Here is a 58,420-nt window from a genome sequence, read left to right as displayed (position 1 = left end):
GACAAGACTTCTATTTCTTCTTCTATTTCTTCTATTTCTTCTTTTTCTTTCTTCTTCCATTTCTTCTTCTTCTGTTTCTTCTTCCATTTCTTCTTCTATTTCTTCTTCTGTTTCTTCTTCTATTTCTTATTCTACCTCTTCTGTTTCTTCTTCTATTTCTTCTTCTTCTATTTCTTCTATTTCTTCTTCTCCTATTTCTTCTTCTATTTCTTCTATTTCTTCTTCTTCTTCTATTTCTTCTTCCTCTTCTATTTCTTCTTCTTGTCGTCATCTTCTTTGTCGTCTTCTTCTTCTTCTTCTTGATGTCGTTGTTGTCATCTTCTTCTTCTGGTCGTCGTCTTCTTCTTCTTCTTGTCGTCATCGCCGTCGTCATCATCTTCCTCTCGCCGACGACAACAACGATGACAACAACAATACCATTTGGTATTGATATGTAGCCCCAACACCAATATGTTGTGCATCAAGACCTAAATACACTAGCTCTCTTTAGCCTCAAATAGCCTACAAGTGGAAGGTTCTGAAGAATGATGGCAGTGTACACACAATATATAAAAAATATCCCTCTGAAGAAGAGTGTCAGACAATGTCAGATATATTGGATAGTTGCTTGTAATTATCGTCAAATACTGTTTATATACAGTAAATCTCATACATTGATGGGAAAAGTCTGTAGATATATTGGATAGTTGCATGTAATTACTTTCAAATAATGTTTATATAAAGTAATGATTATTAAAATTAAGTTTTTGTAAGCCATTTTCTCATGATCCTGTTTTTCTGTACAGTATAAAACCAATATTTACCAGGAATTTACTGTAAATAGATGAGATAATCACATACAATTAAAGCCTAAAGCTCTCAAGATACCTTTAATGGGTGTTAAAGGAGGTCCAGAAATCTGTGCTTTGATTGGGCGGCCTTAAGGATAAATTGGATAATTCTATGAATTTACAAAAGAATACTGTATAAAACAAGCCTTTATTTAAATTAGGTAATTTAAAGGTATTTCTTCAATGTTTTTCATTTTTTGTGCAGATTTATACATTTGTTTAACATTCTAGCAATATTTTATAATGAAGGCTCGAGGGGGGACTGGCCTATTTTACAATGGTTGGACTGTAAAAATGTAGACGATGTCCAAAGTAAATATCCGTATTTTTAAAATAAATATCTGTAGAATAACTAAAGGATTTTTACTGTTATTTGACAGTAAGTGTTTGGCAACTTTTGCTGCCAGACTTTTTACCATTTTTTTTTACAGTGTTGAGGTGACAGAAAAGGGAGGACAAGAAAGAAGAAGACCATTAACTGAAGTAAACAATGCATGTTTTAAAGTACTAAAAAATTCAGTTTTGAAAATGCTTTAATGAGGAAGGAAATGTATTCAGCGCATTTATGAGGCCTCAAGGACACACACAATGGCTTTTAATGAGAATCACTGAATGTGAATACAAAATATTGGTTGTGCCCTTTACATTATGGTGGAAAAAAGGAACACAGGAAACATTTTCAATTTGTTTGAGGTGGCTGAGAGCATATGAGCTTTTGTGTATCAGGGTGGCTCTACTGAGGTTATTACCTAGATATCATATTTATTTTGTTTTTTTCCAGTAGGACCAAAAGTGTCTTTGAGTCCACAGTGGTCCATGTTGGTTCACATGAGTCCAGGCAGAGTTGTGCTCAGCAGAGACTATTGTCACATTTATCCAGCTAAATGCTAGTATTTATTCACAAGCTTTTCAGAAAAACTGACCTGAGTTGATAAATCCAGATACGTTGGCCTCATGTTTTAAAATCTCTTTTATTGCTAATTTCAGTCAGTGTGTCAGCAAAAAGCCCTGAACCTTGGATGCCCTCTCCTTGGCATCTATCTCAGCCTCAAGCAACAATTAGCACACACAAAAATAACTGTGCCTGTGCACACATATGCACACATCAATGCACACACTCACATGCAGAGCCTTACACATATTGAGATCCTCTTAAGCTGAATTAATAATGGCAATTTTCAAAGAATGTGGGGCACACTACGAGGGTAGTATCTGGCTGTCCTCAGAGAATTTCAGAGAAGACAGATAAGAAAGGAAGCAGCGGGACAAACGATGACAACAACACATTTCTAATGTTGCTTGAGGCCGTGTAACAACACAGAATATGAACGCAATTGGGAATTAGCACACATACAATCTGCTTCTGATACAATTACAAAGACTTGTAAAGCCAACAAAATCCATTATCTGTGCACATACGAGACTTGTTCAACCCTTTGTTAATTAAGGAACAGTTAAACAGTTAAATGACTCTTCATTTTGTTTGTTGAAATGGAAAGCTGAGAAAAGGATTCATTTGAATACTTTCATTTGGTAACAAAGTAATGCCGAGCATTTAGAAAGACGGCCTGGATGTTAGGAAGAGAGGATCCCTTTTTAGTGTTTTTTGGTTTAATTAGTCTTAAAATGACTTCACAGGGCTCAGTGATAACTCAGTTGTTGCATCACTTCAACTATTTTTAATGCTTTGCTAATGACGTCTAAGTCAAAAAAAAGCATTAAAAAAGAACCAAGGGTACAACTGACTCATGTGACTTGGACTATAGCACAGTTTAAATGATTAGGTCTATGATCAATCAGAAAATGAACTGGATCACTGAGAGCTACTACACCAACAATATGGATCAACCTGCTGAACAGTTCAAAAGTTACAAGGTGGAACAGTTCACATTGCAAGTCAGACATTACCAACTTATGGAGCAGTTTACAGTCATTTCAAGAAACCAAACAGCCCTCATAAGCTAAAGGAAAATCATAAAGAAGTTGTCTGAATACATGATAAAGTGAAATTTGTATTTTAGTATTGCTTCTTTCCAAATATTCTTAGGTTAAGTATAGGGTTCTGTTGAAAAATGTGACAATCTCTGAGAATACCAGTGCAGTCTATGAAATAAAATTTAAATAATCCAGAGATTCCCAACCACTTTGGCATGGGACACCTTAAAATAAAATTTTCTACATGTGACCTCCCATCATAGGTTATGTGCAGTCCAATCGAAGAGTGATTTATGATTGTTTCTTTTGAAGATTTGAAGAAAACTTTAAAAATATGCATTATTCTGTGTGACAACAGTGTCAGGACCCCTTGTTAGGTCCTGACGTCCTGGTCTCCCAGTTGAGAACCACTGACATTGACTACTAATGATATTAAAAACATATCAGAAACTGAACACAATGTATACAGCCCAATTTACATTTCACACTCAGACACTAATTGCTTTTAAACTTACTGTACTTCAGAAGAAAGTACAAGTTTCTTTAAAAAAATAATGTTGCTTCATGCATTCACAAAAGTACCTTCTCAGGTCCTGACAGCAGCGGGACTCATACAATGGCAAAAAACAAAAACACGCTGTCGCACATTGAGAGGCTTGTGTCTTTTTCATACATTTCTATGTATTTATTCACATGTGCAACTGTGCGAAAAACACATTTCAGCACAGGGTTCATCAGGCTCCCCTTAGAATAAATGTGAATCTCATTATTTTCTGTTGCACATTAATACAGCTGAGTTGTGAATCAGCCTCCGTACATAAAGGGTTTAAGTTTTTCCATTTTCTCACATAAGAAGTCACGTGTTATATGTGTTTCTGGCACCGCTTCATCAGCAGCAAAGCCAAGAAACATTGGTAGAACATATAAATCGTCACAAATGAACAGGCAATACATTTCATGACAAGAGGAAAACAAACATCATTATTTCAATATGCTGTTCAGAGGGAGCTTTAGTTGTGGAGGATGTAAAGTGAAAACAAAAGTAAGGGTGACACCATGTGGACACTTTATGAAGTGCAGAATGAATTATGTGAATTCGCCACAACAGTGTAAAATATGTTTCTCTATCAGTTTCATATTTCGTATGAATTACTTTTTAAAAAGAGATAAATGAGTGAAGACACAGTTTTCTTGACTGTGATATAATAATTGCATAATGTTGATTACATTTGAATGTTATTTGAATCGGTTAAAACACACAGAGCTCAAATTTAATAATATTAGGAAATTCACAATTGCATATGTTTTATTCTTTTTCTTGACCTCTAGGTTATTTATTTTTACAGAGTGAATGTTACAGCTTTTAAATATACATATAATTGCGTCAAAGACAATAAAACATTTACTTGCACATTAGAGACATCTGTCTTAAATTAATTACATACAGTATAGAGTTAGCTACTATATTTTCTTTTCCTTGAAATCCTTCTGTGTTGTGTAACAGTACAAATGAGTTGCTTTGTTGCTTGTCAGCCAGAAGACTCTTTTATAAATGACTAAATTAATTCGTATTCAGCCGGTTTACCATACTGAAGTCCAATAGGTTTGTTCTTCTCCTGAACTGTTTCACATTCTCTCACAGTCTACCGAGCACACTTGGATGCTTCGTTCATAACTTGCCTGTGAAATTGTCACCACAAATCACAGCAATGCTCCTCTGTTGTGGGCCTCTCGACTCCCCTAACAGCCTAACATGCTGCAGTAAACCTGTCAAGGGCAAGAGGTGTGATGAATTTTCAGTCTGATATAATGCAGGTACGATGAGATGAGATATGTCTTCACGCACACACACAATAACTCCAGCTCACTATTTTGTTGGGTCAGAAAATCTGAAATGCATCGCTGTTATTTTCTTTTGTTGTGTATTCACCAGGGGGTGTGACGAAGCAAGTGGAAAACTGGAGATCACTTGTATAAAACTCTTATATTATAATTACAATGATCTATTTATTTTTCCTTTGAGAGCTGTAGACGTCATGACTAACAGACATGTTTTCAACTGGTATTATATGTGGAGGAATTTTCATATATGTGTCATATATGAAAATGCTCCAGTTTTCAAATACGTGCCATGTATGAAATGCTCCAGCAGATAGTGAGGAACAGACAACTGTCTGCCTTCCTCCCTGCCGAGAGAACCTGGCTTTTTTGATTGTTGCCATAGAGACAGTGCTATAAAATAAACATTTTTATAGCGATGTTGTGACTAGGGACAAGGTCGTCTGAGAGTGGTTCAACTCTTTTCCTTCAGATTTGATGTGGCATTTCACTGTGCCAACACCGGCACTTTGATATGTAACTGTTGTCTCCTTGATCGATCAGGTTTGTGTTTGTCAATAAATCTTTTTTTTTGCATAAGATGCATCCATATCTCCTGGAGTTTCTGCATTGATGAGTTCAAAATTTCTGTAACATTGTACACATGACCTTGTCTGCAGATTCCTTTGTGATTGTGATGTACTTCACATGTGGTCTTTCTTGCTTTTAGTCACCACATTCATTCTTTAGTGATGGAAGTATTAGAAGTGGAGAATTGAAATCCTTCACTCAAAAGTAATACAGTGATGTCAGTTCTACATTTCTGAGAACAAAGAAGTAGTCCCTTTCATGTGCATTAATGTGAATGTGCTGCCAAATTTAAAAACGTCTACAGGCCTATAAGGTTTATTGTTAAGTAGTCTGCCTCAGATTTTATGTGCTTATTGTTTAACGTATCTAGATGCATTAAATGTGGTGCAATATAATGTATACACTATTTCCCTATTGGAGCAAAAGTATAAAGTTGCCCAAAATAATCCACTTGGATGCTGCTGCTGCTGCAGGCTATTAAGTCAATTTGTGGCAAGCAGCTCTAATGCTGTGTTGTGATTATCTGTTAGCACCAGTATCTTCAAAGCCTCAAGTGAATCATCTTCTTCAAAGCCTAACCCCGTGTCTAGACAGCAAGCGTGTCACACGCAACAGATAGGCTACAGCTGTCTGCACGCAGGCTCGCGTCTCAGCCGCGTCTCCGCGACCTGAAGCGTTCACTTACGCTTCAAGTCTATTCTCCTCTGTTTTACGCGCGTCACTACAGTCATGTTTATTAGCTACCTACGCTCAACACTGCACCTGAACGCCTCCAGCGTAGACACATAAGGGGGCTTTTCCAAAGTAGCCCCTGCACTCTCTCCCTACCCACCTCCACTCCATCTTCACGTGGAGCCATATTAAGTGTCATCCCAAACCAATTAGTGGGGAGTGGAAGTCGGTTATAAAACCCTCTAACAGCGACCCTGCATCGATGCTGACTCACTGAGCACCGTGCAACAACCTGTACAAATATTTACTCATAAACTGCTCAAACTAACATAGACATTTAATATTTCCACGCAGATATTAAAAACTTAAAAGTTATATTGTATTTGTAGAAAACGGTAGACGTGTTCATTTGATTGTAAAGTCTTGTATATTAACAGAGACTGTTGTTAAAACCAAGCAGCTTATAAACATAAGAATGCAAAATGATAAGATGGTTATAAAGAAAAGAAATGCAAACAAAGACGCTTGGGAGTAATTTCAGTTTTATAATATTAGTATTTATTTTTCTCTATGGGCTTCGGCCTACTGTAGAGTGAATGTAATGAGTCTGTCACCTCACTGCCCACACTGATAGGCTATTATTAGTGCTGTGTATTAGAGATGATGTTTCTTACCTAAACATTTTCTTCACTATCCTCTCTGACATATTGATTAACAGGTTCATTGTCAAGGAATTGGACGTTGAGGATGTTCTGTCACCTAAATAAGCCGCAAAAAAATGGGAGAACCTAAAAAGAAATACAAGGTAAATTTGTTGTCACAGAGTAAACGTCTTGTCTTAAATGCTGCAGTGACATTTCTAACATGCCATTGTTTGCATAAGGAACTAAGAAGACCTTCTACTGGGTCTGGAACAGACCAGGGGGAGGAAACCCCCTCCATATGGCCATTTTATCTTGACATGCATGAGGCAATGGGGTGTAAGCCGTCTGTAACTCCTACTGTACTCATTGCCTCATGTATGTCAAGCCCCACCATACTCCCAGGTCCCTCAGGAACTTCTCATTCCAGCTCCAATGACCCCCCAAACCCCACACAGCCTCAACATCTTCACCTGACCTAATTACCACAGATATATTCTATTAATGCACAACAGGCTCGTAATACTTGAAGTATTACTGTGCCTTTGTATTGTTATTTACATGTGAGATTTAGCAAATGACAATATAACCCGGGATATTTGATGTGAATAGTGACGCCAGAGGGAAAAGCTTTTTGAATTGCAGCAGAACAAGTGGTCTTTAAAAATAGATCTTTTCAATGGCACGACTGAAAAATGTCTCACTTGTACAAAAGGATCACTATGCAAGGAGTGTCCTGATGGGGTCTATACCCACTGGAAGATCTTCTTCTCTCATCTTGCAATAGCTGGCGGATGATGGCAACCCTTGTCGCTCCCGACCACTGACTGTAACTAATTATATACTATATAAGTTTTTAAATATTTATATACAGCTGCTGACAGATGCTGACTGGAAATCATGGTGACGAAAAGTTTTCCTGTTTCCGCCGGAGATTGAGGTTCGTCCCAAAGCCTGCCGCTGTATTTATACCCTCTATCTTAATGAAGGGAACTTCATTCAGCTGTGAGAAGTGCCCTCCGTGACTAAGTGTGAGTGGGGAGGATCTGCTTTGGAAAAGGCCCACAGAAGGAACACTCGCTACGTTTGCTGTCTAAACACGTGGTTTTAAGGTCTTTGCACGCTGTGACAACGTCAAATACTTTACTATAACTGCATTGTGCAGGAGCCGCAGTGATCCTCAAAAGTCTGCCGTGACCCGGATTCGAACCGGGGTTGCTGCGGCCACAACGCAGAGTACTAACCACTATACGATCACGGCGAGCTGTCCTCAGGACTAATCAGTATACTTGGGGACTTGATCCAGTACCTACATCAGTCAGTGAATGAGACGGAATTTGTCAGTGTCATATAATGGCCTTTTATGAAATATGGTCATTCTATTCCAATAGCATGTTAACTATACAAAATAGCCCGTATTAATGATATCAGACCTGATTAATCGCTCGCCGTATTCAACTATATATCAAAAGAAGACTTAAACAGGCCTAATTACATCTTGCTTTCTGTTCGTTTTCAGGAAGGATGTTTTCCGACATATTCAGCAAGGCTGAAGGTGTGATTTCAGAGGGAGAAAGGTTTTTTAATGCTTTGACTAAAGATTAAATTATGGTGTTTATAATGTTCGACTCAACATCTAATTTATCGTTAACCAGCTTTTATTGTTGTTATTTTCTTCCAGCAGTAACGAAGGTGCACCGGGTGCTAAAAGGGAGACAAGAGTGAATTTAATGTTGCAGTTATAAAAGATATAATTGATATTATGACATAACATGATGTTATTAAAGCTAGTTTCATACCGAAGCCAGTATCAGAATATCACTGTGTGTGTGTCACCTGATCTGCATTAACAACCGCAGCTGCTTCACACACTCACGTGCGCTGGCACCAAAATAGAAACCAGTCTTTTAAAGGTTACAGGATAAATATTATCAACACTTGGGGAAAATACCACATGAATGATTTATGTAAAAAAAAATAATGCATTACTCTTTTTGATATGTTTAATCAGTAACATGTGAATCAAATTATAAAAATATGTTTTTGTCTGAGTTTTCTCATCTGTCTGTCCTTTGTTGGATGGGGCCATAACATTGTAAGTGAGAGTGTAAAAATTTGAAAAAGGTCCTGCTCAAGTTTCACTAACTTAATTTCAGATGACTAAGATTGAAACTAAATTATATGACATTTTGTCAGTTATCTGGTGAAGGACCCATTACACCAAAACCTTCAGCTGGCCATTAGAGGGTGCAAGTGCTGCAGCAGACCAAACATTAAGTTTCAAAATGTCAAATTATTGCAAAAAAATTGTTAAATTTGTTTTCAGATTTAAGGTGATTTTTGGCTGTGAAATGAAATGAAATGTAGAAAAAAAACAACAACTATATTGTTATTGCCAAAAGGTATAATAAAGGTAAACATTTTCTGTAAACTCTACACATATTACCTCTGTTATGATATAATATAATAATACTTTACAGCAATTGGTATTATGGCTCACAAATGATTTTGCTGAAACTGTTCCAAATCTTTCATAATAAATCGATAAAACATGAGAAACTTTGACCTAAAATAAAGCAGTTATGAAACACTGAAGCGTTATTTCCTGACAAATGTTAGCTGGTGAACAACAGAATATAGCCTGAACTATACATGTTCATTCATTTTCCTTTAAGAATCACTAAAACATAAACCAGTGGTGTTACTATTGATGTACTGCTCAAAAATGCATAGTGTAAGTTAGCTTTTATTGTTCTATTAATGTGTAGTTAATAATAATAATGAAAGATTCAATCTGCAAAATAATTCCCTCTTAATTCATTCTCTTGAAGGAAATGAAACAACATCCATGTACTGTAAAAGATTTCAAACAATAACTTTAATCTGATTATTTACAAGGATTATTATGGTCATCACACATTTTACTTCTAAATTACAATTTCATGTCTTTCATAACTTATTTGAACATGCAGGAAAGATGTTTTTGAGCACCTAAACAAAGATCAGCTGATTTGGTCTGGCCAATCAGAGCTTGAGTCTGTCTAAACCCAGATTGTGTCTGCGAGGGCCGGGGCAGGAGCTGGCTGCTGGGGCAGATCTGGGAGATGCAGGCTGATCCACCACAGTCCCTAAGGAGACCCTGGGCTTGGATACAGTGTGGTCTGAGCTGGGTGTGGTTGAGTGCACATGTTCATGTGGGTGCAGGTGTGTGTGGTTGTGGTGCTGATGCCCAGTGTGCCCACTGTCTGCCTTTGCATGGGCCTGTTCCTCTGCAGCAGCAGCCTACAGAGGAAGAGAAAACAGAAAAAGACAGTTTGACAAACTATTCCAGCTTCTATTTAAAAGGAAGACATCGATGAGAGCAGTGAGACTGAACCATAAAACCAAAACAATCAGCGTAAAGAGACAAAGAAGCTCTGTAAAGCTGCAGAATTAGGTGATATTTCTCTCTGCGTTCATCACTAAAAGCCTCAGTTTCTCCGTGACACAATGAATAGAATAACAGATGGATTAGAAGGACTAATTTGATGTTTCCACCCATTTAAATTTCAGATTATATTAACTCCTGCGGTGTGGTGCAGCACTGCAGTTGAAGCGGTTACCTGAGGCTCGTAGATCTCACACTTCACCTCCACGGGCTTCCGAAATGAGCTGTCCTTCTTTCCGACAGGGAGTCTGATTTCAAACTGCTCCTCATGAGCCTCGTGTGAGCCCAAACAGAAGCCTCGATGCTGAGAGATGAGAAATCGAGAATAGTTGGATCTGCATTTAACGCTTGGTGGCTTCTTGTTTAGAGCTGTAGAGTTTCTTCAATCGACAATGTGTCAAATTTGATATGATTTTGTTTCAAGTTCCTGAAAAATTTAGACAATCCCACTGGAAATTAGTTTATGTGTTGCCTACAACTCAATCATTCTGTTACCCACTTGCTCAGTCTTAGACTGTAGGATGCCCCACTTGAAGAACTTGTCGCTATTGTAGGTCTTATTCTAAGTATCATACTGTAAATCATGTATGTGCGTTATACTTACAGCAAACTGACAGTCCATAGGTGAGCAGTTGTGCAGTTCACTGGCATCTGTTTTCTTTGAGCAAACAGTCTCCACGATGGTGAACTCCACAAAGTAGGACGGACCCGCGACCCACTGACAGAGCACAAAGAGACACACACATGCACATAGTGAAACACATACACAGGCACGCAAATGCTATAAGAGTTCGACACAGCCGCAAACAATCTACTGAAGTTAAGAATTATAAAATAATTTGGTTAAATAGCCAATTCATAGATGCAATTAAGAGACAAATCATAATCTCTTACCTGACTCACTCACTGCAGGGTCATAGTGCACTGGGGTACAGGGGGATATTAACCAATCAAAGACAAGCTCATTTAGCAAAGTACATATGATTTAAAATTTGAGAATATCATAATTTTGATTATGTTGCAACAAATTCCAGAGCCCTGTTTAAAGGAATATCTCATATCTATGTTTTGAGGATCAAGTAAAGTTTGGGTGAGATAGTCTTAGTCATTTGATGAAGACAACCTCTGTTTACATTTTACTTAAGTGGTCTTTCGCAGTCATTTAAATAATTATTGTCTTCTCTCAGTGGCAAATTCCACAAAACCTTGTGTGTTGGGGTAGATGGTCCCAGTTCATGTTGCCCACAATCATTCAGTGTTGGTTTCTTTTAATCATGAAGGTTACCTAAACATTACCAAATAGTTTTGTGTGTTCAACAAAAATGATAAAATGACATTTGGATTGTAATGACTCTGGATTCCTTGCCCAACAAACATCTATTTACATAGGCAGACACTACTAGCTTGTTGTGCTTCATATCACAGCCTCTCGATTTTGTACTGAAGTTCTTTGAGAAATTTGCAATGTAGCACAAAGTCAAGAGGTTGTGATATGTAGAACAACAAGCTAGAGAAGCAGTGTAAATGGAACGACTGAGGGACAAATCATAACCTCTCACCTGACTCACTCAGCTAAAACTCATCACTCTAGCTTTTAAAAGTTAAAAGACACAGTTCCTCTTGCTTATCAAAATTGAAAGACACAAGATGTGTCCCTTAAGGGGCCAGTCCTTTGAGAACATGGCTATTAAAGGTGTAACCAGTAGGACTCAAGGCTAGTAGGCTGAACCTGATAACAACCAACCAAAGATTCAGACTGGTTGTGCCCTCCAAATTCAGGAAGCTGTATACAGCTTTTTATTTAAAGGGGACATATCATGCTTTTTGTGATTTTCTGTCATTTGTATACTGTTATATGTTGTATGTCTATGTTGAATATGCTCAAACTTGAGGTGAATGTGTGTATAAAATGTCGCCTTCAAGTCAAAAGCCTGGGCTTCAGCGTGCACTGAACGCTCACTTTGCTGAGTTAGCTCCACTACCCCATTAAACTGATGTCAGATTGTTCATGCAATCCAAAATCCGACTACTTTTGTTTGTTTATGCAGCCTCCAGAGCTTCTGGAAGCTGGACAATCAGAAAAAGAGTGGGCTCCTTGGGGAGGAGTTTCAGAAAGAGGCTAAACTGAGGGGCTGCATAAAGAGTCAGTAAAAGATAAATAAGGAGTTTTGAACTGTAAATCATACAAAAATATTCCAGTGGAGCCCCAGAATAAAAATGTAGACCTGGAAATGTGCATGATATGTCCTCTTTAACATTTAATTTGGTCTTGAGATGTGGACTTCAAAAGAAAAGGCTCCTGAAATGGGACACTGCTACAGGCTGCAACTGGAGACTTTTCATATATGTGGAAAAATGAATTTCCTTGGTTTCGAGAAGCAAAATCTTTGCTCAGTCTCCACTGCTCAGGTGGTTATCCATGTCATTGTTTAATTGCTTTATTCATCCATTTATTTACCTGTGAACTTGCTTTTGTAATGTTCTCCAGGGTGAAGTAGTTGGCCAGGCGGCTCTCTTCATTGAACCTCTGCAGGGAGAGGTTTGCTGTCTCCTTGACGACGGGCTCATTCAGGTTATCAGCTGTGGGACAGTCCGGACACACATCCACCACTGCGGTGGCGGGAACTAAACACAAGGATCAGTGGGGTCAAAGGTTAATGGAACATTATCCAGCTAATTAAGACACCTTCTTTGTTTAAGAATGAACTCAGATAGCAGCATGAACCCTCAGATCTCCCCCAGTATCCCCGTCTTCTCTCTGACAACTGACTCCATCCAGATGTCTTTTCCTTCCTTAGATCAAATTCAATAAAATAAAACATAATAATCTATTTTTTCAGTCACATTTTCTGTAAAATCACTCAGGGATGACATTTTGATTTGCTTCAGGGAGGCATTTTAGGACAGAGCACCTGCTGTGTAGAGAAAAAAATTCAATGTTTGGATTTTTAATTTCACACCTCACTAACATTTACAGAATCAAAGCAGTAAAGTGCGATCCAAATGGACTTGCAACACTTCCTATCAGACAGACAGACTGTCTAAATGTGTTTTTGTGATATCAAATAAATGGGAAATACACAAATGATGTTTAAATGACCCATCTTTCTACCTTCACGGAGTGCACAGGAATAGCTTTGAAGTCTGATTTCAGTGTCAGCGTAGACAGATACCTCACACTCTCCATACACCTGAAGGACACAAACACACAGGTATAGGTATAGACACATGCACATATAACCACACTGTTAACCAGGTCAACAAACAAACAAATCACAGGGGTACCCTTGGCTGAAATTTTGACTTGAGAAGATGATTTAATATCTAAAAAAATCTAAATAAATCATATTTTTGGTATCTACCTAAAGCCATATTCAAAATGCATTTAAGTTATATACATTGGCTTTGAGTTGAGTTCACTGAAGCAAAAAAAAAAGTGAAGATACACCAGCATGTGGTACTTACTGGAACATCACCGATATCCCTGACTTCACATTGTTTCCATGGTTTCCTGCTGGTGATGTGGCATTTGGTCTCCATGACATCAATGGTCAGTTTATAGAGCAACCCACCTTTCTCCTACACACACACACACACACACACACACACACACACACACACATTCAGTGTTTCTTCACATTAAAATAACAAATTCTCATTCTAGTTTTCTTCTCATTATTATTTTTTTAAACAAGGCTTGTTTCCTTATCTTTAAAAATGGCAAGAATCCATGTTTTTTTTTTATGTGCATGTGCGTGTGTGTGTGTGTGTGTGTGTGTGTGTGTGTGTGTGTGTGGGTTCGCCCTCACCTTTTCAGAAGCGTGTGAGAGGTCATACAATCTGTTGAGGCTCAGGATGTATCCATGTGTCCGGTCCCGGTTGATCTGCTCCAGGGCCTCTTCTGCCACCCTCACCGCCTCGGGGCTATTGCAGCCTGGAGGGTCTGGCCTGGCTCTGCCCCCCTGCTGCAGCACAGCCAGACACAGGACCAGCAGGTACACACTCATCATCAAACACAAACACACACACAGAGGTCACAATAAAAACCCAAACAAATGACAAAAAAATGACACCCTGGTCACCCTAACCCTGGTCTGTAAATTTCTTGCTGCAAGACCGGCAAGCCCGGTTTTTCTAGACAGATACATGTGAGGCTGATGCTGGACTTTCCCCTCTCTCCCAAAGGATGAACAAACAGCTGCTATCTGCTGCTCTGCAGGCCAATGGCTGGCTCAGACTGACTGCAGGGTCATAGTGCACTGTGGTACAGGAGATATTAACCAATCAAAGACAAGCTCATTCAGCAAAGTACATATGATTTAATTTGTTGAATGTGAGAAGATCATAATTTTGAGAATGTTGCAACAAATTGCAGAGCCCTGTTTAAAGGAATATCTCAGTGTAAACCTCTGTTTTGAGGATCAAGTAAACTGAAAAGTTTGTAGCTTGCTTCTTAGCAGAGGATGAGAGTCAGATTGGATTCGCAGCAGATACAAATGAATTTCAATGAGTCAAAAAAGGAAAAAAAAGATCAAAACACAGAGAAAAACACCAGCTGCTCCAATTCTCTGCTGCCTGTCCATATGTTCAGTATCTTCCAGACACATGTTTTAAAGCAACACACATAACTTTCTTTTTTTTTTTTTTTTGCACTAATGCAGTTAGCTGCCTACCTTTATTGGACAGTCTGATTTTGAATGACAAATGCAGAAAACTAACCTTAGACACGAGTGGGCGAGTGTACTTATAACAGTGCTGATGAAACAGTGCTACTGTTGTTGTGTCTGATATGTGAAATTTAGATTATTTTTGTTCACTCCTGAACGATGCTGCCTTCGTTAGAAAAGTCTTTTAATTAAGACAGCATCTGTTTACATTTTACCTAAGTGGCCTCTCTCAGTCATGCAAATAATTATTGTCTTCTCTCAGACTAAACCTCATGAGTTATGGGTAGATGCTCCCGAGTTCCTGCCGCCAACAATCATTCAATGTTGGTTTCATTTACTCATGAAGGTTACCTAAACATTACCAAACAGTTTGGTGTCTTTATCCAACTACTGGAGGGCACAAAATGTCAATATGACATTTATAATTTAGATTGCAATGCCTCATCCAACACACATCAATGTTATATAAGCCATGCTCTTGCAATCCCATTTCATAATACAGTGACCCCGTTATTCCATAATGTTTTCCTGTGATGGTTGCTAAACTCTTGTAGGCTTTGTCCTATTGATATTATTCTCAAACACATTGTGCAATAGGAACAAGCTGACACATGCACATGCAGAGTTCATCCTCATACAAAAGGCTTATATTTTCCAGGATCGGGATATTCTTAAAAAGCTTCATGTCTCATTTAGTGTACTTTGATGCAGATTTGGTTTCCAGTTTGGATCCAGAAACTTTTCTATTATTCAAATAACAAAGAACAAATCTAAGTGCTTTTTCTAGTTCATCATATTTGCCGGTTTTGTATCAGCTCTATATCCCTCTTGTCTCTTAGCTGTACTTGACAGAAATTCTGTATTTTCAAACAATATATAGTATTTATGACTTGTCTGGAGTATTTGTCACAACACAAAGACGTCAGCTCAGAGTGTAACTTCAGAGCAGACCTAGACCTGCAACAGTGCAAAAACCAACCACTTGATGATCAGAATGATCATTTTAGATCTTCATAAAATATCATTAACAGAGAAAATATTGTCCAATGTGTACTGTAGGTTCACACATAGATGCAGCTTGTCAGGAAAAGCCTGTTAAACCACAGAAATTATACTCTCTCTCCCTCTTTATATATATAGATATGTATATACACACTGCATGTGTGTATTCATGTATATGTAATAATAATAAAACTGTTATCACCTAGTCTACATGCTGGAAATGATATTTTGATTTGTGTTATTTTGGTGCACCGCAGACACTGTCGCCAAATTAATAGCACAGCCGCTCGTCTGAAGATGATGCGTTGTTTGGAAAATCTATCTGCTGCATGTCACGTAACCAAGTGTCCTTTTTAAAAGATTAATTTCATGACGTTTTGAGTTTATTTCACAACAGACAGTAGTGACGGGAAACAACGAGAGACAGAGAGAGAGGATTTGGATTCAACCTCCGGGATGCTGCAGTTACAGTGACATGTGCCCGAGACTGGTGGTCCACTAGGGTGCCTCTAAACAAGTGTCTTGAGTCAACTGAGAATGTTTGATAGGGTTGTAACACAAAAATGATCGCCTTCGTCTTGGTCAATAGAAAAAGACACATGATGGGTATTTGTGGTATCATTTATTAATTTTTTTTTTACAACCAAGCACAGATGACACATAAACATAGAAACCTTTCATGTTTGCCTGGCTTGATTGTACAGAATTAAACAATGTTAAAATCTTTACTGTTGAAATTGATATGACCATATTGTCATGTTTTTTATTGTTGTCTCTGATGATTGTAAGAAGGAGGTTAGTGGTTTTATTATTTTCTGATATATTACCAATTCCTACTGATGTTCGTGTAAGAGTGTTTTTATGTACTTTGTTGGACGGGAAGCAGGTTGAGGTACGTCACTACTAATGTGTTTGGATCAGATGTTATGTGAGTGTGAAAATGTGAAATGTTAAATGGAGTTTTCCTGTCTTCGTTACACTTCAATTTGGAGTTCAGTTCCATGTTCGTGGGCCATCTTACGCAGCTGATTTGAACTCGGGGTCCTCAGCGAAGAGTTTGTCCACCAGGGTGCTGCCCTCCGCTGCGGCCTTGGGGGGGCACTCGGCCGAGACTGAGCTGGGGAAGGGCAGAACGGTGGGTTCGTGCTCTCCGGGGATCTGGGGGTCGGGCTTGAGGGGCAGGGTGACTGCTACCCCCTGGCCACCTGCGGGTGTGTCAGGGAAGGAAGGCAGGGTGGTGGGCTGGCCCAAGGCGGGCAGCACCCTCACAGTGCCCTCTGGGTGGTCGTGGGCTGAGGTCTCATGCTCGTGCTCATGGTGATGGTGGTGGTGCTCATGCTCGTGCAAGTGAGCGTGCTTGTGGTCGTGGTCCAGAGCGAGCTCGTGGTCGTGCTCGTGGGTGTGCACGCCATCTGCGTGCTTGTAGTCGTGGTGATGGTTGGGTGAGTCGCCGCTGTGGTCGTGTGCCTTGGCGTGGTGAGCGTGCACGTGGTCGTGGCCGTGCCCGTGGTCGTGGGAGTGGTCATGAGCGTGCTTGTGGGGGCTGCCTGCGTCGTGGTCGTGAGAGTGGTGGTGGTCGCTGCCCTCAGCGTGCTTGTGGGTTTGATCGTGATGAGAGTGGCTCTTGGTGTGGTCGTGGACATGGTCGTGTGTGTGTGTTGCGTCGGCGGCGTGTGCGCCATCGTGGTCGTGGGTGTGTGACTCTGTGTCGCTGTGGCTGTGGTCAGTCTCTCCACCCAGAAGGTGAAGTTTCTTCTCTCTCTCAGCAGCCTGAAGAACACAAAGATAAAATCAGTGACTGCTAAGAAGTGTGTAACTTCTACTATGGTCCATGGTTATTATTATAACATACATTTATGACATATTATCAACTGCATAAGAAGAATGTGGAGCTTTTTTAAAAATCTTTTGGGTCCAAGTCAAGTCTTACAGGACAAATCTGGTTTATTTACAACTGGAACCTTATTTCTGTAATTTTAGTTTGGTATGGTTATGGACTAAAAAGAAGTCCAACGTGCAAGAAACACAGTCAGATGACCATACAAGTCTCAAACAAACCCCCATCTTAAAGTTTCTTACCCTGTTGGAAGTCACTTTAGCAATGCTGCCATGTTCCGAGATATATTGGCAATAATTTGTCGTCATAATTGATATAAATGACGTTCAAAACTACAAAAAGATCCAAGTTATAATAAAGAATTATTCTTTAGTGTAAAATCCTTAAAGAAAAGTATGAGTCAAATCAAATCAGCATTTTACAAGATCAAAACGTGAGACTTTCATTTTAGAATATATCTTTATCCAAATCAAAAGTCAAATCTTCAGTGATGGAGTCAAGTCTTGTTTTTGTTACCAATTCTTAGGTCTACATCTCTGGAAAAATAACATTTAATTATTGCTATAATTTAATTATAGTATCTTTAAAGAAAGAAATCTTTGTGTTTTTTCATTGTCTCTTTAATACTGAAGGACATTCAGAAATATGAAATGAAAGGTTATTTAGTGTTTTTTTCATGGCTTGGTGAGTCTTACCTCAGGCTCATAGAGCTCACAGTCTACACTGATCTGACTATCACCGGCTGGAGACTCGTAGCTGGAGGCCTTACAGAAGCCCTTGTGCTGAGGAGGGAAGCACAAGAAAAAAACAAGTAAGAGACGAGAGAGGGGAGGAATGGTTATGGCCTGTGGCGGAGTTTAAAAGTTAAATTAACTTTATTTTAGAGTAATAGCTTGCTATAATAAACTTGCTCACTGACATCAATCCAAAACATACTGGATCAGAGCTGCGGGCTAAATAGTAATTGTATTATTTTTCTTGAAAGGTTCTGTAAGAGTAAAAGCCAAACATAGTTAGACATGAGTACATAATGAAAAGGATACAGCCTTGAGAAGTAATAAATGTGATGGAGCGAATTACTGAGATATATTAAGGATTACTTTATCTTAAGATCTAAAAACATCCTGGAAATTAAAAATAAACAATCTATTTGATCAATATAAGATGTTGAATGAACTTTTCCATCAAGACTTACAGCGAACTCGCACTCCATGACGGGACACTTATCAGCTGCAGCTGCATCTGTGCTCTTGGTGCAGGTCGTCTCCTGGATGGTGTACTCTACGTGGTAATACGCCGCTACTCCCCACTGGATACACACAAAGAGAAAGAAAACTGTTAACAAAAGGACTAGGCATAACAATATGGCATATGTTCTTTTCAAAGATTGGCTAATAATTGAGCTAGAGATGGAGATGCTTTGTGGAAGAATGATTGAAAGCATAGGTCAGATGTGCAAAGGAGTTTTTCTGGATGGTTTGATGTGTTTATGATGAAATTTGTCATATGTGGAATCCTTAACTGACATGAATCCATACTGAGTACAGAAACTAATTATTTTTTTTGATACTCAAAAGGTTTTAGGGCAAATTATCTCTTTAATTCAGTCATGTTGGACTTTATGTGTAATGGTTATTCCTGGGAAAGTGGGGGCCTGTTTCTTCTTTTGTGTCCGTGGGAGAGAAATAATGCTTATTATATTATTGTATTTATCCAGAATGTATTAACTCCCAAAGGGTTTAGAATATTTTTATTGGATTTTAGGAAAAAAAAGAATTCTGTATCAGCTGCCATATTCTCTGCACTGGCAGTGTGTACAGAATATATAAAATATATAAGATTTAAGAGAGGATACAGTATGTCACATGATATCTCGGTGTGGGTGTAGAGCTTACCCCTGAAGTAGCACGGGTGACATTTAGCACAGCAAAGTAATTGGCCAGCCCGCTTTCCTTGTTGAACTTCTCCAGGGAGCTAGACACGGTCTTCTGAACCTCTTCGTTGTCCAAGGCGATATGAGACGAACAGTCAGGACAAATCTCAGACACTCTGGCTGCAGGAACTGAGCAGAGAGAAAAGAGTTTTTGAACGTATTATTGTAAACATTGTTCCACACTGCACAAAATACCAACTGGATTTTTAGCAAGTTTTGAAATGTGTCATTTCAAGATAAGACTCAAATAAGTCACAATGTTTTTTTTTTTTTACCTGGTCTGACAGCACAGCTGTACTTGTAGAGACGCACCACTCTGTGCACCCTATTCATGTAGATGGCAGCTTTGCACTGTCCATATACCTGCAAAGACAAATACAATGAATAGGCGAATGCAATATTTTAGTGCTCTGCATACAAACAAACAAAAAAAATTGTACAAGCATGTTTAAGGGTATAGTGTATGTGTATGCACGAGTGTGCGCGTATGTGCTGTTCTAACCGGTGTGTCGGAGTCAGGACGAGCCTCACACTCCTTCCAGGCCTTCTTGCTGAGAACGCTACAGTTTGTCTCCACAACATCCATGGTCAGGTAGAAAACCACGCCAGTCTCTCCCTGTAACACACATCACACACATACAGATATGTTCACACGTTATGTATTTATTGAGCAACTAATCATTTAATAGGGAGAAAAAGACTGTAGCAATCACTGATCATGATGTTTTCAGATAGAAAGCACTGCGAGGTGCCAATGTAACCATGACAACGGTTGCCCTTCCAATAATCCTTCGTATCTCCTGATCTTTCACGTTATTAGATTAGTGATTACACTCATAATTAAGTTGGAATTAAATTTTATCCTGAAACCAAATTCACATATTAATTAATCCTTATTATCTTTTTATCGTGGACAAGAGAACAAGAGGTGAGCAGACTATGGGATGTTAAATCCGTATTTATAATCCCCCCCCCCAAAAGACCACCTTTAGTGGCTTTCTATTAATCATCTCCAATGAGTTATTCTTGTGTTGTTTTACGTTACACGGTTACACAGTCCTTCCTAAAGCTGGAAAAAACCTTTTTACTGTGTAAACTTTTTGCTGTAATATCAAACAAACCCTAGAAACTCACAGTTAAACTGCTGCATTGCATCACTAAATAGGAACTAGTGTGGGTTTCAACAGAGAGTCTATATAGTCCATCAAGATCCTAAAATTCCAGGTTATTTAATCATGACCATTGTATTTTCATCGTTTGGGCCTTAATTTTTACTGGTTTTGATAACATTTTATTTATCATCAGAATTTTAGAAATACATGAACACAGTGGTTCTATAGACACAGAGCATCACATCAGACATTTTTTCATTTTTTCCCATTTGTAAGTGAAAAAAAGGCTGAAAATGACCCTTTAATGTCTATTAGCAGAGCTACTTTATGTTTGAACTTTGTTTGAACCTACTTTTCTTATCGCGTTGCATTAATAAGCTGTGAATAATTAGATTTGACATTTTGGGTATACTGACCTTTAATTTCACTTTCAAATAACTGAGTTGAGGTATACCTATGTATACTTGTGGCCAAAAGAGGCCACAAGTGGTGATGACGGATTACAAATAAATGCTTAAGTGTAGTTTAACTGTAGCACAAAACTATAAAAGAGTCATTAGTCTGTAACTGACACTGTCATGCCATATACACAGCTACCTTAGCCACCTTAATGCTCTACCCAAGAAGAAAAGACACATAAAACATCAAGAAGACCGAGTGAGGTGGTGTGACTCACGTGTTTTGTCGTGTGGACGTTGGACAGGCGGTGCAGGGCGAAGATGTAGCCCTCATGCCTGTCCTGGTTGATCTTGGTCATAGCCTGGCCTGCTGCACCCAATGCTTGGGCATCCGTACACGACCCCTGCTCCATGCCATCCTGCTCCACCGGTGCACCGTAGACATGCACACACCCCAACGCCAACAGCATCGACAACAGCACGCAGCACTTCATGGTAAAGGCCTGCGATGACTCTCCGTCTGTCTCTCTCAAACACACACACACTCCTTCTCACTCACACACACAGACTGGTATGAGAGATGCACAGAGAGGAATAGGATGACCTTTTATATCCTGCTACTGTTTACTGTAAGCCCACCCACCCCCACATACACAGACTCACAAAATCACCCCCCCCCCCTTCCTGTCACCTCAGGTAAATATAACCATTGACCCCCACCCACTCCCAAAACACACCGTCTTATCTAGGAATTTTGCATCTGTTGATCTGTCTGCCAACCAATCAGCTACTGTGCAGACTTGCACAATGGAGCTTATCAGTCAAGAGATAATCAGCCCTGCAGTCATACTTTTCTCCCAGATCAATAGGGACAGTCAGTGAGCTGGAACTCACTTGATCCACTCCTGGTGCTGAATTTAGTTTAATCCAAGACAAAGGTTTAATCCTTGTACAGGGAACCAGTATATTATAATACAGTAGTCATTATCTAAAAGTTGAAGAATGATACAAAATGATCAAACTCAGTGATTGAGTCAATTCAAACAGACTGCTCATTCTGCAATCAGTTACCATGTGACTATCAGCCATTGTTACCATTAAATGCTTTGTCACCTTCAGGCCAAATATGCCTTGATTATATCACAGTAAATCATGAAATGTTATAGTGCTGTAGTGACCTCAGACTATCCGCTGATTGGTGCATTTCTGTAGTCGTTGTAGACATGACATGGAATTCTAATTTTGAGCTTTCAGCTAGATACATAGACTTAAAAGCTACATTTTCTATATTTTCTTATTGTACACAAATCTCATGTGCAGAGCCAAACCAACAATGAATAGATCCAAGTATTGTGTGTGTATCCAAAGCCTGATATATCATATTCCTCTGTGCCGTAGACCTCCGTTGTTGTCCAAAAACTTTTTAAAACATGTCCATGAGCCACACTGTTGCCACTGGGTGATATGCTCCTTTGCCTCGAAGGCAATGGCTGCTGTAGTTTGTTTAGAAACGGCTCCAAAGACTAATACCCACATTTTCAGTCTCAGGAGAGAAGTTTCTTGTAAGATAGACGCCACTGACTGTGAAATATGGTTCTGTTTACAGAGCTTTGCTAGCTTGTTGAGCTACATATCACAACCTCTTGACTCTATACTGAAGTTCTTTGAGAAATTTACAACGTAGCACAAAGTCAAGAGGTTGTGATTTGTAGAATAACAAGCTAGTGAAGTAGTGTAAATGGAAATACACGCGCAGTGGCGTCTGCCTTACACAGAACTACTCTCTGGAGACTAAAAACATGATCACTGTTAGTCTTTGGAGCTGTTTCTAAACAAACTGACAAAATAACTACTCTTTTCGGGGTGAAGGAACATGTCACCCAGTGCAGCGTTGTGGCTCATGATGTGTTTTTAATAGTTTTTGGACAACACAGAGGTCCACGGCACAGAGGAATAAAGTATATCAGGCTTTTGATACACACACAATACTTGTAAGTAGGATCTACTCAATGTTAGTTTGGCACTGCAAGAAAAATATAGAAAATCAGCAGCCTTATACGCTAACCCACAGCTATAAATCAGCCTTTATTTTAGTCCTAAAGGGATTTTGCTGTTTGTTTCTGATTGTCGCAATCAAAAATGCTTGATTTTGCATTGATTTTTCTCAAAAATTTATTTATTTTTGCGGTAATTGCAAGTTGAGGGAAAAAAATGTGATTTCTTTTCAACTACTACCTAATGAAGAAAGAGTAATCACTTCACTATGATAATAAGCATACTGCACAGCTGGATATATTTTAATTCCCATCTTTTTAAAATTATTTTCTGAACTTGAGGAACCATGATAAGACCACATTTCCCATAAACCCTGTCACTTCCTGTTTTTCCGTTTTTTCCAGTCAGTTGGCGTGGGGTATGTTTTGATGATGAGAGGAGAGGCTGAACAGCCTTGCTAACTGTTAATGAGGAGTTCTTTTTGTTGATAGAGCAAGTCCTTTTTGGAAAGGCTTACTTTGTGCTGTAATGCCTTCAGCAGAACCTCAGTGAATCTGACTCGATTGCACAAAATATCTCAACTCGTGGAGAAATAGCGGGAATTTTGCAAAATGGCAAGCCCCTGCAAATACTGTGATTTTGAGATTGGTTGAATTTGCATTAATTATTATGATTGCAAGATTGCGACTTCTTATCACTGTTTTCAAAGACTTAATGAAGATTACAGTAGCATTTTACACAGTAGATATTTCTACATAATATTCTAGACTCAGCATCACATCAGATGGTTTTCAGAAAGACTGTTTCAATCCAACTATCAAAATACCCCATTTTTAAGTGAAGAAAAAGTGAAAATTATCCATTTGCAAAACTACTTCCTGTGTGCACTTTAACCTACTTTTCATATCTTGTTGCCTGCATGTGCAGTTTTACATAGCAATGAATAATTAGAACGGACATTTTGGGGATGCTGAACTTTAATTTCACTTTCAAATAACTGAGTTTGGTTACACCTATGTAACTTTTGCTGAAAGTGACCACAAGCTAACTTTAACCACACCTTAATCATGCTTCAGTAGCCATGTACAGATATTGCAAGAGTAACTCTTAGAAAAATGATATCACTGAATATAAACCAGTGTTTGTAGTATATCAACTATCTGTTCTGCAAGTGAGTTGTTTAAAGCATCATTATCATATCATAAAATTCTTCAGACTGTCTTTAGGAGGCTGCGATGATAAAATGAGTCAGATTTAAGCAGAGGGTATGACCTGAGACAGATAACACTTCAGCACATTCTTAAACTTTGTCCCCAAAACCATTTAGCCTCCTTAAATCTCTGGTCTTCACAGATCAATAGTCGGTTAGGGGATGTTGTTTTTTTTTGCTGTAGGTGCAATAGCAGCGATAGTGAAACATTTGACCTTTGTCATAACAAAATAAACAATCCATGGACTCACCAGGGTAAAATCAATACTTCTTGTGCAGTTGCTGTGTTGCAACGTCTATCAGGCACACTTACATAAGACACAGAATTGGTAGAACATGACTGCTCATACTGCACATACCAATTTGATTTAAGCACTGTAAATTGATGGCAAAGCACAGATCCTCCAGCAGGAAAACGTAGGGGTCGTAACGGTATGTGTGAATGCGTCTAATGCAAATTATATGTTGTGAACATCATATTTCTGCAGCATGAGCTTGATTATAGAGGAATATCACAAACTAAATAAAAACCTGTGTTGTCTTAGCCAATGGTAAAACAAATCTGGTAAAACTTGAAAGTTAAATAAGGTTTCCAGTGATTTTGTGTTGCATAAAGCCACATAAAGTTGGAAGATTTACAACAATCAGATTAAAAAAAAAAAAAAAGAATGGTCAAAATTAAAGCACCAATGGCCAAAATGTCCTAAATGTTTGTCCCTTAGTATGGATCAAGCTCTGAAAACTCTGGATCCTACACTTCTCAAAATACAACTCAATCTCCACATCCATAGTGTGTAAAACAGGCTCTTTGTGGTCTCCAAGCTCAAGCCTGATGACATCACCATGACATCGTCTCGAGTTATTTTCTCAGTTGATAAAAGCTCTTCCAGCCACAGAGGACGTTATCAAACTGTTTTCACAGACTGAGGAGTGCAAACTGTGACTAGTAAAGTGACTTCTATGTGTAAAACAAGAGGTGAAGCAGCTAAAGCAATTTAAAATGACCTTACATGTAAGTGCAGACATTTGTCACTGAAATGCATCACAAAACTCAAAGTGTTGTGTTTGTTATTATTATGATTATTGTTATTATTATTATTGTTATTATTATTATTATTATTATTATTATTATTATTATTATTATATGTTGATTTTATTGATTTGCCAGAGTGTGAAAGGGATGAAAAGGGGTACATTAATAACTTTCAGGGTATTGCCACTGACCATTGCTTGAGCTCAGTGAAAGATGCGAGATGAGGGAATTGTAGGGAACCTGGATCCAAGATCCAACTGAGATTACATTTAGTCCTTTTTGCATAATGTAAACATGTTTTTTTAATTGTTATACTGTTATATCATTGATAATTGTCTACATAGATGGATAAATAACGGTTATTTGTCAAATGAATGCCAAAAAATATAAAATATAGATTTCTCTAAGTATTGTAAATATAGCATGTTAGTCCCCTCTGATAATGCAAACACAGACACAGAGACTCTGAATGGGGCAAGGGTGAAAATGTAAAAGGGGCACCTCTACCCTGCACCAAGTTACATGCAGTGTTAGTTATTTAGTCAATGCTATTTTATACTTCTACTATACTGCATTTGGAGATAAATTGTGTACTTTTTACTCCAATGCATCTATTTGGCAGATTAAGATTCTGAAAATGATTATATATCATTATGAGTGTCATTTTGGGTCACACTCATAGTGAGGGTGACATAACCTGGTCAAATAGGTTTTAAAAAGGGAAAATAGCACATTGGCCCTGCAGAGTAAAAAAAGGCAGGGGGAATTGGAAGTGATACCTTTATTTATTTTTCCAGATAAATAACAAAGAAAGAATAAAGTTGAACTCAGAAAATTTACTGCTTGGTCTGTGACTGTCTCATTAGTTGTGCATAGAATTTTTTATTTATTTATTTAGTGGGACCATGTACAGGGTTAAACCTAAATGAAATAAACATAAATGTTTACCATTTGATGTACTGTACCAGAGTTAGCTTATGGTTCATTTTCATCTGCAGTCCCTTCAGCAGGTCACAATTAAAACATATAACATCATAATAACAAACATTACAAAGCAAAAAAAACACACAGGACACATAATACAAAGCACAAAGCTGCACACAATAGCACATCACATGCACCCACAATGAATGGCAATGAATAGAGTAAACAGATGAATGACAGTGCATACATGTGATCATGACAAACTATGTCAAGTACAGTACCTACTGTTGACATGAGATTGAAAATTAGCCAAATGTTCCTTTCAGTTCCTAGAAATACTGTATCAGTTCTCATGAATTTATTTGTGTCTGACTTATATCAGACACAAGGTGGTGCTACTGTGTTATACAAGGCCAGACCAACGACTGACACCTGGTTTCACACATATGGAGGTAATGAATATGTTGTTTAAACAAGTCCGAGGTACAAGTTGGAAGTTGAGGAGGTCCTTTTGGTTTAAAATGAATCCATCCTGAATTAGTAAATAGATATTTTTTAAGCTCAGAGAGAAAGAGTATAGGATAACATAATGGATAATCCATCTAATACTGCAATTATGTACACTGAAAGTCACAATCTCAAGAGAGAAACAGTACATATACACATACAGACAAAACTATTGCATCATCACCAAATATAACACTGTTCCTCTGCATTTATATCATCAATCACATATAAGGTCATCACCTAACACATCAGAATATCTGCAGCAGAATTGAGACAGTTTTCTGACGTCAACTGGGAGTTGATTTATCAACAGTGATTCATTTTAGAGGTTCTGTAACCAGTTCAGGAGACAGACTGAGGTGAGGGGAAGATGAGGAATGACTGTGGCTTTTACCTCGAGGGTCGTGACTGAGGAAGAGTTTATTTCTTCCGAGTCTCAGGTCTCGCTGCTCTAGGGGGAGATTGTAAAAAACCACCACAGTGTACCTCAAAAACCTGGACAGTTTTCGATTTCTCTTCTTTTTGTTGTTTTATGGTGCTGGGCTTTTGTGGACAACTGATCGGATTTCGTTAAAAGTTTTTTTAAAGAAAGAGAGAAATACAAGAAGAGAGAGGCTACATGAGAAAACAGTGTATTAATATTTTTGGACTGATTTGGAGCTGCCTACCAGCACAAATACATGGGTTGCTGTTTTCAATTACCTAAAAGAGAGAGAAGAATACACAAACATTTCAACTCTGGTCTGGCATCATTGCTTTTCTCAGCACAGTTTGGTTTTACACAATAAGTGTTTTGAACTCAAAATCCCATTGCTCTAACATATGTATTCTTGTTTTCTTGTAAATGAAGATGTGACTTGGATTACGGAGGTTGTTTCTGTACTCAGAAGTAATATTTTAGGACTTTTAAGACACATTATAGCTTCTCAAATGAATCTATTCCTGTTTGCCACCTTCTCCCAATTAAAAAAAACTATAAATATTTTATGTAAGCTTCACTTTTCCCTAAGCAAATAATTATTTGTGATATAATAAATCAAGGCAAACAAGTATTACGAACACAAATATGTTACATAAAACAATATTGCGTTATTTTTCTACAAAAAGGTGATAATATACTTAGTATTCTAGTTAACTGACAGCAGGTTAATACCACCACCACCACTAATATGTAAGTGATAAAGGATGATGAGGTGCTGTTAAAAGACAATAATGACAAAGGTAGAGGTAAAGAACAAGCAAGCACACTTTTTCATCACATTTATGTTATATTATGCTATGGTGATTGCTATGGCAATGGTTTTGCTATGGTTACAGTAATAGCGTTGATGGAAACAGTGCTTGTTACTGGACAGTACACCTGCAGCCAATTGGCACAGAAAGGTGGAAAAATGCTATTTTCAAAATAAAATGATGGTATTGTGGGGTTTAGGTGGGTTTATTCTTGAAAAACTGAGATGTACATTAGATCATAGTTACTGATGTTTCCCATCGCTGCTCTGTGCCGACCCTCTGGGATCAAGTGTTCACTGTGCTGGTGGGCCATGTTCTCCCTCAAGGAGATGCAGCGCAGTTCACTATGTGCTCTATACGATATGTCAAAACCAGCTATGACACACACAAACATCTGTACTGGTGAGGAATGTATTCCCTTGCCCTTATAGCCTTTAACCAGTACAACCGCATGCTTAACCCCAACCTTTACCCTACTTTAACTTAAATCTACTTCAACCAAGCCGAAACCCTCAAACAGCTCATGTGAGGAAGTGACGACAGGCCATAATGTCTTCACTTGACAAAATATATTTAATAAAAACAAACAGACCCTTTTCACTGTAGGCATTTTGACTTGTCATAGCATGTTTAAGAAAACACAGGTGGAACTAATAACATTAATATTGGCTCAGTGACACAACAGTAAGTGTGCCATTCCAGTAAGCTAGTATGCACAATAGCAGGGCCCCGAAACCATTGAACCTATTATAATTGGAATGCAGTTAATATTAATGCTATTAATTGCATCTGTGCTTTTTTCTGCTATGATGTGTTAAAATCCTATGATTAAAATCCATCTGAAATTACATTTAATCATCTCTCTTTGCTGTCAAAAATGATTTTGTATTATTAGAATAAAGAGAAAAGGTCTTTGGGGAAGTATCAGAAATGCTCCTTTTTGTCTCAGCTGGTTGGATGGGACATGTTGAAGGCTTGTTTGATTGACATTAGCCATATAGTAAACAAACAGGGATAACAGCTAACAGGGATTTTGAAGAGCAACGACCATACCAGCATCTAATGAATCCAAAGTGACATTTTCAGGTTTACATGCTGTTTAATGTGCTACAGCTGAGCAGGTAGTAAGCTGGCCTGCTGACTGTTGTTAGTGGTGCACATGTTTGTTTGGCTCATTCAATAAGCTAAGGTGCAGGACAGGATGTGTATTTGTATTTGTACGTTAGATAAGAGGGAGACTTAAGCGGGAAAGCTAATGTGGGTCTTTTGTTGTGTAGCAGGATGCAATCAGGCTCAGTGTGACCGGCCGCTCTGTCTATGATCGAACGCCACATTTTCGCTTTATGCAAAGATTTGATTTGCTGTATCTAAATAAGAACTCCAGCTATGTAAGCAGATGATGGAACTGTTTTTTTTAAAAAATTTAATTCATATAAAACTAGGGAACGCCATCGTGAAACCAAATAATTTAAATAATAATAAATTTCTGCCTTTTTGGTTTTTGATTTTTCTCAGGTTTTTCCACAAAGGAGAACACAGAAAAAATAAATGATTTACAGAGGAGATATGTGCACTGCAGTAGACAAACGAGGCAGTTTAATTTCAATTGGACTTTAAATGGCCCATTTGTCTGCACAGATTGATGTGCAAGAGCAAACATTCATACACAAACAAATCTCCTGTGGGTGTTACATAATAGGTTTTCCTCATTGTTTTGATAAAAATGTAAATTGTGTGTGACAAATGAAACATAAAATATAGAGACACATAATACAGTAGACTATTCAACAATGTCATGCTTATATCTTCCATCAGCTTTCAGTGACACCAGAAGTACAACATGCATGATAGTGTCCAGGTGGGAGACTGACTAAATACCTTTACTCAAGTATTTTACACAAACACGACACAGGCACTAGTACTTGACTTGAGTATTTCCAGTTTTTAGCTTTTCAGTTTGGTTTTACTGCATGGTGCAGTCTCATTAACTCAATTTTCAGTAGCAGCCAACAGCTGTTTAAGACCAACACTTATTAGTTAAAGAGCCTGATATTTTTCACTTAAAATATCTTTTTTACTTGAGTATACCACTAGTGTACTACTAATATTGTTTACTTTTGGTGAAATACATTTGTAAATACAGGACTTTCACTTGGTATAAAGTAGTTTTTCAATTGTTGCATTGATATTTTTAATAAAGAATGGATTTGAGTTCTTCTTCTACCACTGAAAATTTAACCCACAAGAAACTGTGCAGCAACAGGTTTCCGTCATGTGATTCTTTTTTTAAAGGATGTTACTGTTACACCACCAGTCTGATTTTAAATGAACCTTGTAAGGAGAAAACAGTACATCTTGTTATTGACTGCAGACAACGCCCAAATAATTAATGCGGGATGGCAAAATGTAGTAGTTGACTAAGAACATAGAAACCAGTTTTTCCATCCTTAAATCACATAATTGAGTGGATTGATTGAATTGAAATACATTTTGACACTGGAATGCTAGTCATTTTTGTCAATGTGTGTGTAACAACTACACATAGATGTTCAACGATGCATTTTCTGCAGCACAGACTCAGGATCCAAACTCTAATAATAGTAAAAATAATACATTTTATTTATAGAGTGCTTTTCAAGGTCCTCAAAGATGCTTTACATAAGCTAACACTGAATAAACAGAATATAAACTACTTTAGAAATTTATTGTGAGCTTAATTTGGACATTTTGAGTGATGCTGAACAAAATAAAACTATACAAAAGACATTTTGTGTTCAGTTACAAATTTTTTAAATCACGTCAAAAGTGTTTTTCCTCTCAATCCCAAAGGAATTCTACACTTGTCTAAAAATGCTCCTTAAGTGGGAGGTTGAACACCAGTTTAGAGGAAAAATGGCCTGAAATAGCATTTTTCATGACAAAGAGAGACAACATCACTGACTACAGCCTAATGCTCCAAATTACACGCCTCATGGCTGTCGAGGACTTGGTAAGACTATTTTATTGGCAGTAAATGGACGGACAAGACGCGCACACACGTGCAGTTTCAGAGTTAAAATCGATCTTTCTAAGTGGGTCAATCCACTAATAATCAGTCCAACAAGTAAATGTAACCCAAATTTGCCTCAAAAGACCCAGATAACCATGCCACTGAGAACATTCAGTGTAGTAAATTTCCAGGCTGCCACATTGCATTGTTATTTCGCCTGCTCTGCCTAAATCATCACAGTGATGTTCCGCTTGTAGAGCACAGGTTTGCATTTTCATTACTGGTTAATAGATGGCACTTTGCAAGAAATGATGACTTCTCTTTCCTCGGTTGGGGGACAGACCATAACAGGGACCAAATATGTGATAATTACCACACTTCAAGGCCACAGGGCATCACAAGTGCTTACTTGATTTCATGATATTTACTTCTGATATATTGCATTGGAAAGCAGAAATACAAGGGTTGACAGTTTGTTTACTGATATTAAAAACATGTTGGATACATAATAAACCATATGCGCTTTGACATTAGCACAATAAGTAAAGGTTTCCTTTTTCTCCCTGAATTATGGGGCCCTAAGGTTTTGTAATAACACAGACCATCCACCAGCCTGACAGATGTGGCCTGTGGCTATGACATGGCTGTCTGCTGGTCACATTATAGCATCTGCCAACACTTACTGGATGTTGTGGACCTCTTAAAGTTCATCCCTAGAGGGATCCGTGGTCAGTCTATCCATGACTATAAGAGTCAGTGTTTATTTGACATAACCACAGATGTGATATTCATAGAAAGATGGGCAGTGTGTTGATGTCTATATATACTGTATTATACAGCAGTGAATGCTTTACGGACCATTAAATTGTAATTGTTTGGTCAAGTTTACCAGCTGACGGCTGTCAACAGCAGAGCTTGATTTGTCCAATATAGGAGATAAGAGATACTAACACATTAATGAATCATCATTTCAAATCACCTACACAAATTATTAATGTAGAATGTACAGTATGCATGTGTATGTATGTTATACAAAAACTTGCATGGGATCAGCAGTTATTCTATGAATGCTTTTCTAGGTTTAAATTGGAATTCTTGAGTAATAGTGATATTTCAATAATTGATGAAAGAGTTGTGGTGAATGCACTATTCAGGGACAACAAATTTGAGAGGCGTCAAGCACGCAGGAGCCAATTCTGAGCTGAAGTGAAGATTTTAGGTATAAAGAGTAGGCCCAACAAGTTGTCATTATTAAAAAAAACTGTTTTGTCAAAGGCAGAGGAGGTGTTGGTGTCTTTTATTTGGAGGTAGAGCGGGTCATCCACTAATCAGAAGGTCAGTGATTTGATCCCCGGCTCCTCCTGTCCATATGTCGAAGTGTCCTTGTGCAAGATACTGAATCCTAAATTGTTCCCGGTAGTTGCGCCATCACCCTGCGTGGCACAGTAGCTTGCTACCATCGGTTTGTGAGTGTATGTGTGTGTGTGAACAGATGAGTGAGCATCAGAAACATTGTAAAGCACTTTGGATAAAAGTGCTATCTAAGCAGCCATTTACTTCTAGACATGAAGAGAAAACACTCTGAAGAGCACTTAATCTGCATCCACAACCATACAAACACACAAAAATGCTCATACACACCACGTGCAGGCAATCCCATAGCAAACACACTCACATACACAGCGCCAAGTACATAAACATGACATTGATTCAAGCATGCACACAAACACACACTGACTCAGTGACTCATCCATCATCAAGCCGTCCCCACTTTAGATCAAAGCCATGAATGCGGCCACCCAACAGCGGTCCTGATAGGTATCTGAACCTGCATGCTGTTCCACACGTAGCCCCATCATAGCTCATTATGGCTCGCCATGACCGACTTAATGACAAGGCCTACAAACAGTCTCCGCAGTAACCTCCTTGCTTACTCTACACCAGCACCATCGGCTCTGCGCTATGGATCATTTAGGTGAGGCTGGAAAAGTCTACTTCTTTGTTTGTGTTTGATATGCTAATTGTCTCGGCTGAGGACACATAATGAAAGCTGTCTTTACAATAATTGCTGAGCAACCCTTTATTATTGGAGCCAGGTGGTGTTTAAACTGTCATGCCAGACAAAACTCCTCAAAGTTACCAGCTGTGACACTTTCATAAACCAAATGTTCTAGTCCTGTGTCCTCATATGCGGAGCAGTTGTTGAATCTATGTTGACAAGAAAAATTCTACCTTCACTTAAAGCAATTGCACAACTGCAGCCAGTTCAAGAAAAACTTAAACATTTACTGCTAGCGAACAAGAACAGATGAAACAGAAATAGAAACTGTAGTGCTACAGTTTAAAGAAAACAGCGCCACCTGAAAACAACCAAACTTCATCAGTCAAAAATCCAATGACGTCACACAGAACAATAACTGACAAGTAAGCTGTTGGAAACATAGAAACACTATTACTCATTGCTCATTCGCATATATTTGACCGCTGGACTGTTTTATTCACCCCAAACAGCCAAAATACCAACTGTACATTAGCTGTAAGCTAGCTAGCAACCTCTGACTGAGCTCAGAACGTAATAGAAACTCTCCAGTTCTTTCTGTTATGTCCCTACAGTCTTTCTCCCTTAACCTCTCTTTGTACATTTAAAAAGCAGATTCATAAAGCCCAGGGATACGCACACATTTTTCATTTAAGTCGAAATATTTTCAACTTGTGTGGTTGCGTCAATTTGCACCTCCCAACTTTGTATGTAAATGCACAGGGTCTTACTACTACTACTACTACTTTGAAAAATTAATACAATTACGGGCCCTTATATTAGTATTTTATATTCCCAATATGCTAAGTCCAACATATTGTGGCAATGCAGTGCAGGCTAGGTTATTAATTGCAGACAAGGCTAAAATTAGTAGTTAGCAGAAATTAGCATAACAGGCGATACCAGTTTTAGTTTGTATCACAGTCATTTTGAAAAAGAGATTGTAATTAGGCTACTGTTCTGGTTACATTTTTGTGTTTGAGTGAGTAAATGCAACTAACTTACAGTATAACTTATACAGTACACTCAGTTTCTCTACCTTTTGATTTCATACACCTGTACAATATAATCTAACTTTTTTATTTGACTTTATTCATTTCTAAAATTTTGCTCCCCTCTTGTATCTAAATGATTGTCGTGCAGATGCACTTAATTTAGTTAGTGTAGCTGCAGTAGTGGGAGTGAACGTTTTATGTACCTGTTTTTAGAGCTGAAATGATTAGTCGATTAATTTATTACTCGATTGAAAGAAAAATAATTGCCAACAATTTTAATGATTAGACATCTGCTGAAAATGTGGACAAAAAATAGTGCTCAAGGATTAATCAATTAGAAGATTGACAGACAATCAGTAACTATTTTGATAACCAAATAATCATATTTTAAGGAAAAATGACAGAACTTGCTGGTTGCAGCTTCTCAAAGGATGATTTTAAACCTTTTTGTATCATACATGACAATAAACTGAATATATCTGGATTTGGAAAATGTGACATTTGAAGACATCACATTAAATATAACCAACCCCAAGTATTTTCTGACATTGTGTTGTGTTCATTACTTGTCTGTGCTTGTTTCACTGGACAAAACGTCAGTTAATGCAGGTTTAATGTTTTGTGCCACTGTGCTCAGAGGTATCAGTTGGGTTAAAATGAAAAAAAGGGCTGTTTAATTTCATTAAATGAGACTTCCAGGGTGTCACTAGACATGCTGTCAGCTCAGAGGCAGTGAAGCCTGTCAGTCACTCCAGATATTCGGGTAGTGGTCGATGTGAGTGGCTGAACAACCAACCACACCGGGCGGTGGCAGAAGAGGCTGCACCAAAATCCAGTCCAGCTGACTTTGCTGCACTCAGCATCTGTGCACAGAAACAGAAACGAGCCATTTGTTTCCAATACAAGTAGTTTTGCTCTTAGATAGCGTTAAGACAAGACTTCCAACATTTAGAATCGGTCATGCTGTTGTCCTGCGTTGCAAACCGACGCTTGAAAACAAACAATATTGAACTGTTTCCCAGATTAACTGAAATGCACTTGTAATGCCAGCACTGAGATAAACTTGTTGCTCTATCTTTCAGTAACTCCTCTCCTTATCGGTGAAACATGACCGTATTGTATAACTTGGAGCTGTGATGGTTAGCTTAGCATGCCTATAGGTAGTAGCAGCTGCTAATAGCTAAAACTACCCATATTTATCACATCACATAAACAACTCACTTTCAGACAAACTCGACAACAATCGCAATCGCAAGCACCACGAGCTTCAACATTGCTGAAGCAACGGTGCAAAACACAACATTAGATATCTTTTATGTTATTATAGTGTAAAAATATTTTTGGTGCATTATGGAACTGTGGCAGGCGGCCACAGTCTAGGTAATTAATGGGAAACATTGAAGTAGATCAGTGGATAATGAAAAAATGAAAAAAATGAAAAAAATTGGGAGTTGCAGCCCAACTTGTTTTACACCAAGCCAGAACTTTTTATCTGACCATGACAGCTCTTTTCCTCTCTCATGCACACACATCCTCTGTTTCTCATCTTAAGAGGTTAAAGGTGTGGAATGGGAGGATGTATTGACCATGTTGTCATGGTAGAGGTGTCAAAATAGGGGTGAGGAAGTGCATCCTGTTCTGCTGCACCTACCTGGTGACTCATAAATGATCTTACCATCGAATCACTAATTTCACTTCAGGTTAAGGGTACATGTACTCTGGCCATGTGGACTGTAATATACCAGTTTGAAGTATCCTCATCTTATTCAGCTTTAGCTTATTCTAAATGGAAAACAGTAAACAAGCCAATCAAAACGAAATAATGATGTCAGGCTGGGATTGGAGCTGTCCTCCTTTAATTTCCACATCCTGCACACTTGACAGATTTACCTGTCATGTTGAGTGTCTCTCCAGATAACAGATGCAGCTCTTGACCACATGGGAGATGCAATTATCCTTCACTAACTGTCCTCTACCCACCTGATGGGAATGAAGTAAATGGCTTATGCTTGCTCTGCTGTCCCTTCTCTGAGGAGCTGTGGGATCAGTGGGCATGAGGAGAGGTATGAGTGGGATAATTTATTGAAAATAAGCCATTTCACCAAGGCTGTTCCCTGTCACTCGGTGTGGTTTATGAGGGTCCATACTCAGCGCCCCGATGCTGCCTTGCCTTCTCTTCACCTTTGAAGGCATTAAAAGAATTATGAATGTTACATGCTTGGCTCTCCAATGGGACTGATGCTCAAAGCGTCTTATTGCGCCGCAGTCGGGTTGGAGTCGATGAACGGCTGGAGCAGTTGTTATGAAAGTGCAGTGATTACGGGTAAGAAGCGTGCGACACATGATGTTGCCATGGTAATGACTGAATCTTATAAGTAATTATCTTCTTCTGATTCATTTCATATTATTGTTATGAAAGAAAATAAATTTGAAAAAAAAAATGTATATCAGCTTTGCAACAATGTACATGCAGCTGCAAATATTTGTTTAACACATATGATGGTGATGATGATTATATCAAACTGAATTATATGCAATTTCATAATAAAAGCAAAAAGTCATGTTAACGATGGGTGAGCATTTCCATCATAGTTAACAAATTTCAAATTCCTATGTGGGGGAAGTGGTCTTCACAATCATTACCATCATCATTTTTTAAATTATCATTATCATCATCATCATCATGGGGAAAATGATAAAGGGGGGATATAATTGCCGTTTTAATAACGTAAAATAAAGGGAACAATCTATTTGCCACAGCTGAAGCTCTGACATTCCTTGAAACCTACCTCATATCAAAATGACAGTTAAATCACACACAATAAAATGTTTTAGAGAACAAAAATAAACGTTACTCAAGGCACTATAATAAATTCAGTCTAATGATGATAAAACTAGGTAATTCGTGTGTCTACATGCCAAAGGATCCTAATTGACTTTCCACTGGCATTGTTTCTGTGGTATCAGCAAGTAATTTTAACACATTATGTGCCACAACCACAGAAAATGGTGTTAAGTAGTCGTTAGTCGTTTCATGTATTTCTATGAGACCAGGTTGCCTTCGCTAACTGTCCCCTACCTACCTGAATGGATTGGGAATGGAGATGGGAATGGGAATGGGAACGAGGTAGACGGCTTATGGATGCTCTGCTGTCCCTCCTCTGAGGAGCTGTGGGATCAGTGGGGATGAGGAGAGGCATGAGTGGAATAAGTTATTGAAACTATGCCACTTTACCAAGGCTGTCCCGTCACTCGGTGTGGTTTATGATGGTCTATCTTCAGTGCCCTGATGCTGCCTCTTCACCTTTGTGAAATCATTAAAAGAATTGTGAACGTGACATGCCTCACACCCGCATGCATTAAACACTGTTTTTTAATCTCCCATGATTGCTTTCCTAATAACCCTTCGCCCAAAATAACTTGAAAGGCTGCTAATCTCGTTCACTCTTGTTTGGGTCAAAACAAGAGTCATGAGATCAGCTGTAATGTTTTGCTATGGAAACAGAAGTTGCACAAAACCACACAAAATGGAAGAGAAGGATTTCTGTTCTGAATCTGTATAGACACCGTCAACACCGGACGCTAATTCCCATTACGTGACTTACAGACAAGGGTATTCTGAGGTAACTTGGTGGGTACAACAATTTAACAGTTGGTGATTGATGGTTAGGAATAATAGAGATGCATGTTAAATATAGAAGGGGAAATGAGGAGTGAAATTAGTTTTGGTGGCTAACACCGTTGCCTCAGTTACCTTCTTTCATACTGAGCGAGCATCATGAAATCCTCTTGCAGTCAGACTGCAGCTGCCAACTGTGGTTTCTTTAAAGGGGACATATCATGCTTTTTGTGATTTTCTGTTAATTGTATACTGTTATGATGTTGGATGTCTGTTAAACATGGTCAATGGTCCAAAACTTAAGGTGAATATATATAAAAAGTCTCCCTGACAGTCAAAAACCAGGGCTTCAGCCTGCTCTGAATGCTTCGTTTGCATCTATTTCCTCCTCGTGATGACATCAGATTGCTCATGCATGCCCACCAATGGCTGTCCGTTTAGTAGCCTTGTTGCTAAGGTTGTTGCTGAAGTTATTCGCTTCGTCCACTCACAAATTTCAGATCGGATTCAGGCTTGAACATGTATTGGAGAAGTTTCCATTCTGAGTAAAGAACAAGAAAAAGAAGCAAAATCCTATTACTACTGTTTGTTAAACTAGCCTCCCGAGCCAAAGCTAACCAATCAGAACACAGTGGGCTAATCGGCCTTAAAGAGACAGGAGCTACAACAGCCTGTTTCAGACAGATGCTGAACTGAGGCGCTGCATACAGGGCCAGTAAAAGATAAATAATGAGATTTTTGAATTGTAAATCATGCACAGATATTCCACTACAGCCCCAGAATATAAATATAGAACTATGTAAAATGTGCATGATATGTCCCCTTTAACAATTAAGACAACCTTTGCCTAACCTGAGTTTAACTATCTAACTATTATCTATTATCTGAGGTGGCAGATTGGATACATGCTCATGTGAATCCTTTTTTAAACAGTAATATGGATCATTTTGGAAGCAATTGACCTATTTTGTTGTATAGGTATGAGGGTTTATTGGTGGGTCAGTGCATCAAGATTAGTTTACTAGTGGACCTAAGTGCAGAAGACAGACTCAGAGGCAGATGATGTTTCACAGATTTATTGTTCTTCAAAATATGTTGAGATGACTGGAGTTGGCTGACAAGGAGGAACGGAGATGGCGAGGTGGCGCAGCTGACGGAGGTAATGAGGGAGAATAAACACGCAGGCAGGCAAACTGGCGAGGATCCTGAAGCACAAAGGACAAACAGACATTAACCCAGTTGCAAAAACACGAGGAACTTAACAAAAAAAAAAAAAAATCAACTTGCAAAGACAGGTATAGTTACCACACTGGCAGAAACAACAGTCTGGCAAAGAGTAGGAGAATGCCAGGGTAGATATCCTGGAGAGGTGATTAGTTGATGCATGACAGTTGTGTTTTCTGAGGAGGTGATGAGCTGATTGCTGGTAGGTGTGTGGAAAGCAGGCAAGCAGCAAGAACACACACATGCACACACACACACACTCTCTCTCTCTCACACACACACACACATGCACACACAAGCACACACACAAACAGACAAACTGGGGAAACAAAGGAAAACAAAAGGAGAGACAGCGGAGAGGCCATGATGCAGTGGGTACAGTTACATGCAAATAATAATAATAATAATAATAATAATCCTCTATTATTCTGAATATAACAATATTCTGAATTTGATACGGGTCATGTGAACTGCATATTCCGTTTGGATAGTCCAAATCAGACCTTATTCCGAAAGCAGCATTTTCCGATTAAGACATGTGGGATATGCCAGTATTATTCTGGTTTTAGGAGCATTATTTGGACATGTTTACAGCACATTCTGAACTTTAGCGCAGTTTGCGACACACGACCTCTTGTCTGTTTACCCCTTGCACAGGGAAAATGACATATGCTGGAACAGGAAGTCAGACAGAGGAGAGGAACGAGAGGAGAGAGCGGAGAGCTGTTGTGGGTGGGCTGGAAAAAACAGAGCGCGGCTTCTCCATGACGGGGGATGGAGGGGTTTGATTATTATCCTGACTGACGGTGATGATGCACCAAAAACACTCAACAGTGACGTAAACATCATGGGACAACCCACTGGGTACTGGATGTGCCTGTAACTATAAATTTTACAACATCACTCATCCATATCACTTATAAATATCAGACAGCAGCTCACGAATGTTTTTCACCTCGCTGGTTAACTTCAGTGCCTGCAGAGATCTTGTGATTCCTGTTCTCAATGGAGCAGAGAGAAACCCTGAAAACCCTCTGCATATAAACAGGAATATTCGTTTTCATTAGCCATGTAAACAGCTTAGTAGGAATATTGTCTTGCAAAAAATGTAATATTTTGTGCATGCAAACATAGTCAGTGTGTCTTTTCAGCTTGGCCTACAACAGCTCACTCTGTTGCTGGATTAAAAAAATGTGGATTTAGAGCAGCAGAACCATTTCCTCTCAGATTTACTTCCAGCAAAACTAATTAGCTAAATATATTCATACGTAAATGTGATTCTGCCCAGATTATGTTTTTTTAGTAACTAATCAATGAATAAACAAATATGTTTTGGTCAGACCAAGTTGTCCAAGCATGACATATCTTGCTAATAAATCATGAGCTGGTCTTTCATCAAGCAACCCTTTCAACTTAGCACTTCCTGTTTTGCTCTGTATCAATATGTCAACAGTATAATGTGTAAAAAAAAAAAAAAGAAATAGAAAGAGGAGAGGCAGGTGAATGTATTTTAAGTATTTTAGTAAAAATATACAACTTGTATAACGAGTATCTACCTTATCTACATGTCAAAGCTTTCAGTCAGTAATGTAGCAGGATTACTGTAGAAATAAATGTTTTTATCCTGTATCATGCTTCAGTTTCAAGCATAATGCTTAGTTGGTTTTATGTGCTGTTTGTTATATTTAGTTTATTTTATGTTTCTGCCTGCCTGTTTTATGTTTATGGCTTGAATCTGTGTGTTTTTGTTGTTTTTTTGGTGAATATGTGGAAAAGTGTGTTATGTGTAGGTTGCTTTATGACTAGAATAAAACCAAACCGATGTCATAATCTAGTGAATAACGCTCCTCAGAGACAGATAGATCAATACAGTTTCAGTTCCCTCGCTGGAAAGGCTCCAAGAAAAACCTGCAACAGTAAGTTGTTTGCTCTGTACAAATTGTAGTATTGTGGCATGTAGTGACCATACATAGCAGACTTTTTGTATGGCAAGTCATAGAAGAGAAATGGCCTTTTCTTCTTAAGCAAACATTTATACTGATATCAAATTGTTCATGCAGGATTTCATACACACATGAGGTGTGCACAATCCCTTCTGAATACCGTGGGGATTGTGTACATACACTGGTATACCTGCTGTCTCCTTTTAACTTTTTATCTTGATTACATTTTCTCTAAGCTTCATGTTTGTATTTCATCTTTGCAAATTGTCCTTCAGCAGGTCTTACCTAACACCTCGCCTGCACATTCAGTCTGATGCTGCTGCTGCTGCTGCTGCACATGATGAGTTTGAAAAGGCCTGTTGAGAGAAGGGGCTAGCTTCTCAGGTGCAATGTGTGTGTGTGCGTGTGTGTGTGTGTGTGTGTGTGTGTACCAGGAACACACACTGAGCCATCATCACCTTACTGCTGTTAAAGCTGGCCTCTGGTGCTTTAATCATATCCTGCTGTCTGGATAAGTGCCGGTTAGCAACAGGAGATTGCAAGGCAAAATTCATAATCAATCCCTCGTTGACAGGAAACAAATAGACCTCTTTTATCTGACCCACAACCCTTGTTTTAAAAACCATATTGGAAAAACAAAATGTGGTAGTCTTGCATGAAAATAAAAAAAAAATTGCTGTATTAGGCAATTAACATAAATGTTTGTAAAGCTTTATTTATGCCTGGCTTATGCTGATGTTGACAGCTGTTTGTCTGCAAAAAATTTGATGTTACACCTTGTACCTTGGTGACAGTATGCTAATAAAAATGTGTTAATTACTCTAAGTTCTTCCACTCTGTTGTATTTTTTCATCTGTGAATGAAGCATAAAAAGAAATAAAATGTAATGATGTCATTGTTTGGGCACTTGGGGCGGCGGAACAAGCTGCGGAGACATATTATCACCTTATAAATTCGCTCTGGGGAATGTGTTTGCAAATATTTCCAAATATCCACTCTACATTTAGCTTTGTTTTGGTCTCCACTAACACCAGAGTGAAATATCTGGCACTTCTGTTGCTACGTAAACGCTCCACAACGTTCACCAGCTTGTGTTCGGTGCTGGGCAGGTCAGCGGGTTTATCAGAGGTATTCCACTGAAGACAGCTGCCTGCTGCTGCTGCTGCTGCTGCTGGCAAGATGAGACTGAACTGAACAGTAAAACCTCAGGTCATAAAACCGAAACGGTGAGCCAAGAAATGGTTAAACGCTCTGTGCGGCTTAGAGGCACTGCAAAGCTGGCGTTATATGATATCATTTCATCTACTGCAAATATAAAAACATTGATAAGTGCAGCTTTATGTTTATACTGCAATGCTGTGTTGTAAACACATCAATCAGTTTTAAATGTTATGTGTTTTTGGATAAGTCCGGTAAGTGACATCACAGCTACTTCAGTCATGTGCCATACAACGTAGACTTTGTCCTTGTTACTCTAATCAGGTTATGTTAATTGTCTGACGTAAGCCGTATCTGAACCATTTTAGTTTCCACACGCGCACAAGGATATCTAACTGAAAATGTCAGTTATAGCTATTGCTATAATTTGTAGGACATGAGTGTAGCCTATGCTGTTTTCATTTTATATGTTAAGTTGCTTTTTTTTTCTTTTGATGAAAAGTGGTTTGAGAAGAAGATGATGAGGAGCCAACACATTTATTATTCAGAAGGGCATTCACCCAAATGTCCAAACAACCATCATGACCTCCTCTCAAATTGTCGTAATTTAAAAAAAAAAAAAAAAAATTGGCCACACCGTTTGAATTCATTATTCTTTTAAAAGGAAACCTTTGGCAGTCCTCCATGTCTTAAATGTCCACATATGTTAGTTACAAATCAGAAAGGTACTTCAGCTGCTCTTAGATCACTTAGAGAAAAGAATCCAAGCTGCTTTTAGGCATCAGATAAAAGGAAAAATATGTTCATCAAGGCTAAAGATTCAGATATGAGGTCATGTGTAAAAGAGGTGCCAAAAGGGCAGAGAGAGGGAAAGATGGAGGTGATGCTTATTTTCATGCATGCATTTATCAGAAGGTTGTCATTTAGACTTTGACCTTTCATCTGCTCACCTATTGCTTAAACGGAAATATTCCGCCGTGACAGAGTTGGAGAGAGAGGAGTGCCGGTGGAGTACAGAAAGCTTAGCTTAGTGTTACCGAACAGGTTTCAACAACAACTCAACTCTCATGAGATTTCAGAACGAGACTTCTCCTTGAGCGAGACTTGGTTAGATACAATAACAAACAGACCGGATCAGGTGAAAGGTAAAAAAACCCCTTTTATTTCTCTGTATGATCCTTTTCATAATGTTTTCAGCCACTTATAATAACAATCTGAGCCTGTCAGTGACAAAAACAAGCATTTTTAGTGCACGTACATTGATGGGGCTCTATTACCCCAAAGGATTACATTGCAGCCTGTTTTGCGGCTGCTGGCTGAAGCTCTGTCACTCAATACTAGACCAATTTCAAAAACTGTTGTCCCCATAAGTCACTTAAGACACAAAAAGAGGTTGAAAAATACAGAAGTTTCCCTTTAATCTCATTTCTATTACCTGGGAGTGAGGCTGCAGATGTTGAGTCAGTTATATATTATAGGATAATGATCTGAAGATAAAATTCAATTGCCGCCTAATTCAAAACAATGATGAAGCTAAATTGCTTATCAATTGAAAATTTAATTCAAACTGAAAATCAGATAAAAAAACAAAACAAAACAAGATTATTAAATGCGTACTGAAAACTAACACCCAAACATGGAAGATTTTAAACTCTTGGTCTACCTGCCTCTCCCTGCAGGTGATTTGTTTTCCTCACAGTGTTGCCGTGCAGAAACTTTCTGCATGTGTAAACTGTGGAAACTGGGAAGTGAAAACATCCCAGTTAAGCATGTAACTGTATATTACAGACAGTGGCAGTTATGTGATCATTTTTTATCATTTGTGGTGATATTGTTGCATAGTACTTTTGTCATGCAAGAGCTTCATAACAACGTTGTTTAAAGATTGTTTCTCAGTCCTCCAACCTAAAGTTAAAACAAGATTGTCACTGTTTTTTAAAATGAATGCTTTCTGATTTGGCTCCCCTCTCATCAGGACGACATTGTTTGTCAGTGCCTCTTTGGTTTGGTTATCTTAGGAAAGATCACGGTCAGTATCAGACAGGATGTGAACAGACTTTGTGTGCTGAACCAAAGACCCCAACGTTACCCTTTACAGCCTGAATTTAAGGAGTTTCAGCCATGTTTTTAAGACATCCATCTCATGCATGTCTAATGGAGGAGATTGGCTTTGGCTTTAATCAAAACATTGGGCTGTGAGTGCTGAAAATGCTTCTAGAGAGAGTACAAACTAAAAATGTTTTTGACATTTGTGTCACTTTCATCTGAAAGTATTTTTGTGACATATTTTTTTTTGTTTTGTTCCTATTCTGAAACTAAACCTGCATTTTTTTAGTATGGTTGAATTGGACGTCTTTTTAATTGATGGTGAAAGTTCATTCTTCACCTTGGAATCATTTACCAGCTTTTTCTGCAGCTATCAAACACCTCTTCAAGTCTTCAGGGAACGGAAATTAACTCAGTTGTCATGGATGATGACAACTGAGCAAACACTCTGGAAAAAGCTTGTTGGTGGAACTTGAGTTAATATTTTTTGCCAAACAGTGTTTTTCCTTTTCCTCAGGGCATCCTCTATTATTTGTCTTGCATTTTTAGTGTTGCTGGTAAATGGGCAACAGGTGGGCTAAAATATGGCTAAAAACAAAGTCTGTTTCAAAGTGTTTTTTTTTTTAGTTTCGATGAGGGCGCATGTGTACAAAGTTTGAAATGAAACTGCGGTATGAAAACTTCATCGGGCTGATTCTGTTTGTAATGAGATCGCTGCTGCTTGGGCTGGACTGTGCTTCGGTAATTACAGTTTACTCTAAGACTGATGCTTTTATCCTCTGATTGACACGCTGCGCCTCGGGACTGATTTGAGACCTTTTTGTCGGATAAACCATTTCAGTTCATGACAGTCTGATTCCTAAACACAGTCCTGTCTGTGTTAATGCTCTCCATCATCCAACTGGCTGTTTACTTCTAGGTGATAGATGACTCTGGTTCCCCAGCACTGGTTTTTAGCATACAACAGTAGCTCTAAAAACAGAATACTGTGGCTATTAGTATACAATGTTGAACACATTGCAGTATCTAGTATAGAATTGGGACACATTATAAATCTGCTTGATTAGAGTGCTGTTGATTGACATTATTATCCTACAATGCAATGCACATAGAGAATGGATAGACTACTCACAGCTGTAAAACATTAAAACAAATTTGTTGATCATGGTGAGACAGCTCCAGCAACATTTAGGGTAAATAAAATATGAAAAGAATTATATTTTTGATTCTTTCTGAAGTTTAACTGTCGGTTAGCATAACGAAATCGCAGTTTGATTGATGTCTGTCTGCACACATATGACGTGATTTCCTGTCCAGTACAAAGCAGAAAGGTACAACAATTAGTGCACTATGAGAGTTAGTATAGATTATGCTGTATACAGTTAGTATAGAATAGAGTGGTGACCGAGCATCGTTAGGTTTTATCGCTTGCTTGACCGTAAAGTGTCAACTGCTGTATGTCATTATCCACCAGTAAAGACAAATTACAACTCATTAAATTCATCGAAAACACAGACTAGTAACAGTATCCAAGTGTGGGTTTTATCTACGCTCAGTTTGACACAGCTCTCTGTTTTTTTCCCAGAGAGGGATGACTTCAGTAATTCCTCAAATGCTTGACGCGCCTCCCTAAGTGGAAAACACCTTTTGTTTGGGTTAAACACAGTCCCATCTGCTGTACATTTCCCCCCGTTTCCTCACCCTCTCTCTCTCTCTCTCTCTCTCTCTCTCTCTCTATCGTTCTCTCTCCCTGTCTGGTGTGATTGGTCAGTTTTCCCTCCGTGTGCACTGTGGAGGTATAAAACCACTGCTGGGGGTGGAGACATCAGCAGCTTGCTGTCTAATACTGAAGACCACTGCTACATTATAAAGACACTGCTGCTGCTTGCAATCACACTGTTGCCACACATTTACAACAACAACACTGACTTTGGATCTTTTGACATTCCACCATGTGTAAAGGACTTGCAACACTACCGGCAACATGCTTGAAAAGGTAAGACAAATACTTTGAACAACAGGTGGATCAAGCTTTTATTATATTCATGCAAACGTAATAAAATGTTGTTTTTGATATCTGAAACTATCCGTGCTACACGCTGATTCTATCCGCTTCATCTTTTTATTGATACTTGATGTTTCAAACCGGACAGTTAACTGAAATCAGCAGTTAAAATAAAGAAAAAGAGGAACCAGTTGGCAGTTGTTCACATAAAGTAGATCTTCATACAAGTCTTTGCACAAATATTATTAATGCAAACAAACTGAAATCCTCTGACTGCTTTTCACTCACTGTCCTCTCATCTGCCTTCTCCGCAGTGCCAAAGACATCAAGCACAAAATAAGTTTCTTACTTCAAAAGCCTGAACACCAAGCAGCGGATCAGAAGCAGATGAAAGAGAAGACTGCCGCTGCCGCTGCCGCCGCAAAGAGGTCAGAAGAACTAATCTGTTAGTTCATGCGGATGAAATATTTGTTCCGGTTTGTGTTTATTCTATAGATCTGACTTCAAGTTGCTCATCCAGGAGTTAAAAAAAACCCAATTAAAGCACATTCACAAAGATTATGATTAAAGCTTTGAATGAAGCTCTGTTTTTATTTCATTAAAAGGGATTTGTGTATTGTATTTCCAGCTGGAAGTCTAAAGGGAAAAAGTCAGGAAATATGATGGAGGTGAATGTATAAGCAGCCACTGGGAGGATAAAAAGATTTTCTTTGTAATAAAATAAGTACTGCTTTATAATAAACAAATTATTCATTAATCATCATAGGAGGGAACTGTAATATGAGTGTATGAAGCCAGTTTTCATCAATCTAAATGCCTTTTATTCACCCTGATTATGCTTCCAAACCCATTACTTTCATTCTTACTCAGTTTTGGACACAAGTCACATTGTTTGGCCCCGAACTAAAATTTTGACGTTTCTACATGAATTATTTGAAGGGGTGATGACAAATGAGATTAATGGGCTACTGTGGAGAGAGAGAGCTTGAATTGAAGCACTTGTGATAAGTTATTTCATTTATTGGGGAATAGATCATTTCCTGCTTGAGTTTTTGATTTTTTTTTGGTTCAGTGGTGCTTTGTTTTGTTTTGAAAACAGCCTGTATCTCATTTCAGGCGTGTAATTGCACCGCAGCTGTTCGTTTGTGTCACCATAGAGAAGATTTCTAAAGCCTTAATTGATGTTACCTTAATTACTATTACTGTGGATGGTTAAAGGGAAACTTTTTCAACCTGGACCCTATTCTCCCATCTCATTCCAGAACAAGACTTCTCCCTGAGCGAGACTCGGTTAGACACAATAACAAACAGACCGGATCAAGCAAAAGGTAAAGAAAAAAGTTTTATTTCTCTGTATGGTCCCTTCCACAATGTTTTCAGGCACTTATAATAACAATCTGAACCTTTCAGTGACAAAAACAAGCACTTTTAATGGAAATAGATTGACGGTGTGCTTTTTGCCCCGTTGGATTACATTGCAGCCTGTTTTGTAGCTGTCGGCTGCAGCGCTCTCGCTCAATACCGGATCAATTTCACAAGTTATTGAATCTATTAGTCACTTAGACACAAAAAGATGGGAAAATAGGGTTCAGGTTGAAAAATACCTAAGTTTCCCTTTAAATTTAGAGATATAATTACATTTGCTGAAGAACACATTATATCTTATTTTGGACTCAATGACCCGTCCTCAGGCTGTGTTTCCTCAGGATGCCTCTTATTGGTCTTTATGAGCAGGTTAACATCAACAACACTTACCCTGACCTTTCCCTTTCAGCAACATATAACTCATTCAGACACACTTATAGATTATCAATATTCAGCTCTCCTGCAATATCACTCATTCCATTCACAACACAGACATGCTGTAAAACATATGTGACGTGTTTTATTGTAGTGCAATGAATATACAGTACATCCTCTCTCATTGGGATAACAGGTGTTGATTATTGTCATTATTTCAGATGTTTGCGTGGTGATGATGCAATCTTTAAGGAAGGATTATTGCATTTATTGCTATTACTGCTGTGTTAATGTCACATGACGCAGGCTGGTATGATTAGATTTACTGCCATTATTGGTCACTGCAGCAAGCATCTGGATGCTCATCTTAGAACAAAAGGAAAAAACCTCCCTACAAAGCTGTCTTATTATGATGGAAATCAGAAAACAATATTTTAAATACAGATTTTTTAATTTGGGTGGGATGGCAGCAAGACAGCAGCTTGGTATCTGCACCTATTAGGTGGAGGAAGTAAAGCTACAAAAGTTATTATTATTATTATTACTATTATACAACCACATAAACAGTTTTATGCAAAATGATGTATGGAAATACATGCTTCTGATGATTAAAAATAAAAACATTTGCGCATCCCTGTGCAGTGTTATTCATTGGTTACATGCAAATAGTATCATGCATCAAAATTGCATCTTTTCTGTATAATTCTCAATGTGAAGTCTGTGCAACCTCATTAAGAAAAACGTTTTTTTTTGTCTGTGTTTCAGGGTGCCTACTGCAGCTGAGGTAGAGAAATGGAAGGAGTCTTTCAGCCACGTGATGAACAGCGAGAGTGAGTGTCACATTAAAGATTCACACCTGAAACATGTCACCGAAACAGGAACAAAGCTAACGTTCAAATTCAAAGCAAACCCAACGGACCTTGTCTGATACTAATAATACTGATCCTAACTGTCAGGCGGATGCTTGACTCATTAGATCTCCAGCGGAATCTCTCTCAGGGGGTTTATAAAAAAAAAAAAACTAAATATGAATGTTCTCATGTGATATGATGGGGCTGCAATCATGGGAATATTATCAGACAAGGCTTTGACCTTCACATTCTTTGCTATTGGTCGCCGGAAAGGTTTTGGTGATCTCAATAATGAGTGCTCAATCTTTTCCACTCATTGAAAGACACAAGATGAAAACATTAAGTAAATTATTAAATATAAATATGAAATAAAGTCTTAAAAAAGCTGGTTAATGTTAGTAATTCTTTTGTAAAATTGACAAGGTATTTAATTGCAACAATTTAAGACAAATTACATAAAATACAGTCAATTCATGACCTATTGACAGTGTTGGTTTTATACTGGTGCTAATTAAGAAGCATCATCCTGTTCTGATACGCTGTGATCATGATGTATATGGAAAAGTTAAGAGGCTGGAACACACACACACAAACCTACACACATACAACACTTTCTCATGCTCTGGTCTTCTGCTACGTGTCTCGAGGCACCGAACAGCCCCTCAGGGCATGCTGACCAGTGCCGAGTGTGTATGTCTCTGTATGTGTGTGTATAAGCCCCCTGAGAATTGAATTGCAGTGTGTGCTTGTTTGTGCGTGTGTGTGTGTGTGTGTGAGTGTGATTGGACACAAAAGGGGAGCAATGGCCTTGCGGGAACCAGCTGAGTTCTGACCTGCTACGTTCCATGACCCTATCCACTGAACTCCAACATCATCATCATGTCTTCCTTCTGCCTTTCTGACTTCATCTGTCAGCTTTTTTTTATTTCTCCAATCGTTTTTTCCTTTCTTTTTTTTTTTTTAATCTCATCTTGGCTTCAGTTGTCTCCCCCGTATGTTGTTCTGTTCTGTTCTGTTAGTCATGTAGGATAGGATTGGCTGGTTTGCTTAATAGAAAAACACTAATTTGTATTGTGTATCTAAAATCATCAGGATGCAATTATTGCTGCTAGGTTTGACAGTATTATTATCTTTTTGATGAATATAATGGTTCAGAATAATTACAGTGCTTTCATGCTTCCCGGATTCTCTCCATGCTGTGTTTATTTTCTCTTGTAGGAGGATAAATAAATTGGAAGTACTCTTTGCATCAATTGCTCAATATTCTAACAAATTTCTACAGCCAGAAAATCCGGCCAAAGTCCTGTCAAATCTAAAGACACAAAGCATAAAAAGGCATTGTTGAGTCTGAGCTTTCTGGTTATGTTATGATTCTTAACTGTAATTACTCAAAGGTCTATAAGGTGCACAGGATATTAATGTCTCTCTGTTTTCTCTTTGTTTCAGCGGGTCGTACGGTCTTCACCAGCTTCCTGAAATCAGAGTTCAGCGAGGAGAACATTGACTTCTGGCTCGCCTGCGAGGACTACAAGAAGAGCACGACTTCAAAGTTGGCGACCAGAGCCAAGCAGATCTACCAGCAATACGTTGAGGCTGATTCTCCTAATGAGGTAATGAGTCTTGTCTGTACCGAACTGTCAGCGAGCTTGCAAAGTACGAGAAAATGCAAAGATATTAAGGATGGATTTGTAATTAGGGAGATAGAGAGGATTGGATAGCAAAGGTGATGAAAAGGAGAAAAGAATGCCTTTGAAACACACTTCAAAGGCATTGCTGTAAATCTTATTAATGCAAGTGCATATTCTCCTTCAGTGCAGTGAATACTTAATTAAATACTTCACAAAGCTGCGGATACACGCATGAATAACACTGCTATACTGATGACAATTCGGTTAGCTGCCTGATTAAAGACTAAAACTCTAACTCTAAGTTGGATGTGCGTCATGGATGAAAGAAATTTGGATCCCAATTCAGTTTATGTCTTTGGATTTAAAGATTGTAATGTAAAGAATATAAAGATAGACGACATGACAGCTCCCCAGAAGTGAAGCCAAAATGTTTTGATCGCCCCCTAATGGCTGGTTATAGTATAGGTCATAAATCCCGCCCCCTCCATGTTAGCAGATGGTTCATAGGCCAAACTAAAAAATCAAAGTGCACTTCAAATACATTTTCCCTGAAGATGGTTTCTATCAGTTTAGGTAGGTCTTATTATAGCTCTTATTACACTGATGTTTGTTTAAGTACTCATTTTTCATTAGTCATTTGATGATATAAAAAGTGGGGTGTGATGTCATGATTGACAGCCGCTCTCAAACCTCCATCAGATGCTGAAGATGAGTCAAAAGGCCTCAGCAGTCACCGGAGGAAGACGCTAATATAAGTTTCCATTTGTGATTCACAACCAGCTGTAGCTGCTAGTTACAGACTGGTTTTGGCTGGTTTACCGCTCCATCGCGGGGGCGGGACAATCATCCTGCTCCCCCGACTCTATTGCGTAGACTCTGGTTGCAAATGATGTCACACAAGCAAGAAGGCAGCTCCTGGAAATTAGATATTTTGGTTTCACTTTTGTATAGCAGCAGAAAGTGCTGGTGTGCTGTCCATCTTTACAGTCTATGGGATAAAAAAGATGTTTTTTCCCATTTTATATAAAAACTATATCACTTTTTCTTTCAACTGTGGCATTTTCAGTGGTCTCTTAAAGGTTTATCTGTGTTTATCTGCACTATCATTCCCTGCCCTCCCCGTGGTCATGCTCTTGAGATTAGATAGATTTTGTCTTCAGCATCCTAACCCATCATTTCTTCTCCTCCTGTATCACGTTAAGGTAAACCTAGACGCAGCCACCAGAGAAGAAACGAGACAGAACATGGAGAACGCCTGCCCCTCTTGTTTCAACGAGGCTCAGAAGATGATCTACATTTTGATGGAGAAAGACTCCTACAGGCGTTTCCTCAATTCCAAACTGATCCAGGATCTGTCTCAGACACACTCCGACATCGCTCAGATGAAGAAGAAGAAGAGTAACTGTGACTGTACCGAGAACAGGCAGGCGTTAGCAGGTGGCGCCTAAACAGGAAGAAAGAAGGGAAGGCTAGAAGGAAGTGCCAAAGACTGAAAACGTATATGACAGACAGACACTGGTAAAGATCGGTTTGTTTTGTGGAGAGTGTTTAGAGTTTAGGGAAATTCGGTGACTTACAAGGTAACTTAAAGGTGACTTAAAGGTTAATGTGAAATGTTGTTCTTTTTCGATCATTTGACTCCTGCTTCCCAAGGACTCACAAACTATACAAGGCAGGGTTGTTTTTTTCTGTATTAAATTTAGTAAAAGTTAAATGTTTCAGTGTCTCAGTGGTTAATAGTGACAGATTAAACATTTGATAGTTTAATGTACAATATAAATACACAGGACGTGTAAATGTTTGCATTATGAATGCTTAGCTTTTGCTTCTGTTTTCACTGCAAAACATAACCTGCTCATGGCCAGGTTATATTGATAGTCATAACAGAAAACAATCCAGAACTACCTCTGCCCAAAAGACACACCTTCAAACAACATTTTGCATTTGGTCAAGGGAACAGTGTTGACAATTTGTTTTATCTGAGTAATGACAATGTAGACTGTCTGTATATCTTTTAAGTAGTTTATCAAGTTATTTTTAAGATTAGACAGTTACTTATGGCCGTAAGCAATCTAGTATACTCATACTTTTAAACAGTGCCATCATATTGACTCAGACAGTTTAAGGCTTTACATTTGCTAAAATTTTAACTTTCTACTGCGTACTTGATACATATTTGTACAGCATCTCAAAACTTTGTCATGGAAATGACTGCCCATGCTCTACAGACATACTGACATGATCTCTACACTGTGCAAATGTTGCCTCTGTGCATTTCTAGTTGGAATTTGAAGAATGCTTTATATTTTAGTGCAGTATTGATTTCCTATTGCATGCCACAGTGTTACCAAACATAAGGAGAAATAATGAAACTCATGGTGATTCATTTGATTGATCCCCTCTAAGTCTAAACTGTCTTGTTCAGATGTTTATTACTGTTTGTTTCTGCAGGGTACACAATAGTGTATTCACTTTAATATCTTTTGGTGGCCTTGCATACTAAAATGTTTTATTAAAATGTATAATGTGATTGATTGCAGGCTAGATACTGTATGTAGAAATTAATTAAATTATGTCACTGTTTTATTTATATCCTATCTGTGACTATTCATGAATAAATGATATATGTTGGATAATGAGAACTCTGCGTGTGGTTCATCGAACTCTGAGAAAGTGTGCACATCTGAAACTAGACTAAGAGCCAAATCCACAAAAGGATTGCACGGCTTTTGTGGCTGCTAAACCTGTGCAAATGAGCCAAAAAGACAGCATTTAATTCACAAAGCACCCACAGAGGGTGAAATGCACCGCAAACTGTGCTGCTAAGCAAATAGCGTCATGGTGCCTCTGTGCCATTTGCATGGATGTAAATTCCTATGTAACTAAGCCTTGTTGCATGAACAGTCTAAATCACAAACACCAGCACTAATGCCACACACATTTAGGGTGCAGTTATTAGCATCTTCAGATAGTTTTAACTGCGTGACTTTCAGCTACTTAGAAATAGAAATGTCCTGACAGCTCTGATGGAGCTGGAACAATAAGGGGCCGCTTTATTACAAACAATTCCACCGTATAAACCTGGAATCTGTGTGTAACAGCTGACCTGATGTGTAGCAGAATACAGAATATTAATAACCATCAGATACTGACCCATCTGGTGTTAATGAAGTTACCTGCATGCGTAAATGCACACAGCCTCTTTCTCAGTTTGGAGACGCACTTATCAGTTCAGCTGCTGTGTGATGCTGCAGATAGAACATCAGTACTGATGTTTCTGAGAAATCCCGGATACATTCACCTGAACATTGTTGTAACACATTTCAGACCTGCCTGAGTCACATTAATAGCTGTAGCTTATTTTGATGGACATTTCAGTAGATTATGTTATAGATGTGAAATACTACAGAAGTGAAAGTAGCAAAATATGTGAAAATTGTTTTGTTATATCAGAGAGCTCTGTGTGTGTGCACCTCTGCTAATTAAAGATGTGCAATTTGAGGCTTTTGTGTTCTCTGCAGTTTTCATTATAGACTAATCTGTGTGCTGAAATGTGGACAAAAGCCTGAAAAACTGGAAATTGCTTTGCTCACTCAAACAGATGCAAAACAAGGGTAAATTGCTCCCAGTTGCAAAAGTTTACGAGGGTGTTTGCGCCAGCATATCATCGAAATCTTTTGTGAATAGGACCTTAAAACGGGGCAGATTGTGGGGTGCGAATGCTTTGCAACGTGGGCACAGTGGTGCTTTGTGATAAATGCTGAACTCAGCATGCAACATACTCATGACAAAGTCAGAGGGTTTGGATTCTCTATATTTTTCTTAATGTCAACAAATCTCACCACACAACAATGAACTGACTTACTTACAAGTGTGTATCCACAGTCTGATATATCTTATTCCTCTGTGCCATAGACCTCTGTTGTTGTCCAAAAACTATTAAAAACACGTCAGTGAACCACACTGTTAAACTGGGTGACACCTTCCTTCACCAAAAAGAGTTTTGGGCACGTTAGTTTGTTCAGAAACGGCTCCAAAGACTAACAGCGATCACATCATCGGTCTCCATGTGCAGGAACGCAGATCTGTTTGCGTTGCTTGCTTGTTGTGCTACATATCACACCTCAGCAAATAATGTTTATTTATTTTATTTTATTTGTGAGAGATAATGTACAATATTAAACATAAATCTTACCATTTGATGTATTGCCAGATAGCTGTTGAGATATATAAGTCTGGACCAAAGTGGAGGACCAACTAACATTGCTTAAGCTAGTTTTCAATACAAATCCATACGGTATCTATACAACGTTTTTCATTCTCCTCCTTCTTCACTTTCTAGCAGGTCATGAATGTCATTATTTTAACTTTTTTTATGATCTTGACTTCAAACTTCACTTCTCATAATTACAAGAATTACCTCATAATAAAACTTGTTATGTCAAGATTCAAAGACAATAATTGTGTGATTTAAAAAAAGAACAAACTTCTCTTCTGTTCCTGACATAATTCAGACTGTCCTCTTGTAATCACATGGTAATCATCTATAATCAGCAGACATAAAACGGTCTCTGCAAACTCCAGCGGCGATTGCGTAACATCTATAGATTAGAGATGATTATCTCATCAGAATCTATTATCTACTAATCACAAGACACACAAAAAGGAAGCTTTTTATATCCAGACATTTTATGTTCAAGACATGAACAAAAAACAACTACACAGGTTAGTTAGTTCCAGTGTGATCTCATGGGATGGCATATAAATAGCACGCCAATTTCAATTTAAGGACATTTTGCGTGCCATGTCTACGCATTTTAAACTTTTTGTATGTTATATGTTGTTTTGTGTGTGTTTAACGTTGGTTAAGTTTAGGCACAAAAAGCACTTGGTTAGAGCTAGGGAAAGATCATGGTTTGGGTTATAATGATCAGTAAAATGCGGTAAAAATGTGATGGTAAAAATATCAGTTTAGTCTCAAGCAGTGTTCTGCTGCTATCTAGCCATCCAGCCAACCTACCTCCTCCCAATAAGCCAAAATCACCTTATAAAAGAAAATAACGTCACACTATATTGACTTCATCTGAAATATGTCACTTCAAATGTAACTACAGGTCGCTTTTGGCAACTGAATTTATGACCTAAATGTGAAATGACATGTGAAAAGCAACAAATGATGTAGTGATTACACGCAAAATGACTTAAGAAATGCATGTTATCCATACACCATTTGGTGAGACCAGGCTGTTAATTACCAATCAGACTGGTTTGCAATGTCTTGAGCACCTTTTTTTCATTTTTAGATCACAACACTATGTTATTACAGACATGTAAGACTTTGTTATATACTTTACACTAACCCAACATTTTTCCACATTTTAAAGCCACAGCTCAGTTCTCACAGCTTAAGCTTGGCCTTTCAATTTTCAATTCCATCAAATATGGTTGGAATCTGTCCTCATATTTTAGGTCTTGGCTATGTTGAAGACTGATTTACCTCGTGGACTTATTTATTTGGATTTACCTCCATGAAGGCTGTTTACTGCAGCTGTACAGCCACAGCCTGACACCATGCCTATTTAAGGGCAACACATTTGGGAGCATGATGAACTATACGGTAAATAATCTTTCTTAAATCTAATCTTCCGCACATCTAACTCTAACTGCCAAAGAGAGGACAGAAATGCTTAAATATTTACTGTACGTTTAATTCCTTCTGCCTGCTTCTCTTCTGAGTAAAGGCACAGAAATAGATTCAAGGATACCTAGATAGTTTTTAGAGGCAGAATTTGTAAAAAAAAAAGAAAAGAAAAACACCTTGAGTCTAGTTAATAATCCACCTTCAACACAGATTAGTACTTCAGGAGTTTTTCCATGCAGGCCTAAAATAGGCTAGTCTTTGAAAACATCCTGAGCATGCTGAGCTGATGCTGCACTGCTGATTAATGTATTCTTTTTGAGAGGAGGATAGCTTTATCACTGAGGCAAATATTTTGGCATTTTCAAACAAAATGACTCCTTCAGGAAGAGTCATGCATAGATGGAAAGAATGAATACATACAGGCTCACTTCTGTCTGATATAGTACAGCTCGACAGCCTTAGTGTGCTTGAATGTTTGCAGCTAAACCACAGGAGTATTAAAGAAAGTGATAAATCCATTAGAGCTGGCGTGCTTGTGTGAATCCTTATCTGTAATCTAAAATGAATGAGCGTGTAGGAGTAGTTAAGAGGACTCTCTTAGGGAGTCGGCTGCTAGGATTTGGACCACAACCATAAAATTTTGGACTGGAGCTACAAATGGCTGATATTTCTGTGGTGATATTCAAAACTCAAATTTGAACAGGATGAAAAACATTCTAAAGGTGAGAAAAATGTAGTATTACATTTAAGGCTGGGTGCAAAAAATGTTTGTCATAGAGAGATGCAATAATCTCTAGATGGTTGCACTAAACACAAAAAGTAAGAAGACCACATGTGCTTTTTTTATCTGTGTGAATGTTGGATTTGAAAACAATGAGAAAAACTCCTGCACACTGTGTGACTTACAGCTGGACTGACCTTCATCAGGTGTATATGGGCAGTATCAGAACATTTCCATATGAGTTCTTTGAACTAACTCAAAACATCACCCTCCAGGTTAGTCAGTGACAAAAGCAAAGCAAAGACTAGAAAAATAGAAAACAACACAAGGGCAAAAACGCCAATAAATCTTACAATATTATCATACATAACATATTATGTAATCCATACCCTCTATTGCACGGTGTTTCCCTCAGGCAACAAAGCACCTTTTTGACCTCACGCTGCCCCTATACATAAAAAAAAAAATCACAAGACACCTCTGTATCCAATTAAATGAGGGGTTGAAGTGGGTTTGACCTTTTGTCTGGAGGTGGAGCAGGAAGCAAAGTCACATGTGACACAGTGCCAGCAACTGGTAAGAAAAATATCACTTTTTAACATGTTTAAATTCAAATAACTTTATATAAAAATATATGCATGTGCACGAATATGTAAAGAAGTATATTTGATTGTTTAAAGACAAATTTGGTTTTTATTTATATAAAACTGTTTTTTTCATTTGTTGCCTCAGGGCAACATTATGCAGTTAGACCAGTCCTGTTAGACCAATATCATGCATGGAGATGTGCTGGGATGCATAGTTATGCATTGATGCATTGTGCAGTGTGTGTGTGTGTGTGTGTGTGTGTGCTTGTGTGCATGTGTGTTTGTTGATGAAGTATACACTTTATATGGTTATATTTGTCACTACAAATGTATAACATTATATACAAAAAATTGCAAATGTAGGCATAATTACACATAAGGCTAGCATAGGGGTAATCATCTTGGAATACTGCAGTGTTTCTTTCCTTGTGAACTCCTGTGTTGAATGAATTTGCAATATCTCCAATTAATACAAAGCTGAAACTTCAGTATGTAAAAATTTAAGGAAAAAATGGGAGAGCAACAAATGATTTCCTCAATGCTGGCATTCAAAATAACACCATATTGTTCCTTCTCTAAAATTCTGTCCACATTTTGTTCCACAATTATTTCACATCTACAAAGAATTAAACAATTCTACTGTCTGGGCCTCCTGCCGAGTATTATAGTGGACACTTTGCTTGAAAAAAGAGCAACACCTTGCAAACATCACAAGAAGTTATTACATCTATATTAAACATTAAACTTCACGGAGCAAGAGCAAAGGTGCTGTATCACACATCAAAGGTCATATGTTTCATGTTTTCAGACAAATAAAAATACTCTGCTTGCAAAAATAATGTGTGTCTGATATAATTTTAATATAAAAAAGTTCAGTTAACCAGTTAGAAAATCTTAACAGGACATCCATCTCTTCTCCCTCATTGAAAAATCTGAAGAATCTATAAATATGCAAATATTTTTTACATTCCAAAAGTTGACTGCTGGACTCAAGATGTCCCCTCTTTCACTGAAAAGTCCATTCTCAGTGCATGAGGTTTCAAGTTTCCACATCACACTTGTGTAAAGTTGCATACTGGATCACGATTGGCTCCAAACTGATGTCACAAATAATCCACAGGTGCACAGTGAAGCTTAAACATCACAGTGACGTAACAACAAGCAAACACACTGTTGAGCAGAGGGGGACTTAAATGATGCCATGTAGTAACTAAATTGATCAGAAGGTGAGATTAGTCACAATCTGTGTGACTCAGAAAAAGAAAAGTAGATCATTAGCTCCAGGACTGGCGCTTTCTTAGAAAACATGACCTCATGGTGTCCAAGTAGTCGTATAACTAAGAAGTCCAAACAATAAAGCCATTTCCTTCAACCCCACCCTTCTGCCTGTCCTATCAAACCGAAGCGCCTCACTCTTAAAAGCTGATATCCCATTGGTTTACTTTAAATCGTTTCATTACTGTCATGACA

At 38.3% G+C, this 58,420-nt stretch overlaps 3 protein-coding genes, 1 long non-coding RNA gene and 1 other non-coding gene across 6 annotated transcripts; 1 reads left to right on the top strand and 4 right to left on the bottom strand.

The window, feature by feature from the left end:
• Positions 1-7,676: 7,676 nt before the first annotated feature.
• On the bottom strand, positions 7,677-7,748 carry trnah-gug. Its single transcript has one exon. It is a non-coding gene; the product is annotated as a tRNA-His (tRNA).
• A 1,763-nt stretch (positions 7,749-9,511) lies between these two features.
• Positions 9,512-13,921, bottom strand: LOC121900516 (fetuin-B-like). The gene is made up of 7 exons (XM_042416929.1): positions 13,724-13,921; positions 13,380-13,493; positions 13,027-13,105; positions 12,373-12,539; positions 10,519-10,632; positions 10,090-10,218; positions 9,512-9,769 (listed from the first exon to the last, which is right to left on the bottom strand). The coding sequence occupies exons 1-7, from the start codon at positions 13,919-13,921 to the stop codon at positions 9,512-9,514; spliced, it is 1,059 nt and encodes a 352-aa protein (XP_042272863.1).
• Positions 13,922-16,248: 2,327 nt separating this feature from the next.
• On the bottom strand, positions 16,249-37,622 carry LOC121900813 (histidine-rich glycoprotein-like). The gene is made up of 9 exons (XM_042417355.1): positions 37,542-37,622; positions 36,871-36,956; positions 21,142-21,431; positions 19,856-19,969; positions 19,629-19,716; positions 19,316-19,482; positions 18,616-18,729; positions 18,116-18,202; positions 16,249-17,353 (listed from the first exon to the last, which is right to left on the bottom strand). The coding sequence occupies exons 3-9, from the start codon at positions 21,355-21,357 to the stop codon at positions 16,601-16,603; spliced, it is 1,539 nt and encodes a 512-aa protein (XP_042273289.1). The 5' UTR covers positions 21,358-21,431; positions 36,871-36,956; positions 37,542-37,622; the 3' UTR covers positions 16,249-16,600.
• An 844-nt stretch (positions 37,623-38,466) lies between these two features.
• On the bottom strand, positions 38,467-38,819 carry LOC121900814. Its single transcript, XR_006097095.1, has 2 exons — positions 38,712-38,819; positions 38,467-38,611 (listed from the first exon to the last, which is right to left on the bottom strand). It is a non-coding gene; the product is annotated as an uncharacterized LOC121900814 (long non-coding RNA).
• A 4,034-nt stretch (positions 38,820-42,853) lies between these two features.
• On the top strand, positions 42,854-52,574 carry LOC121900664 (regulator of G-protein signaling 4-like). Of its 2 annotated transcripts, XM_042417131.1 has the most exons (7): positions 42,854-42,876; positions 45,549-45,773; positions 46,097-46,210; positions 47,045-47,110; positions 48,288-48,352; positions 49,820-49,983; positions 51,204-52,574. In XM_042417131.1, the coding sequence occupies exons 2-7, from the start codon at positions 45,730-45,732 to the stop codon at positions 51,447-51,449; spliced, it is 699 nt and encodes a 232-aa protein (XP_042273065.1). In that variant the 5' UTR covers positions 42,854-42,876; positions 45,549-45,729; the 3' UTR covers positions 51,450-52,574. The 2 variants fall into 2 exon arrangements, with proteins under 2 accessions (XP_042273065.1, XP_042273066.1); XM_042417132.1 differs by lacking the exon at positions 47,045-47,110.
• Positions 52,575-58,420: the final 5,846 nt, after the last annotated feature.

This window comes from Thunnus maccoyii, chromosome 7 (genome assembly GCF_910596095.1).
Source record: "Thunnus maccoyii chromosome 7, fThuMac1.1, whole genome shotgun sequence".
NCBI lineage: Eukaryota > Metazoa > Chordata > Actinopteri > Scombriformes > Scombridae > Thunnus > Thunnus maccoyii.
The sequence above is the reverse complement of the archived record's forward strand: the minus strand, read 5'-3'. Positions and strand labels throughout refer to the sequence as shown.

What these genes read in the sequence shown, in the direction of transcription:
- LOC121900516 (XM_042416929.1), bottom strand. Translation starts at nt 13,921, where the DNA reads ATGAGTGTGTACCTGCTGGTCCTGTGTCTGGCTGTGCTGCAGCAGGGG. An exon ending in TCTCACACGCTTCTGAAAAG is followed by an intron (nt 13,494 to 13,723) that starts GTGAGGGCGAAC and finishes GTGTGTGTGTAG; the next exon opens with GAGAAAGGTGGGTTGCTCTA. An exon ending in TTACAAAAGCAAGTTCACAG is followed by an intron (nt 10,633 to 12,372) that starts GTAAATAAATGG and finishes GTGCTCTGTCAG; the next exon opens with TGGGTCGCGGGTCCGTCCTA.
- LOC121900813 (XM_042417355.1), bottom strand. Translation starts at nt 21,357, where the DNA reads ATGAAGTGCTGCGTGCTGTTGTCGATGCTGTTGGCGTTGGGGTGTGTG. An exon ending in CAGCTGTGCTGTCAGACCAG is followed by an intron (nt 19,483 to 19,628) that starts GTAAAAAAAAAA and finishes CTCTCTGCTCAG; the next exon opens with TTCCTGCAGCCAGAGTGTCT. An exon ending in TCACCCGTGCTACTTCAGGG is followed by an intron (nt 18,730 to 19,315) that starts GTAAGCTCTACA and finishes GTGTGTATCCAG; the next exon opens with TGGGGAGTAGCGGCGTATTA.
- LOC121900664 (XM_042417131.1), top strand. Translation starts at nt 45,730, where the DNA reads ATGTGTAAAGGACTTGCAACACTACCGGCAACATGCTTGAAAAG. An exon ending in CAGACCGGATCAAGCAAAAG is followed by an intron (nt 47,111 to 48,287) that starts GTAAAGAAAAAA and finishes TCTGTGTTTCAG; the next exon opens with GGTGCCTACTGCAGCTGAGG. An exon ending in AGGCTGATTCTCCTAATGAG is followed by an intron (nt 49,984 to 51,203) that starts GTAATGAGTCTT and finishes TATCACGTTAAG; the next exon opens with GTAAACCTAGACGCAGCCAC.